The 72,089-nt window shown below is 29.7% G+C and overlaps 9 protein-coding genes and 1 long non-coding RNA gene across 14 annotated transcripts; 4 read left to right on the forward strand and 6 right to left on the reverse strand.

Moving 5' to 3' along the window:
- Positions 1-1,151: 1,151 nt before the first annotated feature.
- On the forward strand, positions 1,152-8,857 carry LOC126654937 (protein DETOXIFICATION 27-like). Its single transcript, XM_050348940.1, has 8 exons — positions 1,152-1,508; positions 1,694-2,235; positions 3,067-3,153; positions 4,835-4,891; positions 7,672-7,910; positions 8,009-8,127; positions 8,395-8,484; positions 8,651-8,857. The coding sequence occupies exons 1-8, from the start codon at positions 1,230-1,232 to the stop codon at positions 8,690-8,692; spliced, it is 1,455 nt and encodes a 484-aa protein (XP_050204897.1). The 5' UTR covers positions 1,152-1,229; the 3' UTR covers positions 8,693-8,857.
- Positions 8,858-10,166: 1,309 nt separating this feature from the next.
- On the reverse strand, positions 10,167-11,832 carry LOC126654484 (putative clathrin assembly protein At4g40080). The gene is made up of 2 exons (XM_050348352.1): positions 11,257-11,832; positions 10,167-10,930 (listed from the first exon to the last, which is right to left on the reverse strand). The coding sequence occupies exons 1-2, from the start codon at positions 11,694-11,696 to the stop codon at positions 10,342-10,344; spliced, it is 1,029 nt and encodes a 342-aa protein (XP_050204309.1). The 5' UTR covers positions 11,697-11,832; the 3' UTR covers positions 10,167-10,341.
- A 9,851-nt stretch (positions 11,833-21,683) lies between these two features.
- LOC126654945 (E3 ubiquitin-protein ligase ATL31) lies at positions 21,684-22,943 on the reverse strand. Its single transcript, XM_050348946.2, is given in 1 exon segment — positions 21,684-22,943. A coding segment is annotated over 1 exon segment (1,053 nt). The 5' UTR covers positions 22,921-22,943; the 3' UTR covers positions 21,684-21,867.
- Positions 22,944-28,502: 5,559 nt separating this feature from the next.
- On the forward strand, positions 28,503-29,109 carry LOC126657604 (histone H3.2-like). Its single transcript, XM_050352313.2, has one exon. It carries the CDS (start codon positions 28,581-28,583, stop codon positions 28,989-28,991), a length of 411 nt encoding a protein of 136 aa, XP_050208270.1. The 5' UTR covers positions 28,503-28,580; the 3' UTR covers positions 28,992-29,109.
- Positions 29,110-29,720: 611 nt separating this feature from the next.
- LOC126657635 (protein MIZU-KUSSEI 1) lies at positions 29,721-30,672 on the reverse strand. Its single transcript, XM_050352346.2, has one exon. It carries the CDS (start codon positions 30,652-30,654, stop codon positions 29,971-29,973), a length of 684 nt encoding a protein of 227 aa, XP_050208303.1. The 5' UTR covers positions 30,655-30,672; the 3' UTR covers positions 29,721-29,970.
- Positions 30,673-33,651: 2,979 nt separating this feature from the next.
- Positions 33,652-34,263, forward strand: LOC126656269 (uncharacterized). Its single transcript, XR_007633186.2, has 3 exons — positions 33,652-33,861; positions 33,939-33,976; positions 34,110-34,263. It is a non-coding gene; the product is annotated as an uncharacterized LOC126656269 (long non-coding RNA).
- A 1,965-nt stretch (positions 34,264-36,228) lies between these two features.
- On the reverse strand, positions 36,229-36,819 carry LOC126657528 (histone H3.2-like). The gene has a single exon (XM_050352233.2). It carries the CDS (start codon positions 36,745-36,747, stop codon positions 36,337-36,339), a length of 411 nt encoding a protein of 136 aa, XP_050208190.1. The 5' UTR covers positions 36,748-36,819; the 3' UTR covers positions 36,229-36,336.
- An 823-nt stretch (positions 36,820-37,642) lies between these two features.
- Positions 37,643-41,444, reverse strand: LOC126657660 (probable glucan 1,3-beta-glucosidase A). Of its 5 annotated transcripts, XM_050352383.2 has the most exons (12): positions 41,365-41,420; positions 41,218-41,257; positions 40,994-41,120; positions 40,800-40,915; positions 40,586-40,705; positions 39,985-40,170; positions 39,552-39,710; positions 39,149-39,318; positions 38,898-39,053; positions 38,404-38,756; positions 38,126-38,305; positions 37,643-38,007 (listed from the first exon to the last, which is right to left on the reverse strand). In XM_050352383.2, exons 3-12 carry the CDS (start codon positions 41,067-41,069, stop codon positions 37,922-37,924), a joined length of 1,602 nt encoding a protein of 533 aa, XP_050208340.1. In that variant the 5' UTR covers positions 41,070-41,120; positions 41,218-41,257; positions 41,365-41,420; the 3' UTR covers positions 37,643-37,921. The 5 variants fall into 5 exon arrangements, with proteins under 5 accessions (XP_050208340.1, XP_050208341.1, XP_050208338.1 ...); XM_050352384.2 differs by having other exon boundaries at positions 41,050-41,120; positions 41,218-41,439; XM_050352381.2 differs by having other exon boundaries at positions 41,218-41,439.
- Positions 41,445-46,115: 4,671 nt separating this feature from the next.
- On the forward strand, positions 46,116-47,024 carry LOC126656717 (uncharacterized). Its single transcript, XM_050351322.1, has 3 exons — positions 46,116-46,677; positions 46,746-46,816; positions 46,947-47,024. Exons 1-3 carry the CDS (start codon positions 46,116-46,118, stop codon positions 47,022-47,024), a joined length of 711 nt encoding a protein of 236 aa, XP_050207279.1.
- On the reverse strand, positions 47,025-52,434 carry LOC126655793 (bifunctional riboflavin biosynthesis protein RIBA 1, chloroplastic-like). The gene is made up of 7 exons (XM_050350095.2): positions 52,301-52,434; positions 51,303-51,690; positions 50,988-51,209; positions 50,230-50,552; positions 49,702-49,831; positions 47,972-48,268; positions 47,025-47,607 (listed from the first exon to the last, which is right to left on the reverse strand). Exons 1-7 carry the CDS (start codon positions 52,339-52,341, stop codon positions 47,344-47,346), a joined length of 1,665 nt encoding a protein of 554 aa, XP_050206052.1. The 5' UTR covers positions 52,342-52,434; the 3' UTR covers positions 47,025-47,343.
- Between the last annotated feature and the right edge of the window lie 19,655 nt (positions 52,435-72,089).

Below are 72,089 nucleotides of genomic sequence, written 5' to 3' on the forward strand. Positions count from 1 at the left end.
ACCTAACAACCCATGCCTCCCGCAGGGATATTCTACCACGTCAGCATAACTGATTTCTGGGACCACTGGGCTCACAGCTTGCCAGCAAGGCAGGTTTGTCCTTAAACCCTAACTATAAATAGAGGGTTTAAGGACAAACCCTAGGTAATTTTCTTTTTCTCTACTCTAAGCACTCTCTTTTCTCTTCTTCTTCTTCCTTTACCTCAAAATCTTACTTGAGCGTCGGAGTGAACGTCCGGTGACCCCCACCGGAGTTCTTTCTGACCTCTGTCTGCTTGTGGTGTGCAGGTCGTTACAGCTCGGATTTAGTTTGGTGATTCATCAATAATATACTTTTTTTATATATATAAAATTATTTAAATTGTTTTTAAATACTCTAATTATTTATAAATTAGATAAAATTATTTTATTTATATTAAAACAACTATAATTTAATTATTATTTTTAAATAAATCATAAATTTATCAAAAAACAAAATTTAAATAAATTTAAACTAAATATTGGCTTTTTATATAAAAATACTTATTAATATTTTTATTAAATATTATATAAAATAATATATTTATAGTTTAATAAATAAAAATAAAAATTATGCCCTTTACGGTCATTTCACATATAAACTGCAACAGCTAATCAAATCTCAACAAACACGTATGGTCTATCAGCTACCAGCCAACATCTAGCAGCTATCAGCAACAGCTATCAGTTATAAGAAGCAGCTAAACCAAACAGGCCCTTAATTAGTCTCAAAGCTTGTTCCAAAAGCAAAGAGCACGGCTACTCGACTAGAAGAAGAAAAATTGAAGGGTTGATTTTTATAACATCTAAACAGAAAGAAAAAAAATCAATGGATGTCGAGAAATTATCAAAAATAAAATAAAATAAAAGCTTGCAACTTGTATATGAAGATACAGAAAGAGATACTGTTATGATGGATACTCCATGGATGTCATGAAAGTGTTTCAGATTAACAATTTTTTTTTTAACAAAGAAATCTTTAACAATTAAAAAATAATAAATCAACTAAGTAATGTATCTAACATATATGTTATCTCATAAAGTAGTATTATTAATAGTCATGAAATACAAAATCATATAATAAAATAACACTCCACGTTATATGTACACTAATATTGTTATATATAGGGGTCTAACGCCACGTTTTGGACACCTCTCTCTCCTTCCCCGTTCTCAATCTCAGTAAACACAGCATTTCTCTGTATATTTTAATGTCTTGCAGCGGTGCAGCACCGGCCGAATCCAACGTCCCTCTGTTAAAACATTCAAGTTCTGTAGAAGAAGATGAACACAACAATAAAATTTCAAGAAAGGTTTGGATAGAATCAAAGAAATTATGGCAGATTGCTGGTCCTGCCATCTGCGGTCGACTCGCATCGTTTTCAATGGTAGCCATAACTCAAGCTTTTGCCGGTCATCTCGGAGATCTTGAACTTGCTGCCTTCTCCATCGTCAATAATGTTATCGTGGGCTTTGATTTGGGCCTCCTGGTATTTATATTTTCTTTAATTTCAGCAATATTTAGAGGCAAATCAATTCAAAATCAGTTTTAATCATAACTGGGGAGGGAAACGCTTGTGCGGAAAATTAAACGCACAACCTGGCAGTTTGATGTACAGCGCTTATACTATTTGAACTATATGTGCTGATATATTTTTCTATGTATTATGATCAGTTGGGGATGGCGAGCGCACTGGAAACGATATGCGGGCAAGCATTCGGAGCGAAAAAATACTACTTGTTAGGAACATATTTGCAACGATCGTGGATAGTATTATTCTTGTGCTGCATTTTATTTCTGCCCATGTATATTTTCGCCACTCCGGTGTTAAAGCTTTTAGGACAATCGAACGAGGTCGCGGAGCTATCGGGTGTTGTTGCTTTGTATACGATACCGCTTCACTTCTGCTTCGCATTTCAGTTTCCATTGCAGAGATTCTTGCAGTGCCAGCTGAAGAATGCGGTGATCGTATGGGTTTCTTTAGCAGCTTTAGCGGCGCATGTGGTTGTGAGTTGGCTGTTTGTTTACGAACTTCAGCTGGGTGTGATCGGAACCGCCATGACTTTGAATTTTTCGTGGTGGGTTCTTGTTTTCGGGCAATTTGGTTACGTCGTGTACGGTGGTTGTCCTCTTACGTGGAGTGGTTTCTCCATGGAAGCTTTTTCTGGTCTTTGGGATTTCGCCAAACTCTCTGCTTCTTCTGGTGTTATGCTCTGGTAATTACGGATTCCATTCTATACTTTATTACTGAAGATTTTTAGGCTTAACCCAATAAAATTTCCCAATATTTTTGTTTATTTGATCCTTATATAAAGTTGTGTTACATTTTTATTTAATGGTCTTTTTATACGTCGTAATTGTGAGTATGTCGCCGTTAAATGATTAACAATGAAAAAAGGTTTCTACACTTTAAATTATTAGTTTATTTGGTCACTTTTTTGACAAACATTATTCAATCGGTCCATTTTACCAAATTATTGAATTGTGCGTATTTCACGTTAAGTATAATACATGCTCCTTTTATGAAAAAAGCCTGAAAGTTTCAAATAAATTAGGTTCAGGACCTAAATAAAGACTGGTTTGAAAGAAAAAAAAAACTAAATAAATAAAATTTTGAAACATAGATATCCGGTCTCTAAAAAAACTGAGTTTTGGCCAAAGTTGTGTGTATAGTTTTTTTTGTTTTTTTAGAGAGGTTATTCCGGTCTCTAGAATTTTGTAGCATGTAATCAAATAAATTCAATTAATTTGATCAAACAAGATCAAATAAACATTAAAAAAACATAAAATCAGATCAAGTAGATTAGGATTAAGATAAAATAATGAAATAAATTGAATCTATTTGACTTGAGATATGACACTTGATCGACTTTGCTTGTTTTAATTTAGGTTGTGAAGATTGTGATATCTTGATTAATTTAAGGTTTTTTTTTTTTGAGAAATAGTATTTGGTTTTTTTAACGATATGGTGTTTAACCTTATATATTATTAATATTTTATGATCTGACAATTAATTCATATTTTTTATTTTTGGGTGCTGATAAAAGCGTGGAGAGCTGGTATTATAAACTACTAATATTAATGACAGGAAATTTGAAGAATGCAGAGATTGCTGTTGATGCCATGTCTATATGGTATGAAATTAAAGACATACTATAATTAATTGCATTTTCTATTTAAGATTCAAATACATTCAGAGTTAGGTTTCACTTAAAAGATGCCTGTCGTATTGTTTGTTCATACTTCAATGTCTTGGGTCCAATCTACTAATTAATTTACTAATTCTATATTCATTTAGTGGTACACAATACAATCACGTGTTGTTCATAATTGGTCGGTGTACCAATTTGGCAAAAAATAAAAGTTGATTACTGATATTGTCAGGTTTTAAATTTCGTGTTGTAATTGCAAATTATATTAATATTAGTGATTAAATTTATGATTAATCCAATTAAAAATTCTCATTTAAAAGCAGCAACTTTGATTAGAAATAAGAACTTTTAAAATCTGTTGTTTGACTGTATTGTGGGACACCTAAAATAAAATTAATTAGGATAAATTGATACTTCAACTGTTCTCAATTTAGTCTATGTTTTGGGATAAAATTGATCGACCAACTGTTTGTCTATATATTGGGACCCCTAAAGTAAAAACTTATTTGTTTATTTTTGCATGAAGTAAGGAGGGAGAGAGTCGATTTTTTGCACCGAGTGTAGGGGTGAGCAAAAACCGAGTCGAACCAAAAAACCGAGTCAAACCGAACCGAAAAACACCAAACCGAAAAATAAGTGGTTAAAACGGTTTGATTTGGTTTAGGATTTATAAAATTTCCGGTTTTCGGTTTCGGTTTGGTTTTAACGTTCGGTCACCGAACCGAACCGAAAAAACCGAAATATATTGAAAGGTTATTTTCGTCATTTTCATATAACACTATATATACTCCTTTAATCCCAAACCCTAATTTCATTACCCAGCCGCCTCTTCTCTCATCTCACCCTCACCAAAACTCATTCCCTCATCCTCCTTTTCCCCTCTCTAATTTTCTTTTTATCCTAAATCAAGCCTAAACATTTATATTTCATTAATGTCGCCGGCTGCTCTCTCATGGGTTTTATATACCAGTGTATACCAGTGAAGACCAAGCCGTGTATACCAGTGAAGATCGAATGATGATGATAGGGTGGAGACCGGTCGTTCCATATATCGCCGGCAGAGATGAAGGTTGTCGTTGTCTTCTGATCGGTCGTTGATTTCTTGGAAGTTATTGAAAGTTGGCCACATATATAAGATGATTTCTTATTAATTTAGTTTATATTTTTAAATTTGTAACTGTTAATACTGATTAATTCGACCAAATTGTTTTGTTGATTGCACATATTCTCTAGTCAACACTGATTAATGAATTTCTTGTAGTGGAAAATGCTGTAATTGTTAACACTGATTAATTCGACCAAATTGTTTTGAATTTATGGTTAAATTTGTGGTGTTAATTTAGATTTTTTTTTCTGCTTTAGATTTTTATTTTTAGAACTTTGATGTGCTTTTAAAATTTCGGTTTGATGACTCGGTTCGGTCGGTTAAAACCGAAATTTCGGTGTACCGAACCGAAAAAACCGGTCACCGAAGTAGGTGGTTTGGTTTTCATTAATTAGGAGTGGTTTGGTTCGGTTTTGGCAAATCTCACTCCGCACCGAACCGAACCGAACCGTGCACACCCCTAACCGAGTGTATCAAATTAAAATCAATTTTTTTTCAACCTTTTAATGTTGTGGACATGTACTAATGAGAGGGGTAATATGTTTATTGATATGGCAGCATGATCATTAATACCTGGGAAATTATGATTCCTTTCGGATTCTTTGCAGCAACCGGGTACCTCTCGATCTCTCTACTTTAATTTGGCATTTAACTTTTCAGTAATTTAGTACTTCTCCCGTTTTGTTTAATTTGTCCACCAAGCTAAAATCCGTTTAATTTTGTTCGTCACTTTTTCATTTTCACATATATTAAAGAATACATCAGTTGATAAATTATTTGTAAAATTGAATATATGGTCATTTATTCGGAAGAGGTAAATTCATTCTGAAATTCTTAAAAGACAAATAATTGTATTTGACTAGATGGAATAGTAAAAAAAATAAAGGGAGTAGTTTTTTTAAAATTAATGCAGGCAACTATTACAACAGAACATGAGATGCTCAAAATATTAAATTTGTATATCTGTGTGGGATGGATGGAATGTATACTATTATTTATTAGATTAGATTTTAAAACTGTTGATGTTGATCTTTTAAAGATCATAAAGAGTACAATTATTTTCTAACACTTTTCTCTCTTATATTGCTAGTTTACTTAGTCATAATCTTTTTATGAGAATTTATAAAAGTATAAAAAAATAACTTAAAAGTATATGAACTATGATGAAAATATTTAATTCACTCAAAAGATTAATTAAATTGTAATTATTATGATAAATTATTTTTTGATCATATATAACTTATAAATATTGAATAAATATGTAATATAAAAAAGGCCAAATGACTAATAAAAGGCCAAATATTTCATGAAAGACTCTGCAAAATATGTTTTAAAAAGGTTAATTAAACACAAAATCATGACATCTACACGTAGTTTTATTTTAATCACGACTTTTAAAATTGGCATTTATATGACCTTTCATTTTCTTTCAAATCTATCACCAAAGTAAAATTCGGTGTATTTTGTATGATTAAAAATTCATAATCCTACATACTCTAACCAAAAGATAATAAGATTTAGTGTCGATTTATAATTTGGGTCTTTAATTAATTGTTTATTGAGAACATAGTCAACAAAAATACATTGAAATGATGAATTTAAAAAAAAATGAAAGGTCGTGCTTTTAAATGCCACCTTTTAAAAGTCGTGATTAAAATGAAACTACATGCAAAGTTCATGATTTTTTTATACAATTAACCCTTTTAAAAATAATAAATTATCGAGCCTCTGTAAGGTCATTCATGCCAATTTAATTACTAATTTGAATGAAATTTAATTTTTTATTTGATGTATCTATACTATATATGAAAGCATGGATGGAGAAAGGACATACACATTTACGTTATATCGTTTTTATTTTATAAAGTACACTTATTATTTCAATTTTAATTTAATTATCTAAAATTCTAATTAAGGTAAACTACTTCAAATAAACTACCATTTTAATTATTATTTGATTTTTTTGTTCATATTCTTTAAATAAGAGAAACTATTTCTAATTAACTACTATATTTATTATTTGATATTTTCTATTTAAATATAATTTATAATCATGAAGATAATTATTATTAAACGTAAATATGAGTACCCATATCCATAATAAATATAATTATCATGATTTGACGAGTCACACTATCACATGTGAAACATGTAAAGCGATATTATTATATAGAAATAAATTAACCATACAGAATATTATTTTTGAAGTAAGTTTGTATTATTTTAAACTTAGGATAAATAAATAATAATTAATTACGTCTAATAGACAAAATAGGTAAAAAAGACAAGGTAACCGAATAATTCCCGCCATTTACATTTGAATAGAAATATACAATGTTATCAAAACCGGACCGGACCGGCCAGTCCGACCGGGTTAACCGGCAACCGGACTCCTGTCCGGTCCGGTTAGATACAAAAGTCAACTTTTTCAAAAACCGGTCAAAAACCAGATTGAACCGGAAAATTCGGTTTTTGATCAAAACCGGCCAAACCCGGTTTTCAGAAAAGTTAGACTAAAAGGTCTCTCTTTTGTCCAGAGAATATTTTTGTGATCTCTTTTTACACATGTCTACATCTCATGTGTTTATTTTTTCTCTCCCTTACATACATTTTACTTTTTACATATTACTCCCTCCGTCCCAATAGAGTTGTTCATTTTGCCTTTATCACACAACTTAAGAAATGCAATTATTGTTTATAGCTTTTGTAAAAAAATTCTTAGTTTGCTTGTCATACCCCTATTTAATATAGGGTCCACTTACAATTTACTGTCATTAGTGGATTTTAAATAGGGATAATATAGGAAAATTGAATGTAAAAGTTGGTTACTTTTTGAAAATGGACAAGAGTTTTGGGACAAAAAAATTCTCAAAGTGGACAACTCTATTGGGACGGAGGGAATACATTTTCTTTTTTCACTCATATACACACTTTCTCTCTCTTACACACTTTTTTCTCTCTCATAATAACTCACATTTTTTCTTTAATATACAACAATCTTTTTTTTTCTCTAACACAAGTTAGTTATTCTACATATTTTTAAATATTAATTATTATTATTATATTTCACATAATAAAATTTATTAAAATTAATCTTTATTTGTCATATATAATTATTATTCAACATACTTTTAAACATTAATTAATTATAATTATATTTTAATTTTTACATACAAAAATCTAAAAAATGGTATTATATAAATATTTTATCATATATTTTTTTATAATATTACATATTTTTATTTTAAAAAGTTTTTATTTATAAAAATTAAAAAATCCGATCCAACCCGGTTGAACCGGTCGAACCATAAACCTCCGACGAACCCGGTTTCCGTTCCGGTCCGGTTTTAAAAACATTGGAAATAGATACTAGTTTCTATCATTGAATGATGCAGGATTAGGGTTGCAAATGAACTCGGAGCTGGAAATGGAAAACAAGCGAAATTTGCGGCAATAGTCTCAGTCACAACATCAGCTATAATAGGAATTTTCTTCTGGCTATTGATCTTGTTATTCGATGAGAAATTGGCCTTGATGTTCACTTCAAGTGAACCTGTTCTTAAAGCATTCTATCAGCTTTCAGTTCTTTTGGCATTCACTGTTTTGCTCAACAGTGTTCAGCCAATTCTCTCTGGTACGTGTTTGTTTATTTATTTATTTCAGCCCGTGATCAATTAAGTAGTCATTATAAATAGTTGGAGAAATAAGTTTAATCAATTTTCGATACTGTAGGGGTGGCCGTGGGATCTGGATGGCAAAATCTCGTCGCATATGTAAACGTAGGTTGCTATTATTTGATTGGGGTTCCACTCGGAATTCTATTGGGTTGGTGGTTCCATCTTGGAGTTGTGGTACGTGTTTTATCCATTTCTCAATTTTTCTTTCCGGTGTTTTTATAATCAAACCCCGGTTAGCGGAAAATAATATGATGAGCATTATAATTAGTCGTTAATAGAGTATAATTTGAACCTTAACATAAAGATTCAAAAACCAAATATATGGGATTTCACCATCATATGCAAAAACTATTTGATTGAATTTTGAATTTAGTCTGTATTGAAACGATTGTACAATTAAATATAAGTATGTCTCTTATGGATATATTGGACCAATTACAGGGAATTTGGGTTGGAATGATATTTGGTGGAACAGCAATACAAACCTTGATATTAGTTATTATTACCATTCGGTGCGACTGGGACAAAGAGGTAACTATATAGTTCATTTTTACTTTTATTTGGCTTAGTTATATTTTAATTTTTAATTTTGAATAAAATTATTTTATAAAGTTTATTTGGTAAAGAAATGATTAATTTTATGAAATATAAAAAATTTGCAATGAATTTTTAAACAAATTTTATATGGGATTTGCAGGCGGAAAAGGCGAGCATGCATGTAACGAAATGGTCAGGTTAAGCGAGGGTTTTTGTTCATCTTAATTGGTTTACCGGGCTGAGTCGGTGGTTCATACCGGTGTTTTACTTTTGAGAAATTTTCAAAGATGTGATCTTCAGCTTTTGTTTTTACAATAATACAATTGAAAAAAAATTATTAGCTTATAAAGATAGTACTTATAGTAAAGTCAACCTTCTTTTTATTATTTATAGGAATATTGTCTATAACTTATTTGTAAAAATATTACTTTAAAAGTCAAGCTAAACCAATAGTTGTGTTAAATTTAAGTCAAATGGAACATGTACAAAAAAGAATGTGATGTAGATAAATTTAAAAAGTTTAGACTTTTTTTTTGTTTTGTTCTTTTTTTTTCTTTGAGGAATCAGAGAAAAAAAATTCACAACATAAAATTAGATATTACAACTACGTTGATGTAGGTAGAGCTATGAAATCTATCATAAATAAATTCAATTTCATGTTATAATCTCTATTTAGCTAACGAGCGAGCTAACCCATCGTTGGTTTTATGAATATTACGAAAAAGTTATATGCAAATTTATACACCAATTTTAACCTAATTTTCAATTACAACATAAACTTTTAAACTTGGCAATATCAGTAATGAACTTTGAATTTTTGGCAAATCGATACACCGATTATTTTCCGGGGCAATTTTGCTAAGTTGAAACCGGAAAGAACACGTATAGCGACACAATTAATTTCAATATTTGCCACTTAATTTGGCACGTTTGCAAATGAAATCACGAACTTTAGCGTAATTTGCAATTGCAACACTAATTTTAAAATTTGGCAAAAACAAGTATCAACTTTTACTTTTTGGCAAATTGAAACACCGTTTATTTTCCAACTTCTCAGCCTACGTGGCAATCCCGACTTCTAACTCAGCAAAATTGCTCGAAATATAATTGGTGTATCGATTTTCCAAAAGTGCAAAGTTCATTACCGACATTGTCGAGTTTAAAAATTTATATTGTAATTATAAATTAGGTTAAAATTAGTGTAATTTGCATTTAATCCTATTACTAAAATTACTCTTCAAGTCGATTAGCTAATAATGTGCCATCTGCAATTAATTGTCTAGAGTTTTCTTCTTTTGGGATTACAAGCTTGGAAATGGTAAAAACTTCTCTTTTAGGTAACGATCCCCAGGCTAAGGGGGTTTCATTGAGAGAGAGATTTCCTACATTTGTTTCGGCTTATAATGGGGTTCCTATTTTGTTGATACACAGGTAGATAGTACTAGTAATTTTCAAATGGAGTATTAAATGAATATATTTGTTGTGGTAATAGAGAAAAATTATTTCACGTAACCGTTGCGCCATGTTATTCGTGCAACAAGTTAATGATGCGTTAACCATGTGAAAAAAGTGATAATAAAAAAATTAAATGATAATTAAAAAAAATTCTATCGCAAATGCTCATTGACTTGTTATAAATATGACGTGGCACAAACAATGTCTGGGATAAACACTCGTTAATAAAATAATCAATAATTATACCACTTGTCATGTTTTCAATTGATAGTTCAAAATTCAAGATGAACTAGTTGACAAAAGAATGTCTAGTAATTTTGACAACCAAAAAATTTATCTAACTATTCACACCTCAAACACTCCAACTTTTACTAACAATACTTCTCATCCATTATTCTATCCAAATCTTAAAGAAGAAAACATAACCGAGTTACCGTAGCTTAAAACTCGGTCCGTAAACCGAGCCGACTCATTTCTTCCCATGGTAAGAAACAATCTTCCATCTTCTCTATCCCCTTGTTTTCCAATCCCAACTTTTTCTTTCATTTCACTAATCAAACACCATAATCCCTCAACCAATGCTTTCTTCCTTGTAGACAAGGCTAAAACCTTGTCTTTACAATCTTCTAATCTTTTCAAAACACATACTAACTCGACCGAGTCAGCAAAACTCAAACAACTCAGTCTTTGGTTAAACTCGTCAACTCGTACCGCGATTTCGTTTATTGACGACAAGTAATCTTCACCCACCAAACTTATGATCTGGTCCACTAATTCATTGTCTTTCAAATGCAAAGAACCTGGTCTTCTGCTCGTTTCTTCCATTAAATTTGATAAAGAATCAAGTTCTTTGAGTAGATCGGAGTTTGTTAGTGCTGAAACTTTCTCTTCTTCTTTATCTTTCTCCGATGTGCTTGAAGTTGAACAAAGAATAAAACCCAATGTTCTTGATGTTGATAACAGATTTTCAAGGTATCTTCCATACCTGCAAATTCCCAAATTATTCGAGATTTAACACCTATGTAGCACGGACACGGATACAGAAAAAATAGACATTCAGACATAGATTCGCTATTGGGTGTTATTTTAAGGTTTCCAATGTTAAAAATAGAGTTTTGTGTCCGAAATGACAAGTATAACAGACATGTTTTCGAAGACGTTGATCGAATGAAATGTCTGTACTTCTCAGTTTAACATCAGATTTATCAAAAGAAACTCAAATTAAGCTCCAATTAAGTGAAAAAACTAGATTATCTGGATCATTTCAAGGTCATACTAAAATTAGATGCGATTAAGAATGAAAAAGAGTACCATCTAACCCATGAAGATAACTCCCATGTTAATGGAGTAATATTGTCTCTAAAACTTGAAAGCTTGAGGTAATTTCTTCCACCAGTACAAGGATACACAGAGAGCTGATCCTGAAGAATAAAACTCCCATGCTTTATAATATGATGAACAATTATGAGGCACTTGATAGCTACTGACGAGTCATGAGTCGATTGAAGGCGGTCCATAAGCGCTTCGATGGCGGCGGCAGCGGTGGCGCGTGAGCTATGGCCGTAAGAGAGAATAGTATCGATGTGCTTTGAATTTGGTGGGGTGAAAGGGTCATGGGTGGTTGCTCTGAGGAGGGATAATTTGAGAGAAAAAGTTTTGGGTTTAGAAATAATGGCGGCTTTGCTTTGAGAAGCTTTGTCTTTGATTAATCCGATTATGTCTCTCAGTCTCAGATTTGCTGCGTGTTTCATCAGGAAATTTGTATAATTTCTGATGAATGAACATAAAAGAGAGAGATTAGTGGGTTTGATTATGATTTGCTTAATTAGTTTTTTTCTTTTTCTTTTCTGTTTGGTGATGAGAAAATATAGAGATTAGGAAAATGAAACTATTTTTCTCAAAAAAAAAAGGAAAATGAAACTATTAAAGGAAAAGTAGCTCATTATATCTTATGTCTAACAATGGGTGTCATCATGATCAAGGGGTTTATACTTTATATTTTATGGTATTTTCCTTTTCTTGAAAATTTAATAAATTAGTTTTCTTTTATTGTTCTTTATCAAATCTTAATTTCCGTTTATCAATATTGAAAAAATTTAATTTTATATTTTCTCTGTCTTGTTTAAGAAGTGATTAATATTTTTTACACATAAATTAATAAAATAATAAATATTAAGGGGCATTCGGTTTAAGGTTGAGAATCAGAATCGGAATGGAAATGGAAATCAGAAGGAATGAGAATGGAAATGGAAAAGATTGTTTTCATATATTGTTTGTTTCAATAAAATTACTGTAACAACGGGAATGGACAGAAATTTACAAAAAAAATATATTTATTATTTATTTTCTTTTAAGTAAAACTTATTTATTTAGAAAAATTAGAACTTTGTTTATTTTTATTATTTATTTTTAAAAACAAATAATTTTATTTTTTCATTATTTTTTTATTTTTTTCAAATTGATTTTTGAAAAATAATTTTTATATTTTTAAAATAAAAATTTAAAAAACAAATTTAGTAATTATACATTATTTATTTATTATTAAAATATTTAGTTGAATTTTGATTCTCATGGGAATGAAAAGTTTCTTCTCATGAGTGATTCCCATTGAAGGGATAATTATATTTCTATTTCCTTGTAAATTTTGACAAACAAAAACAAACAATGTCTTTTTGACAAATAAAATATGTCTTTTTTTAAACGGTACTATAATATTTTTTAAATTATTCAATAATTGATTTTTCTATTAGGTGTCTATTTTTGCAAATTCAGATCGTGTAAGATTACACAAGCAATAAAATTCTCTCAATTCAATTTTAAAATAAATTAATATTCATATTTGAATTTGAATTTGAATTTAAAATTTCTAATCAAATATTAATAATTTTTTATTGATCTAAATTCTCAATTATAATCACGACAGAGGAAGTGGAAAGTATGGGAGTGTTAATGTCCCTCCAAATTTTAAATTGTTAAAATTAGCACCAACATTTTAATATTTTACAATTTATCCCCTTTTTTAAAAAAATTTAAGATTGTCTACTTTATATATTGTATATTACAATTTAATCTTTTTTATATTGAAATCCTAACTCCATCACTGATTATAATATATCGATATCGAGCATGTGATCATTAGAATAAAACAAGAAAAGATAAAAAAAAATGGTTGGTGATCATCTCTTCTCCTTCAAGAATCAAGATTTTAGCCATGGTAGAAGCAATCGTAATATCATATATTTAAATAATGGAAATCAAAACAAATTAATGATTTTAATTTATCTCTCAAAATATTTGTAACTTTTTCGCGGAACTGTTCTAACCCGTTGTTTAATTTTTTTATGAATCAATCATGGTTCGTCTTTTCAAGTAACATATACAAAAGTAAATCCCTTGCCTCTAATTACAAACGGTCGAATGGACTGTGGAAAAAAATCAAAAGGCACATAAAAGAAAAAAAATATTAGATAATTAAACTAATCACATAATCGTCTAATTGAAATTGTAGTTTTGTGAGATCGCACAAAAAAAATTTAATTTAAATCTCCACAAAATTATTACATTGGGTTCAAATTCAAGTTGCACTGAATTATTATAATCTTTTTCAAATTCAATATTAAAAATATCAAAAAAAAATATATTCAAAAGTTAATATCTTTTTATGCTTAAAATCAAAGCATGCTAAAAAAAGTTAGTTTATATTATGGAACCGGATGGAATTGAATTAACCATTCGGTTTAATTATTCGATTTAGTTCAGTCTTTGTATATTAGATACACACGATTATATTTATATATTTATATAAGAATTATTATTTTAAAATAAATAAATTGCTCTCTTCTACTAATGATATATAAATTATAAATTATTTTTATTAAAATTATGAAATTAAATATTTCTTTGAACGTTGAAAAAATGAAAAATAAAAGAAACTATTAGTATATATCTCCCTTATGTATAAAAAGAATTAAATAAAAGTCTATCCTTTCCAAGTGGTCTCTGTTGCGACAAAGGATCAACCAAGCTGCCGTGGGTCCATTTAAAATTGATATTGTGGGGTAAAGTCGCCACTTTTATTGAACGCAACTGGATTGAGGTGTCATTCTTTATTTTTAGTTTTTTACTAGTATATTGGATAAAGAAATGAGTTGAATTTGAAATATTTAAATATAAATTATAATGTGTAAGTATTAATAGACTTTATTTATAAGACAACTTGAATTTTCAAACACAAATGCATAAATATAATCGAATATTAAGATGTATCAACTTCAGATAAATTGCAAAACTAGTGTCATTGTCGGAACTCTGGTTTCTAGTGAGAAAAACCTAAGCTTAGAGATAGAAAGCTTACTTTGGTGGTTTTTTGCAATGTGGGAATGTGGCCGGAAATCATCTTCTTCCTATCCGGTCCTGTTTATTTTTTCTGTTTTTTCAATAAATTGCTCTTTTATGAAATTTTGTGTTTTTTGATCTTTTTCTTGCGATTCTATCTACCGTTTTAGTGTAATATTAGTTGCGGTGTGTTTATTTATGTTGATGGTATTGTTTTACGGATTCGATCAAGATCTCATCGTTTTGGGAGATAATCTGTTTCGATCTTGATGAATTCTGTTTATGCAGGTTTCTTGATTAATTTAAGTTTTTTTATGATGATTTCAGCTTGTTTGTGGCACATTTCTGTTATTTTGGCAATTTTTTCAATGATTTAAACTTTTGGTATGTATTTTTTTGAAAAATCAAGTTTGTATTAGACTCTAGTGCAGTTATTTTTTTTCATCTTTTATAGGTTTGTAAGGCAGATATGCGAGTTGTTTAAGATTGTAGCATAGCCCACTTTTTTTGTCAGATTTATAGATTCACCTTGCTTCTTACAGTGTAATTGTTTTTGTTTTAGAGTTAATACTTAATACTATGATCTTTATGTTAATTTCAAAAATAAATAAAATTCAGATAATTTATTCAAGTCATATCTCACTTAAAATCATGCTAAAAAAAAATTCCATAAAGCAATATCAATTTGAATAATAATACCGAAAAAAACGTTGCCTTCTTTCTCTTTCAATCTAAGGGAGGAAAAGGTAAAGGTTTTTGATATCCTCTAGTCAAAAATTGAGATAATCGCACAAAAATAAATAAAATAAAGAAATATTTAGATTGGCTCAATTAATCATGACATTCTTAGGCAGAGCTAATCATTTTAAAACAAATCACTAGAAATATAACTGAATTAACAAATAAAATTATATCAATACTATCATCTAAAAATATATTTTAAAATAATTGATTCGATATACGAATGATGTGACATATTGAATTTATTTATTTATTTTTGATAAAAATACTACAAATGATTTTTTCAATAGAATCATATGTTAATACATAATAATATTTTAGGATATTGGAAAATAAATTTTAGTATTTAAACTTTAGGATTAATTTCTTATAAAATCACCACCTTTACACGTTTTTTTATTTTAATCACGTCCTTTAAAAAGTATCAAATAAAATCACCATCTTTCATTCTTTTGTAAATCTATCATCGATGAGTAAAATTTGATGTTTTTTTTCCTCCCAAATAAATATTTTTAATCAGACTAATGCCCTATTAACACACAAAATACATTTCTCTTACTCTTTTATTGTGGATTCCGGTTGTCGAGTAAATAAAGATACACCGAATTTTTACATTCTTGATAGATTTGCAAAAAATGAAAGGTGATGATTTTATTTTACACTTTTTAAAGGACGTGATTAAAATGAAAAAACATATAAAGCTAGTGATTTTATATGCAATTAACCCTAAATTTTATAGCAATTTCATTTCATTTTTCAAAATATTACCAAAACAAATTCCAAATTTTTTATTTTTGGATTTTGTAGCATAAATCTGTTTTTCAACCATTTTTTGCATACGTGGAAGACCGGAATGCCACGTCAGATACATGTATTGGCGGATTAAATCTTAATATTTCGATTTCACTATATAGTCTAAAAATAATTAAATTAATTAAAATTAATTTTTTATTTATCTTTTCAATTTTCTTCTTTTAACTTTCTAAATATAGAAATAGTTTATGAATTATTAGTTTTTTATTTATGAATCTTGCATTGAAATTCCTTTAATTCGATTTTTGTCGAAATTAAATTGAAACGTTTTATCATTAAAATCAATAAAAAAATTAAATTATAATGCTAAATAAAATTAAATTAGAATTATCATTATTCCTATTATTTAATTTTGATGGACTATGGTCGTAGAGAAAAAAACGTAAAACATATTATGGTCGCCGCACTGACACTACTAACATGACTCAAAAATATCGTGAAAATGAAATTAGTTTATTTTCAAGGAAATAATTTTTTAATAATCTAATTCAATTAATGGATTAGATTTATTGTACATTTATTTTTCATAAAATTAATTTAATTTAATTGAAAAAATGAAAAAAAAAAGTTAAATTATTTTTTATTATTTTATTATTACATATTTATATATAATTTTTAATAAACTCGTTTGATGGAATAAGACTACAAAATATCACATGATCACTTTATACCAAATGTTCACATTACTAGTTTATAAGAAAACCAACTTAACAACTCTCTATATAAGGCAAGTCAACCTATTACTATCGCAAGTCAAGTTTTATTACCTCTTTTATATACTTTGATAGGGCAAATTGCTATTTGGCGCCCAAATTATAGACCAAGTTTCAATTTTAATTTTATTAGTTAAGTTGAGTTGTCAACTTTATCCTTCATCAATTCAATCATCTAAATTATATTTTTTTAGTCATTATTAACAATCACTTAATCAAATACAAAAATTAATTACAAATTTAGCTTTTTAAAATTTATTTATAATCTCAATAAGCAATTGGTATATTTATAACATATAAATAAGACTATTTAAATATCTAAATAATCTATTTAAGGGCATAAAATTAAGTTAATTAAAGTTAACTAATTTAACTTTTATTTATTAGTTTCCGCACAAATGCAATTTGGCCTATTTTTGTGGCACGGAGGGAGTGTTTTTCTATATTATGTTGAGACAAATACTGACTTAAGTTTTGGAGTGGATTTCAGACCAAGAGTCTGAAATCCTATCTGACCTTATTTGTCTTATAAGACACAACTCGAAATTCACCTAAATATAAAATTTTTCATGAAGCGATCCGAAAAGAGAAGATGACCTTGGACCGGATCCACCATTTACCGCCATTTGTGGGAAATGACTGATTTTTCTAAAAAATAAATTTGATGTTCGGATTCGTTTTCATATCTATATTTTTTTGAAAGTTTTCAACAAGCGACAAGAGGTTAGTAGGTTTAGTCAAGTAGTTTTTTTTAAGTGAATCGGCCTATGGTAACATGATGTAGGAGATGCGCCTAACGATTTGCCTTAATTTGAGAAGTAAATTAAAAAGTCTCTACTAGCATATATATCCATGTATATTTTAAATACTAGATTCTAGGGATGGCAACGGGAAGGAGATTCCCTGTTTTCCGTGGGGACCCGGCCCTAATGGGGCGGAAATCCCCACCAATTACCCCCATGGGTACGGGGATGGGCAAAAATCATTCCCCAACCACGGAGACGGGGACGGAGAGTATAGTCCTCACCCCATGGGGATCCCCATCCCCACCAATTACCCCCATGGGTACGGGGATGGGCGAAAATCATTCCCCAACCACGGGGACGGGGAGTATAGTCCCCATCCCCGTCTCCATGGGGACCCGATTTATATTTATGCATATTTATATTATATTATAAGTTTTAGTATGTTATTTATAATTTTAAATAATTTAACTTAATTTTTTATTAGTTTCTATTTAGTTATAAATATATAATATTATAAAAGATAATATTATTTTCTATAATTAATTTTTTTTAAATATTTTATGAAAATAATAAAATTATTTATAAATTATATTTAATTGTACGGGGAACGGAAATCCCCATGGGGATGGGGACGGGGATGATTTTATCCCCATTAATTAAATGGGGATGGAGATGGGGATTTCCCATAGACGTGGAGATGGGGATGGGGATGGCTTCCCCGTCCCCACCCCGCCCCATTGCCATCCCTACTAAATTCATATATAGAAGTACAAATGTCATTTCATATGAAACTAATAATACATTCGATTGTATCATGTTATTCATCTATATTTTTACATTAGTTTACATAGAATTTTGTATGGATATAGATAACGCCCCTGATGTGCGAAACATTATAATATCCATTGGATAGAACATCTTATGTAATTCTTGTTTTTGAATTATATTTTAATGATAGTCATTTTGAGCGTTACAAATATATTTAATGTTATATCATAAATTCTATGTTATACATATCTATATATTATATAATTGAGAGGACCAACGGAGCTCTCTCATTGATTCTCACAAATAGAGCATTTTTACAGTCTCCAATTTTTTTAAATAACTTATTTTTATTTTTATTTATATAAAACATCTACTCCTAATACTATACAAACTCTCACCAAACTACTACTATTGTTCGTATTGTAATTTAACTTAACTAAAAACACTGAAACATATATATAATCATTGCCAAAATTTTCAACTTCAATCAGTAAACCATGTAATGAAGTTAAAATGGATCACAATCCACAAATACATTATTAGCATATTATAATTACTGCATGATATTCTTTGACTACCAAATACAAAAGTAAAGATAAATTATACATGTATTTAGATAAAAAGTTTTGTTTTAATACATCTTGAAGCTTTACATGCCAAAAAATGTTAAGATTTAAATTTAAATTAAAAATTAAAAATTTGACAATTTTTTAATATTCTAAATTTAAATTAAAAATTAAAAATTTGACAATTTTTTAATATTCTAAATAAATTAAATATTAAATAAATTATTTATAAAACTAAAAATTTGACAATTTTTTAATATTCTTAATAAATTAAATATTAAATAAATGTTTTTGATTTATTCCTATATTCTCTGCCATTTTTCCAGCACAGCTCTTATGTTCTACGATTTTTTATACTTTTATTTTGCTTAAATGGATAGTTACATACACTAGCTTTGATAGAATGGTCTTTCTACATAACTATACCTCCATTAATTGGTAGAGAATAACCTTACCCATTTGTTTTAGCTTTATTAGTTTCTCAGTTCTAGGAATAGAGCATTAGTTTCTTTAGTTCTTACAGAAAATGTTTAGACTATTTTCACAGAAACGGGAATAGGAATGTCCACTATTTGAATAATTGAATTAATCAATTAAATCAAATTAATGTTTTGATTTGCTTCGGTTTTTTATTAATTCAGTTTGATTATAGTTAATAATTTTCAAATACAATTATTAATTTATCATGTTCGATTAATTTGGAAAATATATATGATATTGTTTTCATGTATTTTCTTTAAAAAATAAGATATTTTTTTTAAAAAATTACACAACTTCGATGTGATTTTTTCTTTTAATTAACATCAATATAATTTTTTTGAAAATTAGTATTAATATGAATTTTGGGTATTTGGGTGATAAACGATCATTCCAAATAATTCTTTCGGTTTGGTTATACCTTGATTATATAATATTGCAATTTATGGTTATGGTTGTTAAAACAAAATTGACGATCGTACTTTCAATTTGGTTAGTAAATTAGTTCTCACTTTGTGTATATTTTATTGGCAAAATGAACTTATCTACTCACAATTATAGTCTTTTTACCGAATATATCATGATCTTTGAAGTTTGCCAATTTGATATGTCATTTAGTCAATCTTTACCAAATATATCCAAGACTCATTTGGATTTTACCAAATATACTCAAATATATTCAAGTCTTTGGTATATTGGCAAAAATTGAATAGATGACGGATCAAACTGGCAAACTTTAAAAATTATGGTATATTTGGCAAAAAAATTATAGTTGTGGGGAGATACTTTTATTTTGCCTTTTCTATTTTGTCAAATTATAAAATCGACATATTTTTTTATTGGAAAAATAATGATGTGGCTACCGACCAATGTATATTATAATGTTTATGTCGGTATTTTTCACCGAAAGATAGTTTGGTATTTTGAGACGGCTAAAAAACCATTCTCATGAATTTCTAATTTAGATAATTTAAAACAACGATTATTAATAAATAATTACTAATATATATTATATATGAATCTGATAATTTAAATATGGTGGACTCTACATTTTTGTTAATGTCTATATATTTATTTAAAATTAAGTTGGGTTATTTTAATAATTAAATTTCAATTTATATTATTCATTTATGAGAAATATACAAAGAAAATAACAACAATAATTTTTGTCACCAGCAAAAAATAATAATTTTATAAATATAAATCAAATTAAAAGTATTTAGTAAAAATTATTAAATATTAAAAAAATTAATTTCTTTAAAAGTTAAGTGTTAAATTGAGTTATCAAACACTTAACTTTAGAGTTGAAGATGTTTGATAACTCAATTCAACTTTAGAAAATCAAATAAAATATTAGAAAATCAATACGATGCAATGCTAGAATATAAAAAATCTAAAGATAATGCTCTATCGAATATTATAATTATCGATATTTTTTCGTAATAAAAGTAGTACAAAGATTTTGTAATCTAAACCACTCTTATAAAAGAAGAAATAAATATGCTACCTTTGTCTGTGTAGGTATTAAACACATGTTTTATAATATAAAAAAATAAGTCTCACAAAAAAAATTAATTTTATTAATAGTTTTAAGATAACCATATCACACAAGCATATTCGAGGAAGATAAAATATGAAAAGTTATGCTATCTGGTTCATATTTTATCATTATAAGTAATTGGATGCAAATTTTCGAGAAAACATAAAAACAATTATGGGAAAGAAAAAGATTAAATTCCGACACAAAAAATATATAAAATATAAAATGCATCAAATACCAATACTTTAAAAACTTTATTGTTAGAATATTGATAGATTTTTTATTTTAGTAGTTTCACAATTAGGATTTTTTAAATATTTTTTTTGTATTAATTGTTTTAAAAAAAATCATACTTAGGTTAAGTATTAACTTGATTCCGCGCAAATGCGCGGGATTACGACTAGTTTTTTAATAAACCCCGTGAATTGCTAATGATAATTTCTAGTCTCAAGTATTAATTTGAAAACACTATCAATTATGTTTTATTTAAATTATACTACTTTTTTTATCCTAAGTAATTATTTTTTTATAATTGATAGTGTTTTCAAATTAATTATCAAATAAAACATATAAGACAAATAAGGAGTAATACTTTTTTTTATCCTAAGTAATTATTTTTCTACATAACAATTAAGGAACGACTTGAAACCAAATTTAGACTACATAGTGTAAAAGCGCGATCTACAATGTTTTAAAACATTAAAATTTAATATGCCAATAAATGTATCTTATGTGGCATTCTGATAGTTGATATGACACTCGATATGTGAGATAGAAAAATTTCCTTCTCTGGTTTGCTCTATGGTGATAAAAAGGATGTATTGCTATCACCTTCTTTCAACCAAAGAGCCTTTGTCCTTTGTCTCTATAACATTTCCTCACTCTTCAGTATCTCATTGAGCTGCTGCTGATTGCTTGCCTCTATAATATTTCCTCACTCTTTAGTATCTCATTGAGCTGATGTTGACTGCTTGCGCTAGTAGCGGAGTATTTTTATAATTTTTTTTGTGACAATATAATTTTCATTCATATAAAACAATTAATATCTAAATATAATAATTGAATGTAAAAATAAGGAGGCAAAAGATTTGCCTAACTCTGCAATTTTAATAATAACATTTTGTATTAAAGAAAATTCTAACCTAGACTAGACATATATCATTCTCCCCTGTATTATACTACAATTGAAGATAGAACGAATTTGTTTAACAGAGCACAGAAAATCAAATTGGAGGCCTGGCACAAGTAGACGGTTCATCAACTCCTTCATTTTTCATATTCATACAATTTAACGGCATCTGATTCTTAACAGAAGCCAACAGGTTTCTACCGTTAACTGAATCTCCCTCACTGTCAACCTTCCAAGATTTAACAGAACCCCCTCTTGATACAAACGGTGACATTTTCAAGAACCGCCACCGCTCCGACCGGCCAAGCTGCTTACCTCTACTACTGCTACTACCGTCACCGCCGCTACTACTCTGGTTTCCTCTCTTTGAACTTCCTTCCGTCGCTAAAATCGCGTTAAAACTCATAGCGCGTTTCAGCTTCGCACTTGCAATTATTTGATTCCGCAACTCCGCCGGCAATCTCAACGTATAGCTTTCAAAATCAATCTCCGATCCGGTCTGGACTAGCGAGTGACCTGTCGAATGCGACCTCGGAAACTTCCCGGAAATTCCAGGTCTCGGTGGCTGAACATCAATCGCCACTTCATTCGACGACGACGACGTCGTTTGTTGTAGCGTTGCAGTTATTTTTGTGAGGTTCGCTCGGCAGACGGGACAAGTGACGTGGCAAGTTAGCCATTCATCAATACATTGATGATGAAAAACATGACTACATTTCGGCAGCAAACGCAGCGTTTCATCGTCTTCAAATTCGCTCAAGCAAATCGCGCATTCCAGCGTCTCTCGTCCGATCCTAACGTCTTTTACATCAGAGTAGAGAAAAACAAGGAATTTCTCGATCATTTCAGGTTCAATTCCACCATTCCGGCGTGATCTATCTGTATCGGAAGTGATTCTGGCTTCATTCTCCGAGCAGTGGCGGATGAATATACCGAAAACTCAGATGAAGAAGAAACCACAGATTAAAACGACAATCACAATAGCTGCCGTCGGGTCAAAATTAGAGTAGAGTCTGTCGTCTTGAGGTCTGTTGTTTAGCTGTGCGGTTACTAAAGAGGACTGCACCAGCAAGAAGAGGAGTACGTGGAACCGTGTGATTCCACAGTGGATGATCGGACGGACGAGATTAAGTGAAGACACTGTCATATTAATTTTAAATATTTCTTTGAAAATCATATACTAGTAAGAGGTAAAAAAAGAAATTCTAATTATATAATTATTAGGTAAATGGGAATAGCGTGGGCGGGAAGAAAAGCAGAGATCGTTAGCGATGACGCCAACTGAAAGTTTTCAGTCACACGTGGCATGTTGAACAACGATGAAAGAATTTTGATGCGTGGATGGATGGCTGCTACGAAAAGAAGCGTTAATCATAAGGTCAATATTTTAATCCAACAAAAAGGATGGCTACAGTATATCGAATTAATATGATTTCCTATACTTTTTTGGTCAAAATCATGGATTTAAATCGCGGTAACGGCCGCAGTCGCGGTCGCGGCTTTACATAACGGTAACGGATTGGTAACGGCTGTAACGTTGCGTAACGGTCTACCGGAGTGCAATTTTTTTAAAAAAAATTGTAAAGTACGTAAAATTAATAGATTTTGAAAGAATTAAAATGACATTTAATTATACAAATATCTAATAAAAAGAACTGTAAAAGAAAATACACATCTTATTCATTATTTAATATCATGTATTTTTTTTGAAGACTTAAAACTTATATAAGTGTAGTACACACATATATAGCTCATTAGCATATTCATTATTTAAAGTATTTAAATTATTTAGTTATTCCATTATAAATAGATAGTTATAAAATATAAATGTCTAGGATTAATTATTAAATATAAAAAATAAAAGTAAGCTCTAAAAGATTAAATAAAAGTCTATAAAAATACAACATATAAAAAATACAAAATTGAAATTTAAGCATAAAATATTTTTTTAAGATATTAATTTAATAATATAAAAGATATAATTTATGTAATTTATTTATATTTAGTGAGATGTTATGATTTTGGTCTTATATTTAAAATTTCAGTTCATTAAAATTAGTCATTTGGGCTTGTTTAAGAAAATAGATTAGTGATTGGGTACTAGGCCCACTTAAGTGGTCACAAAACCTAAACCTAAAAGAAGAGGAGTTGCATCGCTGCAACTTAAGAAACTTCAGGAGAAAACATTTGACAGAAAGGCGGGCTGCTCCTCTTATCTCTGCTTCTTCTCTTCTTTTTTCTGTTTTAAATTTATTTCATACCGTTACCTTTAGGTAACGGTGAGAAAACGGCCGTTACCTTGAAGTAACGGAGATAACGGCCGTTACCTTACAAAATATATATAACCGTTCAAAATCGGTCCTAACGGTAACGGCAGGGCCAAAAACCTATAAATAACGGCCGTTACGTTACGTAACGGCCGTTATTTAAATCCATGGTAAAAATTCAATGTGTCTTCATAAACAAGCATTCATCCTCCCTCGATTATATATGAAGGAGACAGTGGGATATTAAATTTTATGAGTTATTCAGTATATCCGAAATTATAAAAAAAATATTATATTTGAAATCGTTAAAAAAATCACACAGTCATGATTTTATTACTACGCGATGTCACTGTAACCGGATCGAATAAGGTTTTATTACAAATAAAAACTGAATTTATCGTGAATTATAAAAATATACTAATACTAAGGGCATCTCCAACCCAACTCTAAAAATGAGTTGAGTCCCACCTGTTGGAGTTAACAAACTCCAACCCAACTCTAAAAGTATTTTTTTAGAGTTTTTGAATAGTAAACTCTACATGTAGAGTCTCACTATTCAAAACTCTATAAGGATTATTTTGTATTTTTTCAAGTTTACAAATTACTAATTTAACCTATAAACTTTAATTTATACAATTATGTTCTAATATATTCAAGTATTAAAAACTTATATTTTTATTATTCTATTTTTTATATAATGTCTGATAAAATTATAAATATTAAAAACCGTATATATTATAAATTAGTAATATAAAAAATTAACAATGCTGTCGAGATTGTTGGGCTTTTTTTTCTAAAATTCGTGCTAGTTCACTTTCAATATGAGCACGAATTTTAGGATTATTAATAGTGTCCAAGTCACGCATTGAGATTCTATCTTCATAAAAAAATTAAGAATAAAGATGCCCACATTACACTCCGTAATGATTTAATTGATCATGTGAGCGATTTGCTAATTCCGAGAATTAGTAGATAATTATGTTTTTATTTTAATATTTTATTTTTATTTTTTTGTGTTAATTTTTGTATTGTTTTTATGTAATATTTAGTATGTGTGTTTATTTAAATATAATTTTTAATATACATGTTATAAATATTAATACTTTATTCAATTTTATTTAGTAAAATATATATTATTATATAATAAACATATGCTTTTAATTTTAGGATGAATATGTAAAAAAGGTTTTAATTTGAGTTAAGTTGTCAAAATAATAAAATAGAGTAGTTTTAAAATATTATTTTAGAGTTAGAGATAGAGTTTGTGGTTGGAGAAAAAATTATTTAGATATAGAGATAGAGTTTGTAATTGGAGAAAAACTTACTCTATTTTTAAAAAATAGAGTTTCAATTATAGAGTGGGTTGGAAATGGCCTAAGTTGTATCTTTTGTTGAAAATATACTAAGTTATATTTTTTTAATAATTTTGGCATTATCATATGAATGAAAATGACGCATTCTTATGTTATTTTGACCACAGTAACTCCCATCTATATCTATACTATATATAAAAGCACGGATGGGGGGGACAGGCAAATTTACTGAATAATCCTTTATAGTTATTAACTAATTAGTTATTTAATTAATCACTATGGTAATTAAAGTCCTAATTAGAATAGGTAGCTAAATTATCTTTAGTATGTAAAAAATAACTAAATTGTCTCCAAATTAGTAGAAACACCTATCTTTTAGTTTGATTGAACTACAAAATTAAAATATTGTATTTGGTCAATATATTATTATTTAAATTTCTATCTTATTATTTTTAAAAATATTATTAATAAAATTAAGTTAATTATTTAATTATGGTTATTATAAAACTAAAAGAAGAATAAATTCAGTATGGAAAAAAATTTAATAACCGAATATATTATATTTACTTTTACAAATTTTTTTAACTAATTTAATATTAATTATAAATAAAAAATTGATATAATTATAAAAAATTTACTAATATTTTCTTTGACGAGTTACGTTACGAGTCACGTGCATAGCACGTAATGCGAAACTAGTTATCTATAAAAACACGGAATGGGGAGGGGGGACAGGCAAATTTACTGAATAATCCTTTTTCGTTTACTACTAAATAAAGGTTTTATAGTCATTAACTAATTAGTTATTTAATTAATCACTATTGTAATTAAATTCCTAATTAGAATAGGTAGCTAAATTATCTCCAATTTAGTTTTTGGTATGTAAAAAAAAACTAAATTGTCTCCAAATTAATAGGAATACCTATCTTTTAATTTGATTGAACTACAAAATTAAAATATTGTATTTGGTCACTATATTATTATTTAAATTCCTATTTTATTATTTTTAAAGATATTATTAATAAAATTAAATTAATTGTTTGATTATGGTTATTATAAAACCAAAAGAAGAATAAATTCAGTATGTAAAAAAATTTAATAACCGAATATATTATATTTACTTTTACAAAAATTCTTAACTAATTTAATATTAATTATAAATAAAAAATAATAAAATTATTAATATATTTATTAAAGAGTTACGTTACGAGCCACGTGCATAGCACGTAATGTGAAACTAGTTGTAATAAAATCAGTGATCTTTATTTAACAATAAAAATATAGTACATTTTTTTTAAATTCTGAATAAACTGACCGACTCATAAAATTTAATATCCTAAACGATGAGAATCATGAAACTATAGTAGCCACATCGCATATTTCTTGATATTAGGACATGATATCAAATTAAGTCAGTTCAGATCAACTTTAAATAATTTGAATTATAAATAGATTTCTTTTAGCAAAAGATGGTTTCATCTACAGATTTGAAATCGATTATAAGAGTCCCAAATCTTGCCACTAACTCGGGCTAAAAAATATAACAAATAAAACTATCTCACAACTTAATATGAAAAAATACACTACAAAATTAGAATTAGAAATAAATCTAGCTAAATAGACACGAGATTTACAAATATAAATATCACAAAAAAATTCTTATATCTATAACAATCGTAAGGATTAAAAATTTAAGTTGTAAAAATTGAATATGTAAACTAATTTTACAAAACGGAAGCATAAGAAAATTTAAACTTTTACAACACACATGTTTTGATCGACTTCTAAACGAAAAACAATTAAACGGGAGTCTAAAACGTCAGATTATACATTTTAAAATTTCATATAGAAATACAAAAAAATCTTGTAAAGTTTCTATTTGAAGAAGATATAACATATATAGGATCGATGAAACCATAGAAGGAGAAGAAAAAAAATAACATCATATATATTAATATAAGGCAAAGAATCATTTATTTGTTGAGAAATAGAAAAATTTAAAGGATTAGGAGATTTTGCCAAAAAAAATGGCAAAACATTCTCTCTCATGAGACATTGATAGTATAATATTTTTTGGGTCTTTAAAAAGAAAATAGAGAAAAGTTAGAAAAAAATTTAAGTGGCAATATGCCCTCTAATTTTGTAAACAATAATTAACACATGAATTAATTTTGTGGGCAAATCAGTATACGAATTTGATGATTATGGGCAGTTTGCCCCATTTTGACAATTTATCCCTTTAATTTGTAAGTTAATTATATCTTAAATTGACCATTTGCTCCCTAAACTTGTAAGTTAATTTGCCAAAGTAGGCTAATTGTCCATAATCACTATATTAGTGTATTGATTTGCCAACAAAATTAATTTATATGTTAACTGCCCATTGCTTAAAAGTTGAAGGGGCAAATTGCTACTAAAGTCTAAAAAAACAACAACAAAACAATTAGAAATATATAAATCTTCACTTAGTACGGTTAAATATATAAATCCAACTGTTTTATAAAAAATATATATAATCTCTAAAATAAAATGTGTATTGAGTTTTATTTTTCTATTGATAGTACCTGATAACTTGATGTATGATAACAAATCATAATAAAACATACACAAACTATACTATACAAATATAGTTTAGATATTTCAAATAAAAAATTTATAACTATTTAAACCTGATAAAACATGATTTATCAAAAGTTTGTGACATTTAAACTTGAATGATTTTATAAAAACTCTGCATATGCAAGCTCAAATTATCACAAAAAAACATTAAACGAACTAAAAACACAATTTCCTCAAAAAAAATAAATAAATAACGCAACAAGTGTTTTTTAACTTTTAACACATTTTTGCACATGAAGGGCTCACAAAGAACTAAGGCTAAAACATAAAGGGCATAATTGTACCTCTTCCCTATTGTTTATTAGTTAAATTAAAATAAAAAGGACTGTAAAAGACCGCCGAAAACTTATCCTATTGGTCAATATCTTTGTACACGGATCACAATCCATGAAATCCCTTGTAAACAATTCTCACCCGTTAGATTCCAACGAAATCGAACGGCTCACTTTTTCCCTCCTTCCAAAATTTCAAAACTCACGAAATTTATCTTGATCCCGCCTTTTTCATTTTCTCCTATAAAAAAAACCCTTTACACTATTACACCAACACAGATTCAAAACTTCCTCTGTTCTCTTAATTCCTCTAATCCCTTCAATTTTGTGTCAAAAATGGCGCGTACTAAACAAACAGCAAGAAAATCAACCGGAGGAAAGGCCCCAAGGAAGCAGCTGGCCACAAAGGCGGCAAGAAAGTCAGCACCGGCCACCGGAGGAGTGAAGAAGCCACACAGATTCCGACCCGGAACTGTGGCGTTACGAGAAATCAGAAAGTACCAGAAGAGCACTGAGCTTCTTATTAGGAAGCTTCCCTTTCAAAGATTGGTCCGAGAAATCGCTCAAGATTTCAAGACTGATCTGAGGTTCCAAAGCGGGGCGGTGGCTGCTTTACAAGAGGCGGCCGAAGCGTATTTGGTTGGGTTGTTTGAGGATACCAATCTCTGCGCTATTCATGCTAAGAGAGTCACTATTATGCCTAAGGATATGCAGTTGGCTCGTAGGATTCGTGGTGAAAGGGCTTAGATTTGTTGATTTAGAAGTTGCAGTTTATGTGTTTGTTAAAATGCCTGTATGAAAAAGCTTTGTAATTTGGTACTTGAAAAATCTTGCCCAGTTAACAATTTTTACATCCACATGTTAATCATTAATTGTTTTCCAATAATTTTTAATTGGTTGCCAGTAAAATTTAAAATATGTTTGTTCCAAATGAGAATACCAAAAGTGACGGGACATTAGTCCGGACAACAAGATTTGGCACAGCTTGGTATTGTCGCAGATGCCTCGCTTTTCTTTATTTTATATGTACTTGAATCTGATAAGGCAAAATGCAAACGTGTTTGCATATATGCCGAACATATCAAAAGCAAAAATTGTCGTTATTATGTGAATTCTTTTTTTTAATTTCTACAAGAAAAAGGCAGAAATTCAATTAAGCGTATGAAATTCTTAATCAACGTACTTTTGAGAAAAAAGTTCTTTCACCAAATAAAAAGCAGCTGACAATGAACCGCCGGGACAAATATTTGATGATGTAAGCTTTGGACTGCCATGGTCCATGGGCATGTATAGTTGTTGATCAGGAAAAAAACAAATTGTTCGATGATTAAAAAATTGAATTTGAGTGACAAATTGAAATTTCAAAACTGTTTTATGGTTAAACTACTTTGTGTCTTCTAATCAAGATTACGTTGTCATATATACAGTTTGTTATTTTACAAAGGACAACAATAGAGGCACCAAACTGTATCTAAATTTATTAAATGAAATTATGAGTTCAAATTTTCATTTCACAATCTAAAAATTATTTCATTACATGTGTGCAATAAGACCACTAGCCAGCCGAAAACTTAAGAAATGCAAGACATGGCTATTTTCCCAAATTAAACATGTAATTAAAAGAGGAAATAATTAAATAAAATTAATTCTTCAAATGGCATTGAGCTAAAGTTGCTGGATTTTCACTTATTCAACAACTCAAAAAATATGGTTTCTCCATTAAAGCTCATCTTGATCGAAAAAAGAAGATACTGAGCTCTTGACCTATACATCCATCCGGGTCTATCAGATGAAAAGATTCAGCTTCAGACGAACCACAAACCCTAGCAAATTTCGCTCGTAAATACATAAGTTCATCGTCTCTCTCAAACTCTTTTCCGCGGATAATTCCAGCGCCAACGTTAACTGAATTCATCTTCTTCATTACTTCCATATCAACCTTTGACGGCCTTCTCTTAGCTGCATATCCAGCTTTTCTACCATTACAATACACAGTCCACAGTGACGTCGCCAAAAGATCAGAGCTCGAATTGTTACTTGTACTGCACTCTAACGCTATACGTAGAATGCCCGCTTGCATTTCTCTAGCTAAGATTGCTGTAGGCAATGAGAACTCCAAAACCAGAAGCGGGCTGTTCGATTTAGGGTTTGTTTGGATACAGAAGCTAACTTTTCCTCGACGAAAGCCGAAAATAGTGCCTGTAATTGTAGTAGAAGTGAATAAGCTAGGTCTATTAGGATGATGACAATGAAGGGATTTTTCTTTTCTAATTTCTTCTTCTTCTTCAACAAATATAGAGCTGCAGCTCGGAACGAGTAGCGCAATGAGTGACCTAAGAATCCGCCATGACCGGACTTGTTTCTGGCAGTCCACGGTGGTGATACCATTGGCTATGGTGTGATAGGGCATGGTTTTGGCAAGAAAACAAAGGCTTATGGGTTTGGTGAAGATTAATGGTTAGGGAATGTTTAAATAGAGAGAAGATGTGGTAGAAAGTCATTCTAATATTTTTTTTTAATTTGATTTAATTTCATTTCTATTTAGTGTAATAGATTTTTTTGAAGGAAAATCCACGATGGGGTTGCAAAAAGCAAGTATTCTAAATGAGATTGTCTGCTTGTGACCAAAGTTATAAAAATAAATGGAAAAATTCATATTATACGTCACTATAAAGAATTTGGATACTGAATTGATGGATTAACTAAATATGGCAAAAATAAATATTTCTTATTGTAGTTTAAGAAAGAGTTTTGTACTTAATTATATAGAGGTCGAGTTATATGTAGGATATTTCTCATTAATCGAAATCGAGTTATCTGCAGGATATACTTCTAACTAGTATTTTTATCATAGTAAAATTCAACTTTTTCACTATATTAACGGGTATTAAACACCTTCAGTGGGGTTACCGATAGTTAAAGAAAAGTCGCTATTTTTCGTTTTGTTAAAAAAAGTCACCGAACTTAGTATTTTCTTACAACGGGATGCCGCCCGTGAAACACACTGTTTTTACGTTAAGCAAGCAGTAATTACATAAAGGATATAACTCAGTGACATTTTTATAATTCATGATAAGTTCAGTATTTTTTTGTAATAAATTGCTAGAGTTGCCTCCCATTGTAACAAATGGTATATATAATCCAATTACTTTTTTGTAACAAAATAAAAAATAGTAATTTTTCTGTAAATAATGGTAACCCCTCTGACCTAAGATGTTTAATATCCCTATATTAACAATTCTTACTCTTTTAATTATTACACTAAAATTGAATTATATATTTCAAAGATGTTGATGGATTAATGAGAACTTCTAACGATAAATGTTATTAGTTTCCGATTAATATTTATTTTCAAGTGAAGAAGTATCAAATTTAAGTATAACTTTTTTTTTATTTTGATACAATATTTTTGCATATCTTACTGTCGATATGCATCTCTAGAAATAAAATTCATATGATTATTTTAAAATAATAGTGGTTCTAGTCATTTACGTATCGAATTGTACCAAATTAAATTTCCGAGACCATTACCAAACATAAAATTTCAGAAAAAAACTGAACCAAATCAATCTATTTCCAAAAGAAAATTTAGAAATCTCCGATATTTGATATAGTTCCGGAGACTTGCCAATCCCTAGATTTCATCGAACCGTGCTCATATTTTCCCCTCTATTGCTTTCTTAGTTTCTTTTTCAATTTTTTTTCTCTTTTGTGGCCATTTTTATTTTAAACAAAAGTTGGTGGCCAGATGAGAAACTTGAAGCTTCATCACAAAATTAATGACAGATACAAATTAGTAAAAAGGTCCTTTAAAAAGACAACAAAATAAAAAGTTGCTCATAATTGAATTGCTTAATTTATTTCCCTTTTGATGGACAGACTAATAAAGTTTGTTCTCTGCTTAATCAAAAGAAATTTATTCTCACTTTCTAATGATTGAATATGTATTGGATCTTAATATTGTTTTGTTGCACCATTAATCAACACCAACCTACACAAATGTTACAAATTCTAATTAATTTAAACAATGATATATCTAATTAAAAAGCTGAATAATTTATTGATACTTTTGATTGTAAAACCCTAAAAATAATTTGTGGGGCTAAGAAAAAGACCCCATAAAATGAACTCTAGATTTTACTAATTGTCTTGTTATGCATATATAAAATAACATGAGAATGATTAGGGTTTGTTTTGTGGTTGTCTAGCCTGGTTTTCTCCACTCATGTCTATTATGCCTTTACTTTTCTATTGCATAACATGACAAGAGAAAATTCTCCATTTATAATTTCTTTAAATTTCTTTTATTGCTTTCACTTCACTTCATTCTTTTTATGGCTCCACCTAATTCATACACTTGTATACGTCGTTATTTGTTGATTATGTGAGTTAAATTTCGATTTTGTAGGATGTAAACATGAGAATGTAGCATATTAAAGGGCAAGAAGTCGGTGAAAGGACAAAGAAAAAACTTGAGATGATTGAACATTTAACATAAAATTCTCTCACAAGTGCAAGTTTCTAGTAGAGCTCAAATCCTAATTCAAATCTTATTCTTACCAAGGCAAAAATCAAACTTTAAGACCTCTATAAATAAAATTTCAAACCACGGAAATAGAATTATTAGTTAATGGTTTTATTTTAGTTCTTTAGCTAGATTTTAATAAGTTTTTCTTCTTTGCAAATTCCGTTTTTAGTTACTAGTTTGTTGTGCACGTGGTTCATACTTTATTTATTTATCATTATTTATGTATAAGATTGTTGAATGTAATTTGACAAATATATATGTAACATGATTTATATTTAAGACTGTTACATGTAGTTTTTTCTTTTTATATTTATCAATTTTTATATTTTATATTAGTTAAATATAGAATTAAAAAAATTAAAAATTAAAATTTAATAAAAATAAGCTAATGCGTATGACCATACAAAGAAGACAAAGTATAAAATTTCATATGATTTCTTTAGATTTATTTCTTACAGTTTCTAAAAATTAAATTATATATATTTGCGTTATGTGGTTTATGTGAATAACATTGCTAATGCTAACACCTCTAGTTTGAATAATGCCTGTCAAAAGGAAAATTCAACATACTTGTAGTGCTACAGGCTTGGGCATCTATCTTCTAGAGTTCTAAAGTTGATGAAGAAGATGGAACTAGGGGTGAGCAAAAACCGAACCAGACCAAGAAACCGAACCGAACCGGACCGAAAAAACCGAACCGAATTGAAGTGTGGTTAATGTGGGTTGGTTTGGTTTAGAATTTATAGAAATTTCGGTTTTCGGGTTTGGTTTGGTTTTTAGGTTCGGTGACCGAACCGAACCGAAAAAACCGAATTAATAAAGGGGTTGTTTTGGTCATTTACCTTCAAAGCTATATATAGGTTAGTTTAATCTTAAAACCCTAATTTTCCCTCTTTCTTTTTTCCTCACTCAGAGCCGCCTCACTCCCTCACCCACACACAGCCACAGCCCCTTTCTTTCCCTTCTCATTTTTCATTTCTATCATAAAAATCATAAAACCCCTAAATATCTCTTATCAATTCTTAGTTATTTGTTTGTATCATATGGAATTTATAGTGATTTGCTGAAATGAAATACACAATTTATACGGTAAGAAGACTCCTTATTAATTTTATCATTATTTTTTTATGGATCTAACTTTTCTTTTTTTTCTTGTTTAATGTTAGATCTGGAATTTATTCGGATGAATTTATTATCTTTTAAGGTAATTTTAGAGATTCAGTATTTTTAATTAATTTTAGGTTAGTTTTTTGGTTTTTATAATGAATATTTTAATATTTGGATTTATTGACTGATTTTGATTAAAGTTTGGTTTATGATTTTTTTGATTTGATTAGGTCTACAAATTCAGATGGGAAAAGCAAGATGAATACCTACGGAAAAGGAAATTTCTTGTGTTCTTCGTTTAATAATTTATTCATTTAATGTAAATTAATTAATGTAAATACATGATTATTTGAATGTTAACATATCTGTTGGTTGAGATTTTTTTTATTTAATTTTATTACTTTAGATCTAAAATTGAATTCTGTGTTTTTTAGAATTTCGGTTTTGACCGAACCGAACCGTTAAAAACCGACATTTCGGTTAACCGAACCGAAATAACCGAGAACCGTATCAGTGAAATTTGGATTTTAATTATTAGGGATGGTTTGGTTTGGTTTCGGAATTTTACGAACCGAACCGAACCGAACCGAACCGAGCTCACCCCTAGATGGAACCATCAATTGTAGAATCTATAAACGGAGTATGTGAAGTTTGTCACTATGCCAAATAAAAAAAACTATCTTTTTATGTGAGTACTTCTGCTTAAGGCGATATTTAATTTAGTGGATGTTGATATATGAGAACCAATGTCTGTTGCTTCTGTGCAAGGCCATAAATACTTCGAACAAAGGGTCAACGCGTCTCCTAAACTTGTGATACAGGGTCATCTAACCCAATTTATGCTTTTTTGAGCAACCAACTCCAAAACTCTTCATTTTTAGGTCAAATAACCCGATAATTTATATTTTTATTTTAAAAAATAAATTTAGGATAACTATATCACAATAATTAGGGAAGTATATAATTATGTTTTTGCATCCCTCATCTCCGATTTGTGTTTTACGCGTTTTAAAAATATAATTATGGGGCTGTTTGACCCAAAAATGAAGAGTTTTGGAGTTGTTTGCTCAAAAAAGTATAAATTGGATTAGATGACCCTGTGTCACAAGTTCAGGGGATGCGTTAAACCCTTTGTTCTAAATACTTCTTAACTATAATTGATGACTTTTTAAGATACACATGGTTAATTCTTTATGAAGCATAATTCAGAGACCATAATTCATTTAAAAAACTTTGTTGCTTTTGCTCATATTCAATTTGATAAAAGAATCAAGATTATTATAGCAGACAATGATCTTGAGTTCATGGATTATGATTTTTATTTGAGTCATGGAATTTACCATCAAATTAGTTGTGTTTATACTCCTGAACAAAACAACATGACGAAGAGGAAACATCAACACATATTTAATGTTGCTGGGGCACTCAAATTTCAATCCTCCCTATCTTAAAATTTTTGGGAACTTTGTTTGCAATAACTGCCGTCAAGGTTAAAATTCACACCAACTTGATATTAACAATGTTTTTTTAATGAAAATTTGTCTGAAGAGTTATATATGAGATTGCCACCATAATTCATTCATACTTATGTTGCTAAAGTTTGTAAATTATATAAGTCGTTATATAATTTAAAGCAAGGAAGCAGGTAATGGAATGCCAAACTTGATGCTACTCTTTAACATCAAGGTTTCAAATACATGAAATTAGCTCTTGGTAGAGGTTTGTTCTTTTCATCCTCCTTCTCATTTATATATAAATGCATTATGTGACTGGGCTATATGTATTGACACAAGGAGGACAGTCACAAGTTAGTAAATCCTAATTTTTACTAACTTCATCATTTTTTTTATTTTTTTCCATTATATTTTTTTCTTTAAATTATAATTAAATTACTTTTATTCTTTATTTTAATTATTTAAAACAATAAGTAACATCATATTTATTTTAAATCAATTTTATAAAAAGAACTCATAAATGAATACACATGTATTTAGTTTATTTAATAATTTTTTTTTATCAAAATTATTAATTTTTGTATCAAGTAAATTTGTTTGCAAATAAAAAATTAAAAAAAGTAATGAAATCAAATAAAGAGTAAATTATTTTTCTTTTTCTTATGACCATTATTATTTAATTTTGCATTCCTTCAATAATAATTACACTATGAATATTTAGATTTTGGAAATGATTAATGACCCTTAAAATATATAGTTTCTCCAGTTTCTTATGTCAACTCCATTGAAGCTAATGTTCTGGTGATTTGGGTAACTTAATTTGTAGACTAGCACAATTTTAGGTATTTTAAATCAGAAAATAGGTTGCAATATTAGCCGGGTAAAAAATTTCAAGTACCAAATTACAAAATTAACCAGGCTTTTTCACATAAGCATTTCAACAAACACATAAACTGCAACTTCTGAATCAACTAATCTAACCACACCAAAACCCACCCCAAATCTAAGCTCTCTCGCCTCGAATCCTACGAGCCAACTGAATATCCTTAGGCATAATAGTGACTCTCTTAGCATGAATAGCGCAGAGATTGGTATCCTCAAACAGCCCAACCAAATACGCTTCAGCCGCCTCTTGTAAAGCGGCTACAGCCCCGCTTTGGAACCTCAGATCGGTCTTGAAATCTTGAGCGATTTCTCGGACCAATCTTTGAAAGGGAAGCTTCCTAATAAGAAGCTCAGTGCTCTTCTGGTACTTTCTGATTTCTCGTAAAGCCACAGTTCCGGGTCGGAATCTGTGTGGCTTCTTCACTCCTCCGGTGGCCGGTGCTGACTTTCTTGCCGCCTTTGTGGCCAGCTGCTTCCTTGGGGCCTTTCCTCCGGTTGATTTTCTTGCTGTTTGCTTTGTACGCGCCATTTCAGTTAAATATCAAAGAAATAAAGACTGTTTGGTTGACCGGAAAGTGAGAGAAAATTGGTGATGTTGAAATGTGATTGTGAAGGTTTCTTTTATAGCAGAATGATAAAATGCGGGAATGGAAGAATTTGGTGAATTTTTGAGATTTGGAGTGGAGGGAAATAATGAGCCGTTGGATTAAATGGAAATCTAACGGTTGTCAGTTTTTATTGGAGAGTGACATGGATTGCAATCCGTGTGTAATGTGAATTAGCCAATAGAATTAGTTTATTATGGCGGGAACTATTTTGTGTCTTCCCTCTGAAACAAAAATGAGTTTTTGCAGCCAAAAAAATCCTGAATTCAAATCGGTCCAAATTTGATGATGTGTTCGGTTAAATTAGTTGGCCCGATTTATTTGTTTAAAAAAACATATTTTTTCTAATTAACAAATTACATGTTTTACTGTTTTAATTGATAAAAAGTTCTGATCAAATCTGTCAAGTGAGTAATTTTGATTAGAAGGACTTGGCAATACATAAAAAAAAAAAAAAATTAAAGAACTCAAGTTAAGTACTAAATTTTTAATACATGTAACAAAAAGATGAATATATTTCAAATAGCTTTATAATATATTTGTTGGCGCCAATGGTGAATTTTTACTTGTATCTATATATTTTTTTTCTTCATAATTTTGTAATAATTAGAATAATAAACTCCTATAAATTTTATTAATTGTTAAATAATAAATCAGTTTCTAATCTTTTTAAACTAAATAATAACTTTATTAATGTGTAAATTGTAAAATGTTCTAATGTATCGAATTCAAAAGTGGACATAAAATGTTCATTGTCATAAGGTTTTTGGTTAGGCTTTTTCTAGGTTATTTTACAAGATATGACTTTAGAGAAAAAAATACAATATTGAGGATAAGCTATATTAACTAAAAAAAACATTGAAATAGAAAATATAAGACAGTTATTTTTTTACAAAAATGGATTACAGATAATATTTTGAAAGCGAAACGTACAACTATAAGTTTCTGTTTTCTATCAGTATATTTGTGCTGTAAAGTTATTATTGAACCTGCAGATTTGCAATGAATGAATATCTGCGAACCAACATAAAATAAAAAGCCGCCCGTAAATTTTCATGTTTTTTTATCTCTGGATCATATCATCTCTCAGCTGCTGCACTATACTATATGATGCAAAAAGAAGCAAGTAGATATCAAGCCGATCAATACCAGTCTGTCGACAATTTGGCTAACCGGTGAATTACCTGCATATACACATCCTATCTATCAGACTTTTCAAAGCAAATGTTGATTCAATACTGCACTGCATTTTCTGTATTATTACCGAAAAGAAAAAATGCGGCGATGAGGCCATATTATTACCGAATTGGAGATAATTGTTCTTGATGTTCCATTCGAAATCCCAGTGTTTCCTATCATTTTTGAGAGTCCAGTATGCCCATCCAAAAGAAGCTGCATCATAAACCTCAAGTTGCGCTTTCCCAAAATTTTGATAATCTTCCTCCGATGCACTTGTTACATTCCATTCGTTCACCCATTCGCCTAACATCAACACACCTCAATAACGTCTTAGAAACAATATGCACATTGCATCAGAAAAGTTCTTTGCATTAAAAAGAATAGCGAATGCAGTACCTTACCGATAAAAACAAGCGGACCATTGGCACTGTTCAGAGCCTGTAATTGAGCTTCCCTGCTGTTGTGTATAAATTGGATATTATCCTCAGAACTCATATTAGAAAAGAAAGTGTCGAAAAGATTGTAGTAATGCAAATCAACAACAATGTTGTGAGAGCCTATATTAGCCTGGTAAAGTTCCATCGGGTCAGCATTGCCAATTCTTTGACAGATGATGACATAAGCGTTTGGTGAGTATTTTCGAACAATTTCGTAGCCTTGTTTGTAATATGGAACCAAAACTTCCAAAGGGACTGAACCAGCAGATGGCTCATTTAAAAGCTCGATTCCTAGCAAGGCAGGATGTCTCGCGTATCTGCAAATGAAATAATCTACGTTCATGTTTTAAGCTGAGCAAACGGATAAATCAGCAGATTATACTAAACAATTTGCAGTATTCCAAATTTCCATTACTAATGAAATCAAAAGAATCTCAAATAACTTATCGAAATTGTACCTTGAAGCTAGAAAGTCTATAACATCGAGAGTCTGTGAGATGTAATCAGGAGAAGTAGGCCAGCCTGTTGTACCATCTCTGCTAGCACTATGTTCCATTCCGTTCTGAGAGCCGGGAGCCGCATGAAAATCAATTATACATCTTATATCATAGGCTCTGCACCAAAAAAAATTTGTAGGTATTTGTCGAAAGGAAATGTGAAGTTTAAAGTGTTAAATATCTAAACAGAAACAGGGGAAAACTGGACCTACTGCGCCCATGAGAGTGCATTATCTAGAGCTTCCAAGGATCCTCCTATAAATGGAGCCGGAGGATCAGGATCTAAGGCAATCCACCAACCAACTGGGATCCTCACAGTGTTTATCCCATGTCTATATAGAAACCTGAAATCTTCTACTGTAATAAAAGTGTTTCTATGTTTCTGCAGTTCAAAAAGGAAAAAAGGAAAGAATTAATAGAAAGCTGAACACGACAGTTCTATGGTTTAGTCTCATTTCGTGTTTACAGTATAGTATCATTTGCATTCACAATCTTATCTTATACATTCTCTTAATTCTGTGTTATGTGATTTTTGGTTGCATACATAATTATCTATCTTCTACCAAATTCGAAAAATATTGAATAACATAGAGAAATATAGAACAAGGAATTTACCTTAAGAATCTCTTTGGCCTTATTATGCCCATACCCATTCGCAAGTTGATAATCTCCGTGCAAGTTATTTGCTATAATGCTCATTTCAAATGTTGCTGCATTATCATCCCATCCCGGTTTCCCTGGATAGTCTGCAGAGAGCTGGTTTCCTAATGTAGCCTAAAAAAATTGATTATAAGCTATCATGCCATATTGTCAAACCTTTAAGATTATACGAAAAGGGACCAAGCATCACGAATGTTGCACGGAAATAAAAATATTAAAATAGGAAATGGTGAGACGACGCTTGTTACAAGAACAGGTTATAAATATATCAATGAAATTTTCAATCCTGTCACAAATGTATAATTATACTATAGTCCATAAGAAGTTCAGGTATGCTCCAAAAGTGATTACATCTTTATTTGTAACATTATTCTTTCAGAGATATTACCTGTAGATAGGTCCCACTAGTAAGTTTTATATGCACTCTGTTGTTAGTATTTCTCTCAATATAAAATGTAGTCCCTGCCGAGGATGAGTTTGCTGTTGCAGAGATAGAGCACCATTCACTATCACATGTTAGAAACTGGCCCTGGGAGGTCCGAAGCTCAAATTCTAATTCAGAGTGTCTCCATAACTGCAGGAGAAGAAATGAATTCGATGATTTGTCTGCATAATTATAGCAAACTATAACAGCTTCGAGCTTTGACATCCTTGTTTCAGTAATGCATAAGAACTAGTAATACATTCAATAAGTATCTCAACGGACAAGATAACTTAAGAATATTACTTAGAAGGCTATATCTCAAAACCGGTTAATAACAATGCCATAGACCACATCAAATTGTAAAAAAAATTGCGCTTTTCAATGCCACTACGAATCAAGTAACCATTACGAAACACAATTTTGTGTGTGGATTCAAAGCGGAATTCAAGAAAGAGCTAAACTTATTGAATTGGATCAACCGAGATGAAGGAAAAAGTGACTAAAGTTGGCAATTTACAACAAGCTTATATTCAATGAAACATGACTAATTTAGCAAGCATCTTACCCTGAATGTTTCCCATGAAGAAGCATCATCTCTATCAACCGTAACACTCATGCCACCTCCATTCTCGGCGGAGACATACTTCTGCAAGGTCACTGATCTAAATTGAACCTCGGTACCATCCTAAATTTCAATATCCAAAACAGGATTAACCGAGCAAATCAATAATCAAATAAGATCAGCCCAAATAAAAGCAAGATTTAGAAAAGCAACTCACAAGCATATCTCCATTATGAATGCCATCAAACAATGAAGGCTTAATCCAGCCTTCCACAACCAGCCAACCTCCCAAATTGACTCCTCTAACTTTAGCATCTTCTCTTAATCCATTCACTTAACATTACAAACCAATTACAAAAATTATTTCATAATCACATCATTAAACATAAAGCACTTTAAAAGAATTGTAACCTGAGTATACTGTGGCCAAAATAGCCCAACAAGATAGTGAAAATGCAAGTACCCACTTGCAAAAGCCAAGTTCCATGAAAAATGCAGGCACCACAAAGCATCAAATAAGGCAAAATAAAGAACCCATCTGCAAAAAAAGTAGCATCACTTGAGGAATATGAGTAAATGCTTTACTTATCAGATAATTAATAGTAATACAAAGCAAGTGAAAACAAAAAGATTACCTCAAAATAATGAGCAGAAGAAAGGAACAAAGTGCCTAGACTGCAAAGGAATAAAAAGATTTGTTTGAGAAATGTTTGAAAAATGAAAAAAAGGGGATGATTTTGATGATGGTGAACAAAAAGAGTGAGGTGGTAGTGAAAAACCACCTTATCTGTGTTGCTTATTGACATGATTTCTTGTTTTTTAGTGGAGATATGCTAAGACTGCAGAATAGAGGCTGAAGCTGGCCATAAATTTTTAAGTAGATTATGTCCGCCGAATAAATGTTATAACACATCATTAAACAAAGAACAAACACATCATATCTTTGTCAAAAAAAAATTTCTAAAAATCAAAGAATTCATAAAGTGGTCACAATTAAAATGAAATTATTGAACAAAGGATCACTTTCACTCCTGAACTTGCGTCAAAGTATCAAAAAAATCCAAAACTGGAAAACCGGATCACTTATACCCTGAACTTGTGTAAACCGGCTCAAAAAGCCCCTTATGCTGATATGGCACCTTAATTGGAGAGTGGGCTTTTAATTAATATTTTTTATCCTAATTAATCTCAATTAAATCCTAATTAATTGCAATTAAAACCTAATAAATCACAATTAATCCCTAATTAATTTAGAGATCATGCTTTTTGTCAATTTTTTTTATTTTTTTTTTCGTTCCGGCGAGGAGGAGGAGGAGCCTCCTCGCCGGAGCTGTTCTTGACAGATCCTCAGGCGAGGATCTGTCACAGATCCTCGCGCGGATATGTTCTTGACAGATCCTCGCGCGGATCTGTCAAGAACAAATCCTCGCCTGAGGATCTGTGACCCGCGGGTCTGGAAGAACAGACCCGCGGGTCTGCATTTTAAAAAAAAAATTAATTTTTTTATGTATATTTAAAAATTAGGGTTAATTTGTTAATATTTTAATTTTGGGGGTTAATTAGTTAATTCAGATTTTAAAATTTGGGGATTAATTTGTTATATATTAAAAATTAGAGGGTTAATTTGTTGTTTTAGATTTTAGAATAATATGTATTAAATTGTACTTTTTTAATTATTAGGTCTTAATTTGTAATCTTTGAAAAAAAATTAGAACCATTTTAAACTTTTTTTCTATCAAAAACCACCCTGGGCAACAAAACCACTATGAAAAACCGGAGAGTGTGATAGACTCTCTTAGGTGAGAGTGGGGAGGGGGGTTTTTGATCCGTTTTATACAAGTTCAAGGTATAAGTGATCCCTTTTTTCAGCTTTGGACTTTTTTGATATTTTGACGTAAGTTTGGGGGTGAAAGTGATCCTTTGCTCGAAATTATTTGTAAAATATCGCATTTTAAAATTTTTTCACAACAAATTTGTCTATTTTTTATAATTTACCACTCCACACTAATAATAAATATATTTATAAAATTTCAATTTATTTATTTAAGGTCATCAAACTTCAGTTTTTGTCTCAAAGATTTTGTAAGTTTTAATTTGCTTATATGACCATCTAATTCAAAAATATTTGTCACATTGGCAAATGATATCAATATATTTTATTAAAAAATAAAATTAGTTTACCTGACGTATCACTCGATTGTTGATGCGATAAATATTCAAATTCGAAGGGCCACATCATTAAAATTAGATGAGAAATACCGATTTGAAATAAAAATTGAAGTTCGATGGCCTTTAAGAAATAAATTAAAATTTGATATATTTTAAAAATAATTTAAAAGTTCAGTGACCCCAACACATTTGACCCATATTCTCGCATAAATGGTCAATTAATTGCTACACTAACGCATGCATAAAATTGTTTTTAATCCATTTCATTCATCATGTAGAGTTTAAGTTTTAATTGTGGTGTTTGATGAATTAAAAATTAAATATTGAAAATTAAAGTTGTTAGTAGAACATAATAAATAATAACTTGTGGGAGGAATCAAACCCACACAACCTAGCAGTTTGCTGCGATTGTACCATTTGAATTATAACTCATTGGTAGCATATTTTAATGTTGAATTTAATATTCTGTCCAACAACTTTAATCACTAAAATATTAATTTTTTTGTTATCCATATTTTAATATTAAATTTTTGAATTTCTACTCATTGAAGTATGTATAATTCAAATTATTAACTGATAATTATAATCATATATATAGTAAAATATTATGTCTATCAATACATATAGGGATAAAATAGTCAATACTGTTAGTCAAGGGTGTAAAAGCAAAAATAAAAAAGAAGTTTTGAACTTTTATTCATACTTTATTAAGAAATTAAAGAAGTATTCAGTTAGCTTATGGGAGAGCCTAACCAAGTTGGAAGTTAGTTGTAACGCATCTCATTGACCAAGCAAGCAAGAAAAGCATATCCTTAATCAAAAGCAACAAAACTTCCATCCCTACATAGTCAATTTTTTTTATAATTAGTTTATTAAACGTAATTAACTTACCACATATATATATATATATATATATATATATAAACCAACTAAATATCTATATGTATATCTATCTATACTATATATAAAAGCACGGATGGAGGGGGGGACAGGCACATTTACATTAATGTCCTTTTCACTTTATAAAATTTAATTATTAATTAAAATCTATTAAGATAATCATTAAAATTAGAATACTAACTAAAATAAACTATCATATTAAGATAAGTTAGAATACTAACTAAAATAAACTACTATATTAAGACAAGTTAGAATACTAACTAAATTAAACTATTAGAGTTTTAACTAAAATAAACTACTATAAATTACTATATTAAAATAAGTTAGAGTACTAATTGTACCTTATTGAAGTTAAGATTACTATGAGAATTAAAATTACGAGTTAATATTCTTTTCACTTTATAAAATTTAATTATTAATTAAAAACTGTTAAGATAATTTTAAAGTTAGAGTACCAACTAAAATAAACTACTATGTTAAGATAATTATTAAAGTTAAAGTACTAACTTAAAAAAAACTATTTAAATATTTAGTAATTTTAACTTTAATTTTTTTAATCATATAGAATTTTAAATAAGGTAAACTATTTCCAATAAATTACTATTTTAATTATTATTTACTATTTTCTATTTAAATTTTCTATAATTATAAAATTTGAGTATCAATTAAAAATATTAACCTATTAAAAATAGTCATTTAAAATATTAAATAAAACAACTATTCCAGATTAATTATACTTTAAATATTTTTTGATAATTTGACGAGTCACACTACGAGCCACGTGTGTAACACGTAAACTAAAAACTAGTTATATATAAAAGCACGGATGGGGGGACAGGCAAATTTACTAAATAGCCCTTTATAGATTATTGTTAATTGAAGGTTTTTTGGTCTTTATCTAATTAATTACAGATTTAAAAAATATAAGGTACAATTAGAGTTTAATTGGGATAAAATTCCTTAATTATTGCTAAGAGTCTTTAATGCATACTACAACTACTACTAATATGTGAGACGACCTACGAAATAGTGTTCCTCCAAACAAGGATTATTAAAATTAAGTACCAGAAATTCGTAACTTAATTTTTCTCCCATTTTTTTTATTACCATCACATGAACAAAGCAAATGCATTATTTGGGCAAAAGGTAACGGCAGTAATGGCAAGGTTAAGAAACAACGGGGTTGGATCATATGTCCCCACATTAAAGTCCAATTATTATTGACGTTCTTTTTAGACGATATTTATATGTATGTATTCAAATGCATTAAGATTTTCTTTTTAACATACTTTTAAATTCAATAATAATATGCGTCACTATACTATATATGAAAAAGATGTTTCTCCAAATAAGTAAAAATTGTTGAAGACTAATTTAAATTAGGGTGTAGTACGGATAAACAAATTTGTTAAAAAAGAAATTGAGCCTTAAAATTGGTTGGTATATACTAAAAATTGTAAATCATAGACTACAATTAGGGTTTGATTTTCTCAAAAAAAATTAGAGTTTGATAAATTATTTTGACTCTCTTTGGTTAGCTATTAAAAGATATTATTCTGATAAATCAAATAAATCCAAATTATTATAATTATACAAATATTTTATTAAGCTATACGTTATATTTCACATCATTTGAAATATTAAATTTAATATAAACAGGTTGAATTGATATTAATTTAATTATTTAATAAAGTAGTAATTATATTGAGATAATAATTTATTTTTAACACTATTTGATTATAAAATTAAGATTTCATTTAATAATAAAATAAATAAAATTAATTATAATCTTAATGCAACCAATAAAATAATTTATATTTTAAAAAACTCTAATCAATTTAATATTAATTATACATAAACAAATAAATATTATTAACGTCAATTAATTAATATGAAATTGACAAGTCACATTACGAGCCATGTGCGTAGCACGTAATGCGAAACTAGTATAACAAAAAATGTCCATTGATAATAGTTTGACATGCTACAGTAAACGGTGAAATCGATTTTGTTTTTCATCCCGAGCTAATTGACATGTGATAATTTAGTTGGTTTGAGACCTTCCGATGGCCCGAGCTTTAACTTTCCTCCAAGTTTAGCTTCACTACAAATTCTATAACGTCCTTTTAAACTTTTTTTGACGGAGGCGATGCCTAAAGGAATCATCTTATTTTCATTAAAGTATAACAAAAAATATATTTAAAGGTCATATACATTTTCATTTATTTGTTTAGCATAGCATATAGTAGAAGATATATTATTTCTTGCAAGACTCTCTCAAGATAAGATAACATTAACCTATATGACTATATACTCCTCTCACCAACCCTATCTTTCCTTCATTTTTCTTTCAAAGCTTCAAATTTATTACCTATTCATAAAAAATTTAATACCCAATAAAGAAATTAATCTAGACTATAGCGAAAGATTTCAAGAAGAAAGCTAGAAATCAAACAACAAGAAGATGTCAAGTTCAGGAGCTAAATATTTAGAAGATGAAGTTTTAATGGGTGCTTTGCTTTATAGAAAATCAAGCATGGATCTATTGCAGAATTGTGATCTTCCACCGCCGTTGAAGGTGTTTTCCGGGCCGGATAAGACGGTCATATCATCGATGAATAGGGTTTTTAGCACGATGGGATCAAAAGAAGATGAAAACATTAATGATTTTGATGCATATGGAAGTTATGGTGAGGTTTTGAAGGCACTGAGATTATCACAAACAAGAGCGAGAGAAGCCGAGAAGAAAGCTGTAAGTTTAGCTGAGGAGAAGGGTTGTCTTTCCAATGCTTTGTTGAGAGAGTCGATGAACGTATTTGCTTATCGTCAATGGGTTAGGTTACTTGATGTTCAAGTTATGAAGCTGCAATCAGAATTGAAATATCGAGAAAAGAAACGGTGCTGTTGTAACCGTGCTAGACCAAGAGAAGATGTTAAAGAATCATCGAAAGAGGCTGATAATGGTGGCGGTGGCAGCGGTGGTGTGTCTTGGATTTTGGCCTTGGTATTCTGTTTGGGGATTGCAGGTGTGGGATTTGCTTTTGGCTGTAAATGTCTCGAGTTAGATACATTGGTCTCGAAAACATTTTGATAGGAGAGTTCTTTTTCAATGCGGAGATTTTCATCGTTGAGCTTCTACATGATCACATTATGAGAGTTTATCAGGTTTATAAAAAATGTAAAAATAAATAAATTAGGAACGTTGCTACATAGTGTATAGAAAATCTTAAAGAAGTTTATGCAGTAAATTAGAATATCTTATTAGGATTCAGTCTTTTATCGCTCTGAATCGTAGCCGACCCCAATTAACTTGGGATTAGAGCTATTTGATGTTGATGTTGATGTTGATGTTGAGTATATGATACAATGGTAGTGATCTGACCATAATGAATATTATTATGAATGCTATTATATTACAACGGTACTCCTAATCCAACAATAAGGTCTCATTCAGAAAACTCTGGTGCTCAGCTCCACTCTATAGTTTGTAATAAAGTTCATAAATATAATCAAGATTTCACCAACTTCCACAGAAAATGGACAAAAAGATCAACTATTTTAGCCTCTCCTTTCTAAAGAGAGAAATTTTACTTTATTTTTCCTAATAGTGAAGACATCACAGAAAAGAATGCTAAAATTTCTATGCCCTAGTTGAAGTTTAAGCCAGGTAGATGGTACCATTTTGCCAGTGGTTATGCTGTAGGTGAACCATCAGATGGACTGTCAATGGTCGAATTCTTATCAGTGATACCGTTTACGTAGCCATCAAAATCTGAATCGTAAACGTGTCCCATCTTTTCACGTTTGGTCTCCAAATATCTCATGTTTTCTGTAGTTATGGGTGTCAACAATGGGACTCTGCCTGCGATGGCCAGACCATAACCTTTGAGCCCGACATATTTTGCAGGATTATTCGTCATCAACCTCATTGTATGGACACCCACATCTCTTAGTATCTGCAGATAAGTAGATCATGCATTTAGCTGCCTCATTTTTTTCCATAAACAGGATAAAACCCGAAGGTAGACAAAACAATCTTGTATAAGAACATCAAAATAGCCATGGAATACATTGTTATTGAAACAGGGCAATTAATTTTAAGCAGATATGCAAGCAATCATTTTCAATGGTAATAGACAAAGAACCTATTGTTAGCTGACTGGAATTAATTTATTGCCTTCTAACAGTTCAACTAGTTTTGTAACTGATTCAAAGTAACTTGATCAAACCATCAATGATAAATAACTTAATCTAGCGCATAGAGACATATGTGCGAATTATGAGATATTATAGATTATAAGAGAAATGTACAGTTTCTACCTGCGCACCAATGCCATATTCACGAGAATCTACTGGTAAACCCAGCTCTTCATTGGCTTCGACTGTGTCCCGTCCATCATCCTGTAGAGTGTAAGCACGAAGCTTATGGCCTAAACCGATTCCTCTGCCTTCATGTCCTCTGAGGTACACCAATACACCCCTGCCAGCTTCCTCAATTTGCTTCATTGCAAGAGCTAGCTGACTTCCGCAATCACATCTAGCTGATCCAAATATGTCGCCGGTGAGGCATTCAGAATGTACCCTCACAAGAATATCTTCACCATCTCCAATTTCACCCTGCACAATATAGACTATTATTATTGTCTACAGGACTAGAAGTTGACTTCCTTTGACAAAAAGAAAGGAAAACAATGGCTAATTCTTTGTCCAGCAGAAGGTACTTTTCTTTCAAAAGATACAGGACAATGAAATTACAAAGGACAGCCATATTGCATGAAAAAAAATGATCATTTGCATTGGCCTATGGCTGTCGTAATCTTTTCATCCTCAACAATAGATGACGACAATAGATTTCTTAAGCAAAGTAAGAATCTTAATCATGAGGCGGCATAATTCCAGTTTGGCGATAAATTCAGCTGAGAAACAAGTGGCAATCTCCCAGTTACGTAAGCAAAGATGAGCTTTATCATTTCCCGGAGGATTAACAATTCCTAAGCATATTGCATATAAAGCTACTGAATGGAATGTGCACAATTGGCGGATAAAAAGATGTGGAAATAATATCAGGAGCAATCATGTATTATGGTATTGGCATTACTTGAGTTAGGAAATTGGTAAAGGAACTCTGAAATCCTAATTTCACAGAACAAGAATTCTCAGCCCCATCACAAGGAAGAAGCAAAGACTGAAATGTTCATAAGCAATCGGTAGCAATTGTTTTGAAGCAAACCCATTGGACATTTCAATTTCTTAACTATATGACATTGAATAGTTTACTCAACCTCAATTATGTTAAACATTTACTGTAAAAATTTATTTCGAGATATAAAAAAATTAGCATCATAGTTGGTAGGCAGAAAAAAGAGGATTGGACCCCCCGTTGATAAGTTAGAGGCCCATGCATCCAGTGCTAAACTCACACGTAGACATAGATAAAATAGACAATTCATCGACATAGCAGATAACAACAAATAATATTTTACGAGGTCCAGACTCCAAACCTTAAGGAAAAGTTTTGACAAGATTGTATCTTTCTATCCATACATCATCTAAAACCCATTATTTCTGTTGAAAAACCTGCGCTTAGGTTTAAAAAAAAACTCAAATACAAAAAGTTTGATCATTATGAAATTCTCACACAAATATAAAAAATTGACTTTTAACTTCCTTCTCTTTCTGTAAATAACACAAGTAGTAGGGAGCAATTGGAGCACCAAGGTAACATGTGGATATGGTCCCCAGCAATCAAGTTACTCTAGCCTGGTCATTTAGCATTAGGAACTAGAAATCAATACATAAAGCAACCTCAAAAACAAGACGCGAGTCATAGTCTTACAGGAATTGGAACATAACTTTCAAACTTGAGCAAGACACAGAATTGAGTAAAAATTCCTTCAAATTGTAACAAACATAAATGATAGCATAAATATTAAAATTGGAAAGTAAAAGTTGAATAGTAGGTAATTTTATGCCATTGTTGCATAAGAAATAAATGCGAGAAAAAATACCAAGCAAGAATGTTAGAATTCTAACTAAGATAAATAGCTTACTTTAACCATTGCTATATGTTCAATGCCATCCAACAATGACCTGTAACAGTAGGCTTTGAATGGTCCCCACATAGTTGGTATTGGAGCAGCAGCAGCCAGCTCTACTAATTTATCCCTTTTCCTCCTATATCTGTTGGTAATTTTTTATAGACATCATTCAGACAAGCAAAAGAAAGGCAACAAACAATCCCAAGTTTACTAAACAATATCTGATTAAGTGCTTCTACGGCGAGCCATTTCTCTCAAGGTAATAGTTGTAATATGCCACATATTATGATTTATGCTGTGGTAATATTAGTCTATGATACGATCTATAGAAATTTTAGATGGAAATTGATTCGTTGAGGAAATATATGAAATCAAAATTATGCATTTTCTGTTTATGCACAATATGAAATATGTTCTAAATGCCAGTCACCTATTTTTCAGGCAATTGAAGTAAAGTTTGGTAAATTGATATGGTGGTAGAAAATGGCAGCAGAAAATGGCAGCTAGTTTCAGAACCTTGAATTCAGATATATAGATTACCTGATAAGATCAGCTATCGAAACGATTTTCAAGTTCTCTGCTTGTGAGAATTGGCGAAGTCTTGGTAATCTAGCCATAGAGCCATCATCATCAACAATCTCACACAAAACAGCAACAGGCTCTAACCCAGCCAACATTGCAAGATCGACAGAAGCTTCTGTATGTCCAGCTCTTTTTAAAACCCCCCCTTCCCTGTACTTAAGTGGAAAAATATGACCAGGGCGGTTAAAATCTTGAGGTTTTGACTCTGCAGAGGCAAGAGCCAATACTGTTGTTGCCCTGTCACGAGCCGAGACGCCTGTCGTCGTGCCGTGTTTTGCATCCTATGCAAACATAGTGAATGGTGTTAGACATGAAATTGGAAATAGCAAATGAAAGCAGCAATATCTACGAATAACAAAGAAAATATCACTAGTGAAATAATTCTGTGAGCAACAAAACAATATATTATTGCCTGAAATTAATTAATAAACGCACTGTAGATTACACACCAATAAAATAGGAAAACAAAGCTCTTTACGTACTTAAACAGGAGTATGGAAACAAAGAGAAAAGGAACAGTTGAGTTCTGTATTTTTCAAGCTAATTCACTTCATTTAGCTGCAATGCATAAATCAAACTTTGAATAAATGTCATCCGAAAAGGTCCCATAATTCCAGTTTCTTCATATAGATGTTGACGACTATCGTAGGAAAGGAAGACAAAAAGGTAAAAGACAAAGCAATTAAACTTGATCAAAGTGAATTTGTAGCACATACCACAGAAACAGTGAATGCAGTGCAAAGCTTTTCCTCATTCTCCTTATGCGTAACCATTAACGGAAGTTCCAACCTCTGCAAATCTTCTCCTTTCATACTCACACATACAATACCAGTTCCATGTTTGACAATAAATGCCATTGCTTCAGGTGTTGCCTTTGATGCTGCCATTATCAAGTCTCCCTCGTTTTCTCTGTCTTCATCATCGACAACAATGACTAACTGCAACATAAACCAAAATCAATAACGTCACACATTACTCAAACAAGAAGAAAAAAAACAACAACAACAACAACAACAACAACAACAACTAACCTTGCCTTGACGAATATCTTCAATGGCCTCTGGTATGGAAGCAAACCCTTCTATAGGACGGTCAAGGTCATGCTCGTCATCATTAGGAAAGAAAGCAAACGAAGTGGGGGCCATTTCAGCGGACAGTGTTCCAAAACCAATGGCATCAGATTGTAGCGCAATGCCAGGCGGTTGGTTGAGCTTTTTGCCAATGAAGTTATCAAGTCCTGGAGCTTCATTGTTATTGTTATAAGGGAGAAGTTCACCTTCTCTAGAATCCAACGAGGCTCTTACTCGATTGAAACCTTTGAAGTTGAGGCATAATTTTCTATTGGGATAACTAGACACTAGATCAGTTAAACTAGCATTAAAGTTAAGCGGATGCGCGCAATGTAGACCAGTATAGCCTCTAGAAAAAAAAGAGGAGCAAATTAGTTAGTTATAAATGTAAAGGCAGCATAATGAATGCCAAGAAAAACAAAAAAGAAGTGCAGAATTGCAGTCATAGAAATGCTATGTCATTGCTTGAATTCCAAATTTTGTATAGCCTCCAATAGCTCAAATGAATTGAATTCTGTTTAGTGTTTACACAATTCACATATTTAATAATCCCATAGTTGCTAGAATTCAATTCATTCAACTTATTTTTTTGTTGGAAGCGTTTTTGGAAGGAATTGAACCCACGACTTAGCAAAACGCTTATACCATTTGAGCTATTGCTCATTCTAGGCAGCATTCTGCCAAGATCGTAGGTTCAATTTCTCCCGCAAGCACTCCAACAATTACATGAATTCGCAATTCAATGGAAATGATCATAAGTAAAATGGCAAACTACTACCAAATAAACAACTAGAAGCTGATTGAACACACACAATTGTGTCAATAAACAATTTAATCAATTAAAAAGACGCAAAATTGATATCAAAATAACCAAACAACAGCAAATAAGCAATAATGTCAATAAAAAAAGGAATCCAATTCTGAAGAAATTCAGCAATAATAAATTATAAGAAACTCACTGTAAGAATGGAGAGGAGGTGTAAAGATTCAAAGAAACCATTCTCAAATCAAATCAATAAACAGATTGGGTAAGCTTTAACCCATGAACTGCACTCATGCTATCCACATCTACTAGTTTCTTGCTTACGTGGCCTTTCCTATCCATATTTATGCTCATTTTAACTTCATTTTTTTCTTATTAATTCAATTTTGGCTTAATCACCAAAAAAACCTTCCACCTTTTAGCCCCTTTTTAAATGCACTCTGACGTTGCAATTTTATCAGTTGCACCCTAATTCGCACCTTTGGTTTTCAATTCACCCTCAAGTACTAAATTGATCTCTTTTTCATTTGAAAAAAATTAAAATAAATCATCCATTTTTAACTTTTTATGTGGAAAAGAGTTCAAACGAGTACTTTATAAGGGTTTTTATGAATTTTTCCCGATTGAAAAAAGTCCAATTTGATTTTGAGGGTGGAATTGAAACCCAAAGGTGCGAATTAGGGTGCAACTGACAAAATTGCAACGTCAGGGTGCAACTGAAAAGGGGCTAAAAGGTGAGGGTTTTTTTGGTGATTAAGCCTTCAATTTTAGATTATATTTAGTTCACGGGTTAAAATAGCACGAAAAATGAAATGAACAAAGGGTCAACGCAGCTCGTGAACTTGTGACACAAAATCATATGATCTAATTTATACTTTTCTGGACAATTAACCCCAAAACTCTTCATTTTTTGGTCAAATAATATCATAATTTATATTTTTACTTTAAAAAATGGATCTAGAATAATTATATCATAACAATTAGAAAAGTATCTAATTATGTTTTTGCATCCCTCAACTCCGATTTGCATTTTACACGTTTTAAAAATACAATTATGAAGTTATTTGACCAAAAAATAAAAAATTTATAGTTAGTTGCTCAAAAAAGTATAAATTAAATTAAATGATCTCGTATCATAAGATTAGAAGCTACATTGACCCTTTGTTTAAAATAAAATAGAATAAGCTTAAATGTACAAAACATCACCTATTTTCGCGTGTTTTTGGTATTTAATACGAACTTTTAATTTTGGCGAAAAAATACATGAACTATCAAATTTTTGCATATAAGATCAAGTTTGCATTTTTAAGAAAAAAATGATGTCGTTTTAAGGCAAAAACGGTGCCGTTTTAGGAGAGAAACTGTGTCGTTTTATGCCCAAAATGATGTTCGTATTATTATTACAAAAATTAGATAGTTCGTGTATTTTTATGCCAACGTTAAAAATTCGTGTTAAATACCAAAAACACGCGAAAATTGGTCAATTTTTATGCATTTGATCCAATAGAATACCCCTTCGCTCCCGTTTAAGAAGGGATACATATTTTTTTTGCACATGAATTAAAAAGTTATTAATTAGGCTAATAATCACCCATGACCCCTGACTTTAGGAGCACCTTACGACAAACCCCCTGATAAAAAAAAGATCAGCCCCTGATTTTTATGGCGACGCTCGCTAAACCCCCTAAGCTCCAAATATGACAAAAATACCCCTGGCGCCGCCTTTTTCAGTCAACTGTTATTCTTAAAAAAAACTGCCGGCGCCACGTTAGCTGCCACGTCACCAAACTACCCTAAAAAATTAAAACACCTAAAATACCCCTAAAACATCCAACCAAATCAAATCTAACCCAATGACATCCAACCAAACCACTTCACCCTACCGCCACCACCACCCAACCGCTCTCCGGCCACCACTACCAACCGCCGCCATGGACGGAATTTTTTCCAGCCGGTCTGTTCTTCGTGGAAGAACAGCGCCGATCTGTTCTTCGTGGAAGAACAGCGCCGATCTATTCTTCCACGATGACTGGAGTTGCGCTGGCGGCGGTGGTTGGGTGGTGTTGGCGGTTGGGTTGGTTAATTAAATGGTTTAGAGCGGGTTGATTTGTTTTGTTTTTGTCTTTTTTTTTAATTAAATTAGGGGTATTTTAGATATTTGAAATTTTTAAGGTGTTTTGTTGACGTGGAAGCTGACGTGGCGCCACCATTTTTTTTTAAGAATAACAGTTGACTGAAAAAGACGGCGACAGGGATATTTTTGTCATATTTGGGGTTTAGGGGGTTTAGCGAGCGCCGCCACAAATATCAGGAGGTTTACTGATCGTTTTTTATCAGGGAGTTTGTCGTAAGATACCCCTAAAATCAGGAGTCATGGGTAATTATTAGCCTATTAATTATTATTAATGCTTTTTTGTTTTATCTCTATTTATTATAATTTTATAATTTATTTTCAGAATAAATGACATTAATTATAAAAAAGGAGATATAAAAGAAAACTTTTTTATATATATAAAATAGTACAGAAAGTATGATCTGATCTTTTTATATGGACACAAAAAATTAAGATATATCACTTTTTAAGCAGGACGCAATTTTCACTTTTTTAAAGAAATACTTATTCTATAAAATTACAGAATAATAATTCTATTCCGCACCGGCATATACATTCCGCATCTCTTTCATAAATCAAATATAGCCGTAAAATAAAGACGTAGCGCAAATGGGAATAATGAATAAGAGGAGCGTATTTGAAAGATTGATTTAATGCATGAGGATAGAGGTTCGAGTCACTAATTCTTTTCACGCCGTGATTTATCTTATACTAATTCCCGCTAAGAACTAATTCAGAATAGCTCTATCTCTTATAATAAAAAAAAGAAAAAAAAAACAAGAGGAGCCCATCCTAGGACTCCCACTGCTATTTCAAGTTTCAATTGATCTTGTCTTGCTTTTATTCTCTAAATACAGAGTGATACAATCTGAGATACTTAATTGTATTCTAAAATGACAAGTATTAGTATGAAACAAAAAAAATTTATAAACTTATAATTATTTTAAAACAGAGAAAGTATATTTTTTTGAAAAGTAGTTTTTTATATTTAATGTTATGTTTCATAATGGTATATATGATTGATATGAAGGAGTAAGTATACTCATTTTATCATTACTTATACTAATTTTTTCCCCCAAACCTGAATCCATTCATAAAGGGCTAATAATCAACGGTGGCATCTCACTTTAGGACTCTTCTATCACAAAATCTTATAAATTACAAAAATATCACAAACCCCCTTAAATTTAATGACGACGCTTACTAAACCCCTATAGACAATACCCCTAGCGCCGTGATTTTATTGTGAGTTGTCTAAAAACACTGGTGGCACCACGTCATCTGTCAAGTCATTAAAATACCCTATTCTTTTAATACATTAACTTTTATAAAATGTAATCCGAAACAGCTACATTTGTAAGAAAATTCGAGAGATTCGAAAATTAATAACCTAACATGGAACATACTATTTATGCTAGCATTCGTTGTCTGATTCGCAGATTTACTTATGAAAATAAAAATTAAGTTACTAACTGTTACGTCCATTAAGTGTAATACTCGATCAAACTTATTCAACGTCTGCTAACTAATTTTCGATATCAGAAACTATAGCCATAACTTCCGATCAACCACCACCCAATAAATTCTTTTGAAAAAAGGACAACAAACTTTTCATATAGAAAGGACAAAAAAACAAGAAAAAAACAACCATAAAAAACTAATATAGCCCATGAACGATTCCATTTTCATTGTTGAAAGATCTTCAATATATCTTTGACTCGGTTTTTTATGATAAATATTAATCCATTAAGAATAAAAATAAAATAAAAAAGACTTGGTTATTTATTGAATTTTATGAAATTAAAGCGAAATAGAAAAAGAGATAGATCGCAAATTGCAAAATCAAACCATTTACAACAGCCAAGAATAAATAATAAGAGATTAGGGTTTTTTTAGAGAGAAGAAGTGAAAGGGAGACTCAAAAGGAAGACTAATACCCTAAAAAATTAAAATACCCTAAATACCCATAAAACTATTAAAATATAATTAAAAAAAATAAAAAAAACCTAATCCAACCCAATCAAAACCCAAACCACCCAGTCAACCCATTCACCGCCGCCCGCTGGCCATCTACTACGGCTGTCTGCCGTTCATCTACTACAACTGTCCCCCTTTCTTTTAAGAACATATTAAGATATAATCTTGAAAGAAAAGATACGATTTGTTCTTCCATAGAAGAACAAGCCAGAGAAGACCGCTAAAAAAAATTTGGCGGTCGGTAAGAGGTGGCGGCCGGAAATCAGTAGGCGAGGTTACGGGTTGGGTTGGGTTTGGTGGGTTTATGTGGGTTTGATTTTTATTTTTCTTAGTAAAATTTTAATAGTTTTAGGGGTATTTTTGTTGTTTTTTTTTTTAGATTTTTGATGACGTGCCAACTGACGTGACGCCGCCAATTTTTTTTAACTAAAAGCTCACAATAAAAAGACGACGCTAGTGGTATTTTGTTCGATAGGGGTTTTAGTGAGCGCCTTCATTAAACTTAAGAGGTTTTGTGACACTTTTTTGTAACGTAGGAGGTTTTGTGATAGGAGACCTTAAAGTGAGGTGTCATGGTTGATTATTAGCCATTTATGAAGATTAAAGTTACAAAGAATGAAAGTCATGTAACAAGAGGCAATATATATGATATTTCAAAAATTAAATTATTAGACAATAAGTAACAGATATAAGTAATGCAATCAATCGAAAATAAGAAAAATCTAGACATGAATCCTGTAAAATTAAAACAACGATGAACAAAGTTATGTTGAACCAGATATTTCGATATCTCCTTTTTCCAATTTGACAGACGATTCGCTCGATCTGTTAAAATCTAGTACTTTTTGATATTCATTTTTAATGAGATTCTAAAAGTTACATCTACAACTTTCCAATTTCTTCGATCTACAAGAACTTGAATGTAAAATCCGAACAAATACTAGAAACTTTTGAAAAATCTAAAAAAATCGAACCAAAAAAGGTACAAAAGACCATATAAATTTTATTCGAGCATAATAAATAACCAAACCGAAAAAAAAACTTCCTACCAAAGACTTATTGGATTAAAGTGTAAATTTATACTGATTTGAACGTGAGTGGATTATTGAAAATTCGTTTTCAATCGTTCATTTGATATTTGTTTATTATTTTATGAACATATCTATATCATCCTAGTTACCCGGCTATTTGTCATTGTTTTTAATTTAGGTTTAAAGTATAAATAAATCTTCATAGTTTTTACAAAAGTATAGGTCAACATTTTTACTTTTTTTTGATATAATTAAGTCCCTTGTTGTTTTCAAATTGAACAAATAACCCCTTTCGTCCAACACCATTATAAACACTCTTAATGGCTAACGTGTCTTTTATAATCATATAAGAAAAAAGATTAAAATAATTTTAATATTTAAAATATTTATCAAAAATTTAAGGGAATAAGTGTTCAAAAAGTAAACTAAAAGGGTTTATTTATTCAATTTTAAGACAACGAAGGTTTAATTAAAATTACGAGGGCTTAAAAACAAAAGAGCTGATCTGTACTTTTAAAAAAAAAAGTCGAGTATTTTTTTATACTTTTTGCCTTTAATCTAATAAATGGTGTCATGTCCGCTCTTTATATATCATATTATGAGTATTATTTTATTACTAGGAATATGGTTTTTTTGGCGTTTATATATGGAAGAAATTGACTTTATAATTTTAATAGAATATTATCAGCCGCACATAACATTAGAATTATAATTCATTGGTTATTCTAAGTTAATCACACTCTTCACGTTAGACCAATATGAAATTTTCATATCCAGTATGAACTGTTTAACTCATGAGCGGATGCATATTTTAAATATATGTATATATATTATTTACATATTTTTTCAAGCATAGTAAATGAAATTCGTAATTTTTTTAGCTTATTAAAAATCCATCACAAATTAATAAGCTATATAGCTATTTAGAATGGTGCTAACCAAACTCTCTCCACTAAAAGCTTTATGAGAGGAAGGTAATGGAATAATTGAATATGATTAGATTACAAAGAGAAGACATGAAGAGAAAAATAAAATTATAGGCTTAGGAATGATTCTATTTTCTCATACTTTTGTTTTAACTCAACTTTTCATACTTTTAAAAACTAGCCTTTAAATACCACTAACAAAATATAAAAAAGAAAAGCTGCCTACCATTAAGGGCTCTATGCTCTCCAAAGTACTCCTCCCTCACACCTACTCAAAACCTTTCCTCTATATCATAACTTTATAAACTTTGTTTCTTTCTCAATTTTTCTCTTTTTTTCTTTAATTGATTTCAATTTGCACATACAATCAAGACCCACCCATATAATATTTAGATTCTATGCTTACGAATTCTTCATCATATACACCTCCAAAGAAGAGCTACTCCATTAACAAAACTATAAAGTGTGTGTTCCATTCATATAAAAAAATCAAATTAATACTAAAGTAAAAATTTATTTTTTCAAAATCAAACCAAAATTTTAAAGGGTTAATGTAAAAAAAAATCACGAATTTTACACATTTTCTTATTTTAATCACGCAGTTTAAATTTTTTCATTTTCATGCATGAACTACCACTTTTTTTCTCAAATTTATGCACAGTGATGAGGTAACACTCATTCATTGGTGTAAATTGACCTCCACCTCAGCGATACACCAATGAAGCCGTGACACCTCAGTACCGTGTATGAATTTGAGAAAAAGTGACAGTTCATGCATGAATATGAGGAAATTTAAATTACGTGATTAAAATGAGAAAACGTGTAAAGTTGGTGAATTTTTATGACATTAACCCAATTTTAAAAACTTTCAAATCGAATTAGTTTGTTAGATCGATTTTTTTATTAAGTTTAATTATTTTAGTTACTTTACAACTAAATCAACTAAGTATTTTTATGTTTAAAACCAAATTGGAATTCTATTTTATAATATCAAATCAAACTGAATTAAATTGTCAATTCGTTTTTTTTTTGTTTTTGGTTTAGTACGATTTTTACGCATCCCAAAACAAAAATTATGAAAAGAAAATGAAGAAAAGGAAAGAAAGAAAAAAACCTATCTCTTTCCACCTATTTGAAGTATAATATTATTTTTATATGTAAGAATAACAAGTTGATGAAAACAAAATTTCATGTGTTTGAAACATCATATTCATACTCACCTTTCCATTCTCTTATACAAGAAACTATATAGTCCTCTCTTAATAAAAATGCCATGTGATGACTGTCTTTTCTATTGGACTTTTGGGCTCTTTGCTTTGAGATTTATTTATAAGTTCAATGGATAATTAACTGTAATATGCTTCTATCTCAGTCTAGTCTATTTCTTTATCTATAATTAGTTCAACATTTCAAAAGAAACCCATTACATAGACATGCATGCATTGCTTGTTAATTAGTATTCAAATCAATCTATTTCCTACGAAATTTCCTTTTGCTAATTTACCTACTTAATTAGTGTCCTAAATCTTGGGATTTCCCTTTCTTCTCTAGGTTTTTAAGCTCTTAATGACAAGATTAGTGTGTGCGCATATATTGTAGGAACCATTTTGTAGATGGCTCTGTCTTGAAGGCATAGTTATACAACATATCTTTTATTTCGTACGTACTCCCTCCGTCCCATTTTATTTGTCCATTATTCTATATTTAGATGTTCCAAAATGATTGTCACATTTGTATTACATACACAGATTTTCCTCTTTTACCCTTAATATAAATGGATATAATTTATAGAATATTATATACCATAAATACATATGCTTGACTATCTTGCATTTGTTTATTCATAAACTTGCAATTTTGTTGGCATTTAATGTTATTACTATTATTGTATTGACTATTCTTCTTTTCTAATATACTAATTCTAAATTAACTCAAGAATCAAAAAGGGTACAAAAGGAAGAATTGTTAGTAATTAAATTTTTTTTAATATATATGAAATTAGAAAGTGGACAAACAAAATGGGACGGAGGGAGTAATATTTAAAATATCTCTTTATTATTTAAGATCATTATTAAAAGGTTTAATTACCAAAAAAAACTCCGACTTTTAATCTCCTTTTCACTTGCACCATGACGTTGCGATTTTGTCTATATCACTTTAATTCGCACCTTTCCTTTCCAATTACATCCTAAAAAATTAAATTAACCTTTTTTTACTAGAAAAATTGTTAATTTGATCCTTCATTTTCAATTTATTTTCTGAAAAGTATTTAATATATTAAAAGTGAAGGATCAAATTGACATTTTATACAAAAAGCGAAGAATCAAATTCGTTTTTTTTAGTAAAAAAGGGTCAATTCAGTTTTTAAGGTGTGATTGAAAACGAAAGGTGCGAATAGGGTGATACAGACATAATTACAACGCCAGGGTGCAAGTGAAAAGGGGTTAAAAGGTCGGGTTTTTTTTGGTGATTAAACCAATTTATAATAATGATAGATTTTATCAAAAAAAGAGAGCAATTAATTTAAAATAATTTGTGTATCAAAAATATAAACAATCACAAAAATCTAAATAATCATAGAAAATCTAAAAGGTGAAAGAAAGACGACGGCGAAGAAACCACCAAAAAGAAGACGACAATGATTAAACTATCGGAAAAACGACGATGATGTATGTTCTCGGATGCAATTTATGTCGATATTTTTTGTACTCGTAGATCTGAAAGGCGGTATTGTTTTTGTGTTCGGAGATCTGAGAGAAATAAAAAAGGAGAAAAATTTGAGAAGGGGTGAAGAGAAAAAGAGAGAAAAAGAGAAATTTGTGAGGAATGCGAAAAATAAAGATGCAATTGTATTGAGAAAAAAATGAAAATGGAACTCTAATTAAAACAAAATTTGGAATTATTTTATAATTCTGGACACTGAAAAAGTTAAAAAAAATAGATAAAAATATTGTAATTACTTTATAAAAATAGGTAATTTGGAAATACTCCCGATTGGTAATAAAAAGTTCAAAGATTGCGAATATAGATAATATTTGAAGGTTCTTAATTTCAATGAGTTATGATGAGCAAAAACAAAGATATCCATAAAAATGATGAATTGATGAAAACAACAATTGTTTTGTTGGAAATTTTATTATTTTAAGTCAGCGACACCAATAAATATGTCCCATGCTCAATCATCCCCTTATGATATTATACCTCCTTTTAGTCTCTTTGCCATACCCATATATAGTTTATTTCCCCAAGAAAAGTAAGAAATTAGAGTTTCCCATCATTTTTGGCCTTTGTGGCATCTTTCAAAATTCATACATTTTTTTTTAATAATTAATTCATACATTTACTTGCCTTATGCTTTAATTGTCTTAAGGTTATATTTGCACTTTCATACAAATTTTAAATTATAATTTATATCATTAATTTTAAAGTTATTTAGTGTAATGTACCTTTTATTATAAATAATTTAGCCTAAAATCGTTTTATTAATAAATATAGAATAGATATAATTAATATAATATATTATGAAAAAATATACATTAAGTTCAAATAATATAGTGAGAAAATAATACACTAGCGAGCAGAGTTGCTCGAATGTGTCTTCTGAATTTTTATGGTAATTTTTTTTACTTAAACAAATATTAAAACTACATTACATGACACATCAAAACAAATATTAAACAAACATTAGAACCAATTTAACTCTAAAACATAATATTAAACTAATATTAAATAGTTAAATACTAAACATTAAATATAACATATAAAGTTTAATTTTTAATTAATATAACTTTTAATTTTTAATTGATATAATAAAAATTCAAGACACCGAACTAAAATAACACTAACATGAACATCGTAATTTACAGTCACGTGCTGTTACATAATTGGTCGGTGTTCCAATTTATCAAAAAATGAAAGTTGGTAGCTGAAATTGTCAAGTTTCATAATTTGTATTGTATGGTAAAGTTTGTGATTTATTTTGATCATTTTTTTCAAAATTCATTTCAATCAGGATTAACTTTATTAAAACTTTAAACATAATTAATTAATTTAATATAGATACGGGATATTACAATTTAAAATCAATTAAAATAAATTTTAAATTTGAGAACTTCATTTTAAAATTTGTAAACATATTGGAGTATTTAAAATGTTATGGAAAACTATTCTTAAATTTAATTACCACCATATTTAAAAAAAAGTTAATCCGAAAAAAACTAATTTTTTAAAAACTAATACGAGTAATGATGGAGGCTGCCTTCTGATCCGATTAGTAAACCTGTAAAATAAAATAGAAGCTAACCGGACGATGATTGTTCGATTAACTCTTCGATGTTAAAGTTAATTTAGACGTTTAGCAGCTTTTTGTGTATATGAACGTAATTGTGTTTTCAGGCATATCTCAAACTCTTTAAATAGTAGTTGAGAGAATACCTAATAGAATTCAAATAGAAAAATAACTCATATTTAGTAGCATTATGTTTGAATAGGAAAGTGATTACTCATTTAAAAGGAAGTTTTATTCAGGAATATCTTCCTGAATAAGGTTATCTTCCTAGATTTGAGTTTCTATCCGAATAGGAAAGAGATTCCGTGTATTTGGTCTTCTAGATATGGTTCTTCATATATTCATGTTTCTGGCGATACATTTTGACGACGCGCTTTCACCAAATTCTTAGAAAATCGGCCTTTTTGAGGATTCGAGAGAATCTCCTTTTGATCTTCAAATTTGGCGAATCATATATAGTCGGGTGTTCGATATTGTCAGGCTTTCGCTTTTGGAAAAGTGCTAGGATTCTCTCATGTGGTAAATTTTATACGGCTCACTTACATTATAGTTACGTGGAATTCGGTTTTCCATCAAGTAACACTATAGTTTCAATTAGTTTGGTTTGACTTTTGAATTAATTATTTTTTATTTTTAAATTATATTAAATCAAATAAAGAGGTTATAAAACCTTAAAATCAAATCAAATTGTTTGGTTCAATTAGACTTCTGGGTTTTAGTTTATTTGTTTTTGTCTTCTTTGCTTTAAAATAAAAATATCAAACTTAAAAAACAAATTGAAATCATTAAATAATTAAACTTTCAAACTAAACCGAATTGATACAAATTAGTTTCAATTGATATATTTAAAAATGTTTTTTAAAAAATAATTTTGACCTGATTTAAAATATATTATAAATATGGTAGCATATTTAACAATTAATTATAAACTATATTATAATTTTTTGTTCTAATTTTTAAAAGAATAATCAATTTATTTTCAAATTTAACTTTAGTTTTGACAATAGGAACATTTGACAAAATTAATTAAGAGAATTAATCCATATAACTAGTGAATTTGATTATTATCAAGGGAAAATAATAAAAAAATTGAAAAATTATAGTAAACTAATAGAGCTTATATGCTCCAAAAACCACGAACTATCGCGTGTTTTTGGTATTTAACACGAATTTTTAATTTTGGCATAAAAATATACGAACTATCTGATTTTCGCAATAATAACACGGGCACCATTTTAGGCATAAAACTACACCGTTTTTTTTTACCTAAAACGACATCGTTTTTTGAAAAAAATAATCAAATATGGTCTTATATGCAAAAATTTGATACTACATGTATTTTTATGCCTATATTAAAAGTTCGTATTAAATACAAAAACATGCGAAAATTGGTGATTTTTGATGCATTTAAACCTGGCTAATAATTATATCCAATATCGCGTAAAATTTTCAATTAACTCTTAATTATTTTATGATAGTTAGTAATTACTTGGAAAAAGGTATTAACAACAATGATTTAGGGCTTGATTACAAGACAAGTAAAAGAAGAAGTATTACATGATGAAGTTTAAAAGCTGAATGTTCATTCTTGTGGACCACCTTCATATATGATAAGTTTAAAACTAATAGAAACCGAATTTCAACATAAATATAGTGGAACTGAGTTGTACAGAATTCACTCTTCTGAGTGAATCCTATGATTCGTCTAAGATGAAAGCCAAATGACAACAATACCTGAGTCATAGGACCTCGCCATGCCTAAGATCAAAAACGGTATTCGTTAAAGATCTAGAATCAAGTCTCAAATGCGTTGTCAGAGACTCGATTACATGAAAATAGAATAATGTTTAGAAAACCAAATATGCGAAATTACCTTCCTATTTGAAGATAAACTCCTATCTGAAAAGATAAACCTATTCAGAAAGACATTCTTGAATATGATTCATTTTGAATAAGGAATCATTTTTCTATTTAAATACACACTATTAAATAGTAATCACTTTTCTATTCAAACTTTATAAGACATTTTCTTAATACTATATAAAAAGTTTGAGGTATGGATAAATAAACAATTATATTCAATATGAAGATACTCTGCTCAAAACTCAATACTGACTTTGGCATTGGACAATCACTGTCTGATTGATTTTCTATCCTGTTTTACAAGTTTAATCGCAAATCCGGAAGCAAGACTCCGTCGAGAATTTATAATTTTAAATATATACAACTTATCATAAATCTACTAAAATTAACATTTCAGTAATTTAATCCGATTTGAGAAGTTAACAGTAGTTTTAGTTAATTATAATAGTTATTCAATTTAATATGCATTTTAAATAATAAGGTAAGAATTTTTTTTAAATCACTTTAATTTATATTTTTTTTATATATTAGCTCTAAAAAATAATTGTTAATACATGTTATCACATGTTATTTAAATAATTTTTTTGGTACATGATTCATGAGATTTTCTAAACGTGTTTTGACTATAAGACGATACTGCTAAATTTTACATTTTCATACTAATTTCCACTCGAATAGTGTAGGTTTTGAGGCAAACTCTGACCTTAAATTTTAAATGATTGCATACATTAAGTACGCTTCGAACCACAATCTCATTTAAATCAGAAGAACGCCTTACCAACTCTCCTGTGCATTGAGTTATTAAATAATTTTTTGAATTGGCTAATATTGTTGTTAACATTTAAACTAGGCTAATATTGTTCTTAGCTTTTAAGTTAGGCTAATATTGTTCTTAACTTTTAAATTGGGAAAAATTCAAAATTAAATTTTCAATTAAATTTTCAAAAAATAAAAATGGTTTGGATTTTTCTATACACTAAGCCATAGCTTTAAAGGACAAATTTTTTCTCTTACATTGGGATGCAAAAAATCTCTACACTTTTAATTTAATGGAGAACAACAAAAGAAATCTCACATGCAAACAACTCATCACTTCCCTTTATATTACATACTCAACAAACAAGAACCCAACTTACACGTGTTGTTGTCAAATTAGAAAACAAAAATTGTGGGTCCTAAAGTTTGCATCTATGGCAGTATTAGTACCCAATTTCTGATTTATAGTCTCAATTTTGATGATCATATTACAGCTACAATTCCACTTGCACCTGCTTATCACAGCTCGGGAAATTCTTGCTTATCTAGGTATACATTGTACAATGGAATATAATTTAAACTATAATTTAGGTTATTTGAAGTAGACCATTCAAATGCCTAATCTTTATTTCAGCTCTTGATGAAATGAAATGTATATGGCGCAATTGGCACTCGCCATCGCTCAATTTAAATTTACTGCTCTAAAAAATTACATCGTTGATTTAATTTAATTTTTATTAATTTTAGATAACATGACGATAAATCGGATGTCTAGATGAATATATAATAAAAATATTATTTTAATCTATAACTTATCTATAAAAACATAAAATGTAAAAAGAAACTCCCAATTTTGGCATTTGATGAGAAGTAAATTTAAGCACTTTAGACTTTGATTTTCGTATTATGAAATAGATCATTAATCTACTAATTGTCGTAGTGATTCAGTGATCACCATGGTACTATTTTGTAGTTGTGATTTTCAGATAAAAACAATCATGAGTATCATAAATTAACTTTCGAGAAAATGATTTTAGTTTGAAAATGAAATTATTCATTCACAAATTTTAATCAATCAAAGTGGTGTAAATTTGGCCTGGGGGCCTAGTAAGTGGCAGTTCATTTGATTTTATTTAACGACAATATTAGTACAACTCTACAATTAATTCAAGTGTGCATCCACATATTAAAGAAAAATATAAGTAAAATAGTGTATTCTAAAAAACAAAGAATGTTCCAAATTTGTTAATATGGTCATAAAGAGGGATCAAAGAAGATAATGCAATGATGCATGGATGTGTGTGTTCTTGTTTGTTGTCAACTTAGTGAAAAGAGTGGAGACAAAGGATTTCATAGAAAAAGAGAAGAAACCAAATGCAATATTATTTCTAATTATTGTTTCAATTCCTTGGAAAAGAAAATGTGTAAGGAAATCAATTTAATGTGGTGAAGAATGTGGTACCACCACCTTCCTTGCTTCTACTCTCTTAATCCCAATTTCCCCTTTGAGTCATTAGTTTTGTCACATCATTTGCATACTCTTTCGAGTCCGTAATATTTATTTTCTCTGTCCCATTTTAAAAAAAAAAATCATTTACTTTTATATATAAATTAAAAAAATTATTATCTTTATCTTTTTATATTTGGCACCTAGTAATGATAGTAAATTTTTTCATAAAATTCCTTTAAAATAACTAAATGAAGGGTAAAATACAATAATCATTGGAAAAATATTTTAAAAATAAAAATAATATTTTTTAAATGGGATATTGCAAAATGAAAAATGAGACTTTTTAAACGGGACAGAATGAGGGTTATTTTAAAACGTCAGTCATAAATATCAACAACTTTTTAAAATATGGCCAATTTAATAAAATTATTTATAAATTTAATATCTAATATTTTAAAATAGAATATTTTTTGCGGATAAGGTCAAATCTAAGCAAAACTTTCAAAAAAACCAATTTCGGTCAATTTTCAACGGCCTAATTACATAAAATTCCCCCACCTTAAAATTTTTTTGCGTTTACACTCCGACTTAATTTTTTTTCCGATTATATCCTATTTCAAATTTTCAGCTTTCAACTCTACCCCGAAGCACTAAAATGATCTGTTTTTTTTTATAATTTAGGGAAGGGGGAGTGAGACTCGAACACGAGACCTCTTACCAAGATGCATGTGACTATTACCACTGTGCTACAACAACACTGCCTAAAATGATCTGTTTTCATCTGAAAAAAGAATTAAAATAGTCCTTCATTTTAGGCTATATTCTAATTAGATATTAATATTATTAATTATAAAAAACACTTTTTAAAAAAAAATCAACTGATAATAATTATTTAATTTATATTTATTATTAATAAATTTTTTAAATCAAAAATCATAAAAAAATTAAAATTTACGTAAAATAAAATCTATTTATATTCTAATTAGCGAGCTGCTCCTTCATTACATGGAAGAAGAAAAGTTCCTCAATGGAAGGAGGAGCAAAAAAATCAATTTTAAAAAAAAATATTCAGTGACGGATTCTTAAAAATCGAAGATGTATGGTAGTAGATCGGATTTTTTTTTTTTAAAATAATTTAATTTTTTGTTAAATATTTTAAAAACAATTAATTATTAGGACTTATTTGAACATTTTAAAGCTGAAGGACTTGTTTGTATTTTTTCAAATAAAAAAACATGATATAACTCTTCTATTTGTTGTTATTGACGTTTTTATCCTGATATTATTTAAATCGTCAATTGTACCCTTAGTGAGGGTAGAGGTGAAACCTGAAAACTTGAAATAGGGTATAATTGAAATTTTTTTTAGACGGGATATAAACGCAAAAAAACGTTCAAAGTGCGGGGTAGACATGTCCACTTCAAAATTAGAAAGAAAATCCTTATGATTTGCAGACATCCTGCAAATAGATATAAAAAAAATTAAGCTAGAAAAAGTACCTCTAGAGTCACTATAAGGATCCGCCAAAAGTAAAGCTCGATGACTAAGATAAATACTTACTAAATCAAAAAATAAAAGCTTATTTTCCTTACAGTCCGATGAAAGTTTGAAAGTAAAATCAGACTCATCCAGAGTCAAGGAGGAGGAAGAAATAAAATCTTTTAAAAGGGTAAAATCCTGGGAAAGATCGGAAAAAGAAGCATGCTTGATAAGAAAAAAAAAATTAAGTCCAATTCTCCAAAGAAATACGAAGAATAAATAAAGATCGAACAGACCTACTGTCAACGTAGATGAACATCTCATCTTTACGCTTTGAGAAATGTACAAATACTTAAAAACATTTAACGAAGGGACTCGACCACGAGCCCTGCAATATTTCAAAAACGAAATAAAGATTCAGATAGAGTTAGGATGAAATTGTCCAGGCGGAATACCTAAATCGAGACAAACATCAAGAATAAAAGACTCTAACAAAAGGCTAAGTCCATCAATCAAAAGCTCTTCAAATAAAATTATTTTAGTGGATTAACCCGGACAATGGTTATCCTTAAAATTCGAGTTAGGCGTCCTAGGCTCATACTGTGATGGAAAACTATAATTAGAAGAAATTTTTAAAATTTTCTCAGAAGAAAGAGAACTAACGGTATGATCTATATCGTCCCTAGCACCTCGAGTTTTTCCTGCCTCATCAGCCATGGCTAAAATATTTAAGGGGGAAAAGTGGAATAAACTGGAAAAGTTGAAAATTTATAAAAGTAAATAGATCAAAACACTAATCTAACTGAAAAATGAAAGGATAAATCAAGGACACCAAGAACACATAAACTGAGAATCGAGCAAGGAAGAACGAAAATAATCAGAAATAAATAAACGCAATACCTAGAAAAACGATAAGATGGGTCGAAGGAGATATAGAAAACAACTCGAAAGTGAGGAATTTTGGATATCAAAGCCAAACAAGTAAACCAAAAATATATGTTTCAAAGAGTTTGAAAACTCGAAAAAAACACAAATGAAAGTAAAAGATGAAGAGGAAGACGAAGATGAAATACATATACACACGAATTCTGAGAAAACAATGATTGTAGTTAAAAAAATCAAAAGGTTGAAACTCTACGACACATTTGAGATGAAGGACACGTGGTGATCACAATGACATGCGGTGAAAATCCGTGATCTATCATGAATACATGTCGAATGATAAAATAAAAAGAGAAATTGAAGATGCTCATCGAGGACCTGAAAACACTTGTAAAGGACCTGAAAGGACTCGTAGAGAGCCTGAAAAAACTCGCAGAGGACCTAAAAAGACTTGCCAAATAAAGCTAAAAATCAAACAAGGCATAAATATCCAAGATATAAGTTTACATGCGGGAAAGATAATGATGGAAACTCAATTCCACATAATATTATGAACTAAGTCCTCGGGGATTCGCCCAACAAAGGGGACCTCGAAACTCGCCAAAAATTGATAATCAGAGAGATCTTGATGATGAGTGAGGCCAAGTCCTATAAGACAGCCCGTTTATAATAAAATCCATACGGATTCGCCTAAGGAGTAACGACTGAATCCCACGGGGTTTAGTGAACAGATATGATACGGACACTGTAAGATATAAAATCTAAATACAAGTCAACTATCATACTGACATTTAAGGGTGTTCTAGAAGACTTAGATCTTCTAGAAGAATAAGATATACTTTCCAGAATAAGATATACTTTCCTACTTATGATCGTATTTTTATTTGAGAAAATATTTCTATTTAGGACTCATCCCTTAATAGGACTCATGCTAAATAGAAATCCTTCTCCTATTTGGATTCATCTGCCAAATAGAAATCTCTCTTTCTATTTACGCTCTATAAAATATTCCTCAGTGACCACTAAAAAAATTGACGTATGCTCATGCACAAACTAATTATGAATTATAATTAATACTCTCTTAAAGTCAATGCTGACTTGATATTAGAGTGTTCATCAGACACAACCGTCCTATCAGCAGTCTAACCTCAGTTTTGCGGGTTCAAACCCATTGAGAAGCCCGACTCCATTATGAATATTCACCATTAAAATAATAAAAAAGGATAGAACTAAAATTTAAGTTGAAAAAGTAGGAAAATTTAATAAGACTTTCTAGATGAGACATTATAAAAATTATAATGAGAATATTTTGTTAAATTTTAACGCTATTGCATATTGATGGCACGTATCTAAATTTTTAGTTAATTCGAAATAATCTTAATTAATTAAATTTAAATATTTTACTTATTTAGAAAAATTAAAATTTGAAAAATTATCGAAACGTGTCATATTATATCTGCACTCGGAAGGAAGACATTATTGCCTATGAAAAAAATCTTGTAGCCTCCCTGCTCTTTTTTTTTACAAAATTTAAATTTTAACTATCAACAAAATATAGTTCAAATAATAAAATATTAAACAATGTTTTACTAAATTAAAGGATTCAATTTTTCCTCCAAACGCTCAATTATATATATAAAAAAAGCAATGAGGATCATAATTAGTCTAATCATATTTATTCATAAATAAACAATGAGGATCAATTTATATATCGGTGGCGAATCATTTCCGACGTGGGTTTAATATTGAGTTAATTCAGTCCACATAAATTCTGGATTTGTTTTTTTTTTCTTCCAAAGCTCTTAGTTAGTTAGATAGTCAGAAAAGTTATACAAATGTTCGTAGGTTACAAATCATTAAGAATCTAATATTAGCTAGTTGAGCCAAATTATGAGCTTCTCAATTTTGTGATCGACCTATAAACCTTGTGCTGCAAAAGCTGAAGAACGATTTAGAACACCAAATATCCAGCCAAATATGCTCAAACATTCCACCACTGGGCATATTCTAGTAGAGAACGCTTGAGTAATTTTTGATGTTATATTTCATTGGATTTATTCTAAAATCAAATAATAGATTTGAGTTTTGAAAATAATTCTTGAATGGAACAGACAGATCACAAATTTCACATCTAAAAATAATTATTATAAAAATATATAAATAAATTTTTATTATTTAATTAATTTTTTTTATATTTTTATATAATTGTTAGTCGAACTATATTTGTTTCTTCACTAACAAAATATTTATTACTATCAACGGGAAAAAAAATAGGAAGGCACTCTACAGTTTCATGTAAGTATTTAAAATTAGAGGAATAAAAAAAAATAAGTAGTTAAAAATTAAAATTCATAAAAGAAATAAAGAATATGCGACAATAATCAGGTGAATTGGTTATAGACGAAAAATGGATGAGCTCATCTGATTAATCGCACCGACCACGCCGCAGTGAAAACGTATGATGCGCTGACGCCAAAAACAGATTTGCATCAGCTTAAAATAAGCTAAGCCGTTAAACAAACAGCCACGCCGTACAGCCCTCTCCCTCTCAAACCACTGTTTTAATGACATATCCGTTGCCCAAATTGATGTGGCAATTCATTAAACTGATTCAATCAACATTAATCAATTAAATAAAAATAAGAATAATTATATTCATATAATATTACAATATTAATATTTTTCTTAAATTATCTTCATATTTAAATTTACATATAGATAATTAATTTATAAATTAATGAATAAATAAATTACATTTTATCTAATAAATAAAGGCAAAACCTACTCTAAAATTCTTGTACTTCCAATTTTTATTTTATTTCGTCCTTCGCTTCTTTTTCCTTGATGCATTTATTTTTTAAAATAATTTTATAAATTTTTTTATTTATAAAAGTGCAGAAGTGTGAGAGATCAAGTAAAATTATTTTTGAAAGTATATGGATGAGTAAAGACACAAAAAGATTTTATAAAATTGTTTTTAAAAATATAAAGGCTAAATTATGAAACAAAAATGCCTAAGGTTGAAGTGAAAAAACAAAAAGTACAAGGAACTTAGTCTTTATAATAGATTAAGTCATAAATAAATAACCGAATGATTTATATAATATTATCGATTTGATAATCTTTAATTCTTATAATTTTTTCTGTCATTTATTTACCAAACATGACATAGTTAAGAAAAAACGTAAGACTGTGGATTAATTTTACAAAAAATTAAAAA

This window comes from Mercurialis annua, linkage group LG7 (genome assembly GCF_937616625.2).
Source record: "Mercurialis annua linkage group LG7, ddMerAnnu1.2, whole genome shotgun sequence".
NCBI classification, from domain to species: domain Eukaryota; kingdom Viridiplantae; phylum Streptophyta; class Magnoliopsida; order Malpighiales; family Euphorbiaceae; genus Mercurialis; species Mercurialis annua.

Bases quoted from the DNA above. Each gene is read 5' to 3' on its own strand.
- LOC126654937 (XM_050348940.1), top strand. From the start codon at position 1,230: ATGTCTTGCAGCGGTGCAGCACCGGCCGAATCCAACGTCCCTCTGTTA. The intron at 4,892-7,671 runs GTACCTCTCGAT...TGAATGATGCAG, and splicing joins GGATTCTTTGCAGCAACCGG to GATTAGGGTTGCAAATGAAC. The intron at 8,128-8,394 runs GTACGTGTTTTA...GACCAATTACAG, and splicing joins GGTTCCATCTTGGAGTTGTG to GGAATTTGGGTTGGAATGAT.
- LOC126657660 (XM_050352381.2), bottom strand. From the start codon at position 41,069: ATGGAACTTGGCTTTTGCAAGTGGGTACTTGCATTTTCACTATCTTGT. The intron at 40,916-40,993 runs GTTACAATTCTT...TGTAATGTTAAG, and splicing joins TTTGGCCACAGTATACTCAG to TGAATGGATTAAGAGAAGAT. The intron at 39,319-39,551 runs GTAAATTCCTTG...TTTGAACTGCAG, and splicing joins AGGCCAAAGAGATTCTTAAG to AAACATAGAAACACTTTTAT.
- LOC126657528 (XM_050352233.2), bottom strand. From the start codon at position 36,747: ATGGCGCGTACAAAGCAAACAGCAAGAAAATCAACCGGAGGAAAGGCC.
- LOC126656717 (XM_050351322.1), top strand. From the start codon at position 46,116: ATGTCAAGTTCAGGAGCTAAATATTTAGAAGATGAAGTTTTAATGGGT. The intron at 46,678-46,745 runs GTGTGGGATTTG...ACATTTTGATAG, and splicing joins ATTCTGTTTGGGGATTGCAG to GAGAGTTCTTTTTCAATGCG. The intron at 46,817-46,946 runs GTTTATAAAAAA...TCTGAATCGTAG, and splicing joins ACATTATGAGAGTTTATCAG to CCGACCCCAATTAACTTGGG.
- LOC126657635 (XM_050352346.2), bottom strand. From the start codon at position 30,654: ATGCCCTATCACACCATAGCCAATGGTATCACCACCGTGGACTGCCAG.
- LOC126657604 (XM_050352313.2), top strand. From the start codon at position 28,581: ATGGCGCGTACTAAACAAACAGCAAGAAAATCAACCGGAGGAAAGGCC.
- LOC126655793 (XM_050350095.2), bottom strand. From the start codon at position 52,341: ATGGTTTCTTTGAATCTTTACACCTCCTCTCCATTCTTACA. The intron at 51,691-52,300 runs GTGAGTTTCTTA...TTTTTTTTCTAG, and splicing joins ACCTCCTCTCCATTCTTACA to AGGCTATACTGGTCTACATT. The intron at 47,608-47,971 runs GTAGAAACTGTA...ACTTATCTGCAG, and splicing joins AATATGGCATTGGTGCGCAG to ATACTAAGAGATGTGGGTGT.
- LOC126654484 (XM_050348352.1), bottom strand. From the start codon at position 11,696: ATGAAACACGCAGCAAATCTGAGACTGAGAGACATAATCGGATTAATC. The intron at 10,931-11,256 runs GTACTCTTTTTC...GGGAATTTGCAG, and splicing joins TTATCTTCATGGGTTAGATG to GTATGGAAGATACCTTGAAA.